Genomic DNA, 72,089 nt, shown 5'->3' on the forward strand with positions numbered 1-72,089 from the left:
ACTCTGCCAGATATGAGATTGGAGATTGAACATCACAAACACTGAACATGTTTTTCCTCTGATTATCACTTGCGTGACCCAGGCACTCTGTAATACTGAATTCCTGGCATTTATTTTGCTGATGGCAGCATTGAAGTATTAGACTGATAAGGGTTTAGCTGCTACAGTCATGAGTTTATGGGGCAGGGTCTGCAAGTGCCAAAGACCTTTTATAGGCAATGTGTGTATGTGAGAATGTGTATCTGTGGCTATGTTAATGCATTTGGTATGTACAAGTCTATGTAATATATGCATGAGTCTACATTCCCTTAAGTTTCAATGAGGCCCCCTCGGCCCTCCAGCTCCCCTCCTACGCACACACACACCACACACACATACACAGACGCACAATACTACAATAAGGGCACTAAATGGGGCGTTCAAGCTGTCAGGGTGATGAGTGCGGAGCGGGAGTTTGGCTCCAGATGACGATGTTGTAAGGAGGCCACTGAGGTTCACACCCCTTCACTTTCAAGATGATTCATTGGTTATTAGTCTCCTTTGCTCCCTCTGAGCCTCATCACAAACGCAAGTGAGCGAACAGACTTGGCCGTTAATGATAGCTGAGTGAGGGATTATCATTGTTTGTTGTAAAATGTCAAAATTGCTCACAATTTAAAGCGAGCACAAGGGTTTTCTAATAAAACACAGTGCTGAGAAATGTTGGTAACTGTCAGTGTATGAGATTATACAAGAAATATTGGCCAGCAGGGAGATTAGTCAGATAACGAGACTTCCTGACCATCATGGGCTTTGATCAGATGACACACAACTGTGCAGTTTATTGTATGGCTCAAGGAGAACGTCCATTCCAGTTAACTACCTTAGACATACACCTGCTCACATCCAGTCATGATTTTCACCTGGAGCCAAACAGGAAATGATGTGCCTCTGTTTCTGCTTTTCTTTTGTGTCTTCTTGCTGAGGGACACATTGGCTTTTTATAGATTGTCCCAGGTCGTGTGCTTTGTTTCAGCCACTGAGCCAGCCTGTAGTCATTCATGGACAGCCACTAAATTAAAACATACTTGATACTGAGGAGGTCTTAAAAAGCTTCATCAAAGGTACGGGGGAGTGGAGAGGTGGACAGGAGGTATGGCCCTTCATTCTGTTATGGTATTTCCGTTACAGGTCCTGCACAGTCACACCCACACAGGTGTTCCCAATTACTCCCGCTGATCAGACCTCTAGATAAGCTGAAGTCGGGTTGAGATACACTGTGATGGACTTGTGGTCACATAACTCTATGTTGTGCTCCCCTAACAGGTGCAACAGGAGAATAAGGGAGATGTCTGTCAAGCCAAATGTGTGGAGCACACCCACACAGTCCTGAGCTGAGGTCTACAACACAAGTGCAAACACCTGTGTGGGTGTAGGCTACTGTAGGTTTTTTTTTTTATTATTCCACTAATTCATCCAAAAAAAGAAAAAATAATAATTCATGCACACAAAGATAAACAAAATTAGTAAAAGCGGGAGGGCTGAAGCATAGTTTATGGGAAGTAGCCCTCCCGTGAATCATCCTAATACAACATTGGCATTATTGCGTCAAAAACGTATAGAAATTAAGGAGTACAAAGAAGTAAAGAAAACTGGAGAAAAAATAAATAAAAGTTAGGGCAAGAAATAAATAAATGCATAAGAAAACTATATATAGGGTCATTTTCTGTATAACTACACAAATGCACTCATATACTAGAGATGGGTGAGTCCTGATTCACACAAATACACAAACAGTGTACTGCCGCCCTCACTAGTAGCTCTAAAATTTGAATTTATTTGAAGTTGGAGACTATGTGCTCGTGTTTCACCGGTAGTATTTCTACGCTCTTGGTGACTCATATGACTCAAATGACTCGTATGATCCGGATCTCTTCAATGACTGACTCAGAAGACCCTGACGGCCCGTCCACACGGCGGCGTGCGTTGATTCTTCAACGCTTCTGCCCATTCACTTTGAATGGGGTGACGTCACGCTTTGCGAACTGCATTGTGGTTCCGTCGCTTCGCTTTGCTCGCATTGCTCGCTTCAAAAGTTGAGCAATGTTCAACTTTTGAAGTTTCAACGGAAGCGTCAGCCAATCAAATCATATGCCAGTACAAGCTCTAGCCAATCAAACCGCGTGCTTGTGTATCCGGGGCGGGAGATTCATGTGATTGGTTGTTGGTCGAGTTTCCGACATGCCCGCCGGCAAGCTTCAACGCACGCTGTGTGTGGACGCTGCGTGAGTCCGTAAAAGGATCCGGATTTGCAAATAAAAAAAATTGGAATTTATTTTTGAATTGTTTATGAGAAGTGATACTTGAAAGGCTATACCACAAGGCTAATTTTAGGCCTATTCACTGTATTAAACAGAACAAATAATTGTACTTTTAAGAGGTTGGTTAAAACACTTGCTATGCCATTGACACTATGCCTTTACATATCCTGCATTATGTTAATTGCTCGATAGCTTGCTAAATTGTTAGCCTTGGTCACTTCTGGACGCGGACCATGAAGCCGACATGCCATACTATCTCATCTGTGAGATTCATATCTTTCAATATCCATTGTGTTTCTGTAAAACAGACAACACTTATATTTTCTAAGGATTATTTGGATAGATATTACATTAGAGAACATTTGTGAGGTATTGGCTACTGGCCCTTCCGAGAATTTGAACAAATACTTTTGTTTATTTTTGATTAACAGAAAAAATATATATGAATTTATATATAATTAATAAATAATGATAATAGTATCCATTATTAAATGAACATTTCAAAGCTAGAACAATGCTTTGATTTGCATATGTTGGACGTCCTCATTACTGCAGTCAAGTAGATTTCCACCAACGATTACTTATTAGCGAAGCAACATCTAAGCAGCTCACTAACCAGACACAGAAGGATGGAAAATCGCAAACTGTGAGCTTCTTGCAACAGACAGTGGCACTTGACTGAACTCATTAGTGTTAGGTCTTTCTAAATGATCACATCCTCAGGTGGATTTAGATGAATAATTTAAACAGCTATCAAAGCTGAACAGGCAAATATCACAGTTGAGACATTTACAACTTAGATCCCCTGACAATCCAGGTACATTTAGCCATGTTTAAGTTGAGTCTGTCATCCTGCAGGACAACCATGCCATAAACTCACAGACACACACACACACCCGACACCCCCAGGCAAGCGCGCCCCCTCCTGCTGGGCCTCGTCTTATCCTAATGGGATTGCTACGGTGGAAGTCTCCCAATAATGAAAATAATGAAATCAGCAAGGACCCAAAGAAAGGTTACTGCTCCCATCCCCATCCCAAGCCACGTCCCCCCATCCAACCCAACCCGCACTACAACACAGACAGAAAACCAAGGAGGGGAAGGAAAGGAGGAGATACATACAGACCCTGGGGGGAAGGAAGGCAGGGCAGTGAAGGGAAGAAGTAGAGGAAACAGAAAAGGGAGTATGGATAGAGGTACGTAGGTGGAGGGAAGATGAGATTAAGGGGTGATGAATTGGGTTCAGTGTGTTCACCCAATCAGAGAAGTAATTTGATTGGCAAGTGAACGGTCATACTTAACAAATGTGATGAATGTAGATCCTTCAAGACTCCTGACACAGAGACTACAGTCTATTCTTTATTCAGGCAGAAATACCATAGTCACGCCTTAACTAATAATAGGTTAAGCCAACAAGGAGGGGAAATAAACAAAAAACAAAATGGTGAATTGTGGGATGTACAAACAGAGTTCCTCTGGGACAGGAAATGGGAGCGGTGACAACAGGAAACCAGTGTGAAAACGACAGAGGGAGGATTCCCACAGCCTCTCCTTTTTCATCTTCTACTCAATCACACCTCCCCTCCAGCTTCCCTAAGTGCACACAATCATCACACCGTGCGTCTCCTGAGGTCTACTTGTCTACAGCTTGAAGGAAATTGAGAGCGAGAGTGTTATCGTGCTTGCATGATAGCGTGTTGGGGACAAAAGCCATGTTTGTGGTTTGTGTGCTAGCACATAGTGTTTTTTTGAGGATAGGATGATGTTGTGCATGTAGTACTTTCATCAGAACACGAAAACAAAGAAATGCACTTGGCGGCATGTTAATATGCAAACTAATCGGCATGTTATCACTACCTTAAAAATGATACTTGAAGAAACATCTAAGAATTCTTGTTGGCAGCTGTTTTAAAGACAATATTTGACAACCATTTTCCACGAAGATGATGCCAAACCTGCATGATTATTATCGGCTATTTACGGCTTCATGCCTTATTTGTCAAGAAATAAAAACTGGTTCTAATTGGAGTCTTGAACTTAAGGTATTTCAATATTAAAAGGACAGGTGTGCCTTTTACCCATAATTGTTGTCCAACAACTATTTAAAATACATACTTTTGAAAAATTCCTTCACTATGATAAACATGGGCAATGTTGTGTATTTTAATTATATCTCACATACATTGTCCTGCTGCCACACTATAGCACTACATCTGTATGAATCCACTGCTGTAAATAGTGCACAATTTACAATTTTTTTACAATTGCCTAGCTTTTTCAGGAAACTTAATGGCTTTTCTGAAAGACAGACAGGGTTTTCAGAACAAATAAAACACAGACTAACACATTATTGGTTTGGGCCTTTTTGTGGGATTTGTTGACAATATAAAAAAAATATAAGATATCACCAGGATTACTTTCTTTCAAGACATGGCATCAACTTTTATTATTTGATAAAACCTAGAAAATACCCACAGCTTTAGGGCTCAAAGACAGAGCTGTCATATTGTGTGTCACACCAAGTAAGTCGTAAACCTGTCTGTATGGACATGAAACAGAAGTATAAGCATATAATTACTGTTGTTATTATCTGTTAAGTGAGCAAAGCTAGTTGTCAACAATCTTTCAATATACTATTTTGTATACCAAATGTCACTCCCTTGTCTGATCAGGTACTAACAAGCACATGGGATGAGGTCATGTCTACTCCTCGCTCAACTCCCTGTGCTCGTATGCAGGTCATTAGCTCTTTGAACCTGCAATCTCGCTCTGTCCTGTGTTTGCCCTCTCTCTGGTCTTCCTCCGCTCTCTCCTCTAATTTGCAGAGGAGACACACTGCCGCAAGGCTCTCCTGGCTAATTTGGCAGCCTCCCACATCAGAGACACTGGGTAGAGCCGGGTGGCTGGGGTGGGGGGGGGGTGCGGTGCCACACCTCCAGTGGAGCTGCAGAGACAGCAGTCTGAGGCCCCTGTGGATAAATGACAGGTTAGCACGGAAACCTGAAGCAAACAATACTCACAGTGGTGTGTCGTTGCTGGGGGAGAGGACATGCTGGATGTGTGTGTTTCTCCTGCTCTGACTATCTGTCTAACTTTCCACTTTAACTGCGTGACCCTGTGTGTACATGTGTGTGATCCCTTAAACTCTTAATAAGCATTTTCAAATCTGACGTGTTTGCATTATTGTGTGTGTGTGTGTGTGTGTGTGTGTGTGTGTGTGTGTGTGTGTGTGTGTGTGTGTGTGTGTGTGTGTGTGTGTGTGTGTGTGTGTGTGTGTGTGTGTGTGTGTGTGTGTGTGTGTGTGTGTGTGTGTGTGTGTGTGTGTGTGTGTGTGTGTGTGTCAAATCAAATCAAATCAAGTTGTATTTATATAGCACATTTATAAACGATTTTTGGTTGAGCCAAAGTGCTGTACATATAATAAAAATAGCCTACAGTAGAGACACTTTACAGCAAATACAACAGCACAGATTGTTCAGAATATCAGTATGAGAAAAACGACACCCTCTGTCCTTAGACCCTCACATCGTACAAGGAACAACTTCCAGAGAAAACCCACAGTTTAAAGGAACATGGGAGAAGCCTCAGGGAGAGCAACAGAGGAGGGATCCCTCTCCCAGGACGGACAGACGTGCAATAGATGCCGTGTGTAAATCGAAGAGATAATACATTTTACAGCATATAGACCGAATGTTAGGAAATGCATGTGTCTGTAATAAGATGATGAATCCACGAGGATGTCAGCTACAATCCTGGAAGCCATCAGGGAAGCAGCATGACGAGACCCAAGGCAGGACCGCAGAGACAGGTTCAGCCACGTCCCGAAGTCCACGACTTAATCCAGAACTCAGGATAGAGGATCCAAGACACAGGACTACAGCAAGAGGATCAGCCTCGACTCCGGATCCCGGCGTAGATATAGATACAAAACAAGAAAAAAGATTTGGCTGGGTTAATCGGAACAAGAGAATACACAGACACAGACAGAGAGGGAGAAGGTCATTGGATAAAAGTTATTCTTGATAACCCTCTAGAAAGATCTCATGAACTTCCCCACTCAATCTATCAAGACCCGAGCAGTTCTATTAGATATAGATAAGAAACAGAGATGTGTGTGTGTGTGTGTGTGTGTGTGTGTGTGTGTGTGTGTGTGTGTGTGTGTGTGTGTGTGTGTGTGTGTGTGTGTGTGTGTGTGTGTGTGTGTGTGTGTGTGTGTGTGTGTGTGTGTGTGTGTGTGTGTGTGTGTGTGTGTGTGTGTGTGTGTGTGTGTGTGTGTGTGTGTGTGTGTGTGTGTGTGTGTGTGTGTGTGTGTGGGTCACTCTGTTTCTCGCCCCTCCCATGCCTGGGGGAGTAATCGTGTGCGTAATCGTCTGCCAATGTGTTTGTTTGTGTTATCATTTTTTTTTGGGTTCAGCTCTCGACTTCAAGTTCATTTTGTGCAGGCATTTAGCTGGCTTCCTTTCCTCAGTGTGTTCATACATTTGTATGCATGTGCACATGTGTGTTGTATGCATGTGCACATGTGTGTTGTATGCATGTGCACATGTGTGTTAACTCAATCTGCCCTTTGTTTCACCCACGTCTGTTTGTTTCTCTGATGTCTGCAAATATACATGTGTGTCTTTGTGTTTGTGTGTGTTTGTATGTATCTTTGCGGACTCACAGGCTCTCTTTCCTCTTTCCCGCCGTGGCCATTGTCACCAGATGTCAGTGCCTGGGAAAAGAGAGGAACAATGGTCACCAAGAGCCAAAGGGCATTCGCCTTGGGAGGGGCAACAGCAGTCTGTCGTCTAACAGGTTTATGTTTCACCCACCGTGTCATTTTGTCAGCATGTTTGTCAGAGACTTGGTGCTGCATGGGTGTTTCAAGTGTAATATTTAATCGTAGGACAAAGCAGTGAAATAAAAATGAAACCAAATAGTGAAAATATGCACCTGGGAGAGTGTTGACACAGGAAGTGAGAATTGAGATTGAGAGGTGCAGAAGTGTTCACATCAGTAGCGCTGATTTGAGGAACGGGGTGGGGTGCAGCTGTTTAATGTGTTGTTTTGATACTGTATCACAGGGAAGGGCTGAGAATATCCTGGATTGGAGATAATACCCAGGAAGCCTTTCCCAAGCGGCCGCAAGGTTCGAGCCAAACAAAAGAACAGCCACACTGCAATCTTGATGGAAGACAGATTAGTATCTAGGCCAGAAAGCCCTGACAAAGCAGAGAACTACACAGCTCTTGGGCCCTTGGGAAAATAAGCACACTGACAGTAGCATAGCAGCCCACGGTGTCAACACGAGGTCAGTTGAAGAGGCTCCCACGAAAAAATGCTTTGTCACTCTTACCCGGAGATCTTTCTTGAAAAGCGTTGCCTCTATCTGATGGACGGTGTTTTGAGCAGTAATTACACTCACGCACCTGTGCTAGCTTGCTGTCAGTTTGCACAGTGAGTTTTGTAAATAGGATGTAACTGAAATACAATGATGGCTATTTGTTGTGAAGCTCGGGACTAATCGACCTGGGATTTGCAGATTTGCATGTGAGCCAACAATTACAGTAATTGATCTGCGAAGGGGGGAAATAACGGCAGGCAGGACATGTATTCAGCATTTGTGTGTCAGGCTTGACCTCCCATGGAGAACAAATACCTATTGTGACTGATGAGGAGAGGACATAAAGGTTAAGGATGAGGGTCTCTTTCAGAGGCCTTGTTAACCACACCAGTGGACAGAGGCCAAAACAAAAGAGAGGTTGATTTAGTGTGGTGCCACCCTGCAGCTGACACCCACATGCTCTATCTTCAATCGAAGCCTTTTTAATATTCATCTTTCAATTTGACGTACTTACAGCATTATACATTTTTGGCGTGTTACTGTGTTTTTCCTCTTTCGTTAAATAAAAGTAAGTACTTTTGCTCATTTACCTTTTTGAAACGGCCGAGGTCAAAAGGTCGACTGGCTGAATGAGGAATAGAAGGGTGCTTCTGGTGTTTTGGAAAGCTAAACAGACAGGAAAAAAGGCTGTAAAAAGGTCAGTGGTATGAATGGCCACCCTTCAAATCTCGACACCCCACAGCCAGGACAAAGGGTTCACTTTGGAGGGCCACGCATGTTTACTGTGAAGAAATGTGATGATATTCTCTCAACAACCCCCTCTACTTCTTTAACCTATTTCACTCTCTTTCTTCTTCTTCAGTCCCCCTTTTTCTGTCTCCTCCTGCTCTACCTCCCGAGGTGCACATTGTGGATGTTGCCTAATTACCCGTGAACACCACCATTTGAAGTGGTCCTCTGAGAAGGATGTAAATCTGTGACATTTATGAAAATGTCAGTGAGTTTTCACAGGAAGCAATAACGGACGATAGAGAGCCGGCTGAACGTTTTTATTTTTTGTCAATGTGTCTCACATACCTACTCTTCCGCCTTGATTTGATTTGAGAGTTATTTTTGCCGGGAAGTTATTATGTCCTCAATCCACAGAGACAGAATAGATGATGTTGACTCAGAAATAAAGTCTGTTGTTTCTCCCAGTCAAAAAATGCAATTATATAAATATTCACTATGCCTCATAAATGGTTCCTCTGTTATGATAAATCATGTATTGGCACTGGCGTCATAACATCATCATTTTCAAATGTTCTTCTGCAGCTTTTCCTCTTGTCTCTTTCTCCAAATTCTCCAGATGACACTAAAATAACTTTCACTGATGATGAAAATGTCAGTTGATCAGCAAAATATATTATATTCAGCTATTTCAATACATGTATTTTATGTGTTTTCTACCAAACAACAAATAATCTTTGCATCAGCTCTGGAGGCTTTGCTCAGTCAAATCAGAGCATGTTAGCATGTCACCATGCTAACATGCTCACAGTCAATGCTAACCTGTTGATTAAGCAGGTACACTGTTTCACCAGCTTAGTTTAGTGGGTTAACACGCTAACAGTTCCAGTATTTCCAAAAAGTCCACAAGTGTGGTCACAAATGAAAGCTTTAGACAACTGAACATTGTGACCTGATAATAGCATCAGATACTTGTCATTTGATTGGTCACTTTAGACTCTGGTAATCTGTGGGAAATATTTCACTGTTATCTTTCAAAAGAAATGTAACCTGTAATTAAAAGAGTTGTATCCCTGATAAGTACTGATGATCAAAGGCCATTACAGTTAATGGCCAATCTTTGTTGCAGCACATCCTTTCATTTACCATTTGGGACACATAATCTTTTTTTTGACATGACCCCTTTTAAGATACAGGTGAGGGTTTCCCCTTGGGATAATTAAAAATGTGCTTACCTTTGTCACTGTTTCTCCTCTGGAAGCCAAAGTTGTTCCCAATGACTTTATGACTAAGGTTGTGTCCCTTGTTTTGATATGGGTTTTGCCTTTTAATTCCTTTAATGGGAAAGACAGCGTGAAGAGGAGTGGTTTGAATCAACAGTGTAAGGTGAGGCCTCAAACAATGTGTCTGTAGGACATCTATAGCCCTAAGCTCTACTCTCTATTAAGTCTCCTTCATACTGTGCATGGGGCACATTACTCCCTCCTGCTTTTTAACATTGTTCTATTCTCCCCCTCTGCAGCATGTGACCTGACTGGTGGCGTGGTGGGCTTGTGACCCTGTGTGATGCTTACTGTGAATAAAAAAGCAAGGATGAAACCTAAACAACTTGTCATGCTGAGCTTTCAATCACTGCTGTTGCATTAAATGCCTGGGCATTCAGGGAAAGGTGCCCTGAAGCAATGCACTACAGGGGGAAAAGGCAATCTAAAAAACACAGCCTACAAAGATGCACCAGTAAATCAAATGGGGAAGCTTGCCTAAAATCCTAAATTAGATGGGGGGGATCTCTTTCTGTCCACTTTTGTCCACTCATTTTGCGTGTGTACTGTCAGGGGCACCTTTCAAACTCAAAACAGGACCGCACTCAAATAGGTTTGCTTCCTCTGCAGCTACCCCTCACCGAGGGTGGAGAGGTGGGGCAGGGTCGGCAGGGACCTTCAGAGATTCCCTTGTGCGTTGGACTTGAAAGTTTCTGTCTCTGTGAACTTTACATCAAACAGTCATGGGCTGCTGTTGGCTCTTTGAAGTGGCAGAGGGGGGTATCTGAGCTGAGTACAGGGCCTTTGCCTCGACATGTTCCGGTTCAAAACGGACTCAGCAGCAGTGTAAAAACAGCTCAGCTAAAGGTCTACTGAGAATGGCACAAGATCAAGGCTAAGGACCAATATTTCAGTTGCCATTCCTGTCACATAATGGAGCATGTATATACTCACTACAGTGTTATCCTACTCATAGGTATTGAAGTTCCCTCACTCACTATAGTACATTTATGTTTTTGTTGTGTATTTCTTTTATTTGAAAACTATCTTGGGTTTGATGTCTTTCAGTCTAAAGATAATCAAAAAAGCAAACACTCTATGTCAACTATATTTTGCTGATACTCTAGCCGCTTTACTGCATCTATTTCTATTACTGTACGGCAACTAGTAAAATGTCAGTAACTTGAAGGCTTGTTCTTTCAATATTTAACTTAAGTGAGCAGGTTGTACAGCACATTGTTGATTTAGGTTTAAACTAAAAAATGTGTTATGTGTTTTCCTCCTCTGTTTTCTTGCTGCTCTGCTTTGACTCCCATAGTTTTGTGATGGCCGGAAATATGTTATGGTTGCTAAAGTAACACCTACGGCGAGACTGACCCAAGACTGGGTGCTTGGAGAAATAGGGGAGTGGTGTTGTGTGCCAGAATCTAGTGTTGTTGCACTTGCATTATGTTTGGCTTTGTGAGCAAAGATGTCGACTTCCTATTTAATTATTAATAAGTAATGTAGCCTAATTACAGTAACTGCCCTTGAACTGTCCATATTTAAATGGACAGGGGTGTAGGAATGACTTGCACTCTTAAACTATACTGTATAAATAAATACTGATTACTACATGATGATTTAGGTTTGATTTGTAAAGATGCCTGCTTCATAATAATTGTAAACAGGTTGAGCCTCTTTCAGTAATTTCTCTATCTGCAATAAAGAGTGTTGGTGGCTTTACTACCAAATGTAACTTCTAATGTGTTGCCTTCAAAACAATCTGGTCTGAATTGTGTCCACTCATGCTTCTAAAGTCATGCAGGTCACACCCTATATTCCTACTTTCACTTTCTATTACTGGGTTCTTGCTCCAAATAGGCCTACTTCAAGGAAAAAATGGTTTGATTATAATATAGCCTTGTACTATATCAATAGAACATCCAACACAATGATTATGAGTAATATCTATAACGTTTTAATGCAGCTTTTGAGCCGTTTTTTTACATCAAAATCTACTTTTGAGCATCATTTCGGATTTACTAATGTAGATTTTAACATCAGCTACTTACTATAAGTATAATATCAGTACAGTAACAGTATAGTAACACCACAAATACTATGTTTCTGTTTCATATGCATTACTTTCTTATATCACAATTACTTCTGCTATAACACCATCATTACATTTTAGGATCAGATTGTGTATAAGGATTTATTTTGTATTTATAATATCTCGTTGGCATGTGAATGTGCATATTCATTTGTTTTCTTATTTACTGCATAGATATAACAGAAAGAGCTCCACTGACGGGCACAAGGACCATGCAGACTCCTCAGACCGAGGGGGGCCGGCTCTCGTGTTCCCATGCACCACCATCTACTGACATTGGCCACTGCTCCACATTTAACACCCCGCATTCATAAACAAGAAAAGAAAAGAGGAACCATCTGACAAGAGCAGCATCCACTGGTAGCTGCCTCACTGTGTATTGCGCTCAGCACGTCGCCAGAACAGAAGCCAGACAAATAAAAGAGGGGAAAATGGCCAAAAGTGAGATGCAAAGAGGAAGTTTGAAGAGTGAGGAGTTCTTTTTTGATTCCGAGGCGTCTCTATTGGATCAGCAAGATTTTGAGATGTCTAATTGCCCTTTCAATGACGTCTTTAACTCCAAAGACTCCCACATGAAGCAGATCAACACTTTTCTGAAAAACGTCCAAGTTTTGCTGGAGGCTGCTAGGTTTCTTGAGAGCGCCGACAGAAAGGACGGAAGTGAGTTTATATGTGCTGCGTTGTGATCCTTGTCTGTGAATTTCAGGAAAGCAAGACTTCATTGTCAATAGACTCAGACAACAAAGGGCTGAGTTCATTCAACTAAGCACCACTGCCTGCTATAAGCAGAGCCTGCACCAGACTAATATGATTGATGTACTAATATACCTTTTGCATTTATAGGAGAGTATACACATACTTGTAGTGTCTACTGTTTGTATCTGCATCCTCTGCATGTTGGGCACTTTGCATCCCGTTGAGCCTGCACAACTCTTTCTCAACCCATAAATGTGTTATTTCTCCCTACAGCATAGATAAAGCAATATGACAAAAATGATTGGTTGTGTGGGTGTGCATGCTGACTACCACTCCGATATGATCAATCTGACCACATTGCAGCGCCCTCCAACTCAGTTAAGGATGATGTCATTGTGCCCCTGCAGACTAGATCGAAAAAAAAATCAACTTCATAGATAACGCAATTTAAGTACACAACTGAATAGTGAATTAGACATAGAAACATAGAAAGTGTGTCGCCTGGCCGTTTAATGTTATGTTTATAACTTCTAACCCATAAAGAGCTCGATATAAGGTTGATTGCAATTGCCCTCTCATTTTGCAAATACTTCCTTGCCTTATGTATAATTCAATGGCAGGGCATTTGCAATACATGTAATATTAAAAACGAATTTTTAAAAATTTATTATTTATGATGTCCTCGTTTCCTTTTAACAAGTCATGATGCAAGAAAGATGGGAAAATATACATTTCCTTGTGCGTCCTATCCTTTTGTGCAGAAAAGCCGAGCAAACCGGCTGATGCGGGTTGCATACAACTATTTAGTATTATAACCTACGATTATAAGCTATCGTGGGAATGTCACTGGAGCAGATCTGAGCGGCACAGCTCTTTTCTCTCGGTTGTTTGCTTCCTGCTATTTGGGGGCGTGTGGCACTGGTTTCCACATGGCGCAAAGCTTCTCCGCGGTTGGTCAGGTGCGAGTTCAACCCTCGACGCCTGTCAAGGCCGTCCGCCAATCAGATGCCCGGTAGGTATCGACGTCATGTGTTGCTGGGCCCGGCTTCCACACCCCCATGGCCCCGTTGGATGATGGGATTTGTAGGGCTTTTTCGCAGGAGATAGGAGGTTGGGAAGAATGCATGCATGAGAGGAATAAATGACACAAAATGAATAGGCTTTGTGTTTAGTCATTAACACATCAAACAGCCGCTTTAATCAAACCATTAATGATTGATGGCATAAATTACATCCTTTGTTGTTGGGTGTTTTTACATATGTGGTCATGGGCTATTTATCACAAGCCTTTTGATTTAGAACATTTAGAATTTAGAATAAATTATAATTGAATAGAAACTAAATAAAAAAGATGTGTTCTTCTTGTCGTCACTGACAGAAACATCCCTGATACCCTGTGCAGGAATAAAATAACCACATTCTGGTGACCTGTAGAGTGTAGCACTGTCCCACAGAATATTTAGTCTGACCACTATAGTTACAGTAAAACTATAAATTAATAAAAGGCGTTGTTTTTACTTGACACATAGCAGTAAATTAATGCTAAAATGTGTCAATGATGAATATTGTGCACGTTTGTCAGACTCAATTTCCCGGCATGCATTGCGGTGGACCAGCCTCCCTCAGCACGGTCCCCGCCTCTCAGCTGTGCAGCTAGGTAAACAAACAGGAGAGGAGAGGAAACGAGCAGCAGCAAGCACTTTGGTGGCTTTGGGCTCCCTCGGGGACATTTTATATAATTTATATCCGTTTTTATAACAATTTAATACTGTGTTTCCTAGAGACTTTTTAATACTTTGATACACTGGTTTTGACATTTTCTAACAACGACACCTGGCAAGGATTGGTTGTAGCTTGCCAGCTTGGAAACACTGGATTTCCCCCCTCTCTTCTTTCGACAAAGCTGCTGATGAACCAGCGAAGACACAGAAAAAGATAATAACACGACGTGTTTTTAAAACAAATAACACTCAGTGTAGTAATAACCGATGCACTGTCTTCCCTGGGTGTAAAAGCAATCTGCTGTTGGTGCTATTTGCGAAGCTAATACGTTAACCTGAAGAGCTAACGTCAACGGCAGCCAGGAGAGAATGACTGCTATCCAATTAATAAATATTCAACGGTTATTGGAAGCTGCCGAATATATAGAGAGGAGAGATAGAGGTAAATGTTCAAATGTGTGTGCGAAGCTGAGATGTATCCGTAAACAGCATCAACAGTTGCTATGTTCAGTGGTTTTGAACTACTTTACGCCTTTTCTTGTACACTACACTTAAAGAATAAGCAGATGTCATTACAAACGTGTTCCCATTAAGTTCTGAAGGATTGTTGCACGTGTATGGTGTATGAAAAAGAGTCAAACTCACCCTGTTAACCACCCATTTACTTTCAACAGAGTGTGAACACGGATATGCTTCGACATTTCCATCAAATGAGGACACAAACTACCAGAGGCAAAGGAAATTTCGAAACAAGAAGTTCAGCAATAACCACAATAGGTAAGAAACTGCTCTCTTTCGTGATGTGAATCCTGGTCAATTGTGGGCATTGATAACACTGCATATCTTTGACTTACTTATACATGTTCATAATTTATGTGATGTACTGGGAAGTGTTACAGACAGCATATAATGATGATACACTCGCTGCCAATACCCTTATCGCAACGTTTGGTAATCGGGCTGTCAGCACCGGCTGCCTTGTCACGCTCCAGGAAATACTATTTTTGAATAAAAAAGTTAGCATGGATTTTTTTCAAACTTGTAAAACATGTTTAGTTTAATATACAGGTGCACACGTGACCGTGTACAATGTTGTTTTGGCTTGGGGAAGCATCAACGGCTCTGCTAGCTTTTCATCAGCTGATTGTCAAACGGACTGCAGTGGTGCTAGGGTTGGGGACCGCGGTGAAAGTGACAGCTTAAAAACGAAAAGAAAGTAATATTTAATCTTTTGCATTCGTCTCACACATGGTTTAAAAACACAGAGGCTATTGCTTTATTGTATTTCAGCTATTATTTTACGTTTTGATGGTAGTCATGCTCATTTTATCCTATGAGATATGTGTTCTACACTGTGAAAAGAGAGGGGTAGTTTAGCCTTCTGCCCTAAGGGGAAAAGGCTATTTATGGCTGGTGTTGTTTGCAGACCTCCAAAGGTCAATACGTAGAGCCTTTTTCAGGATTAATGATGTCAATCAGTTTATGCAGTTTCACCATTATTTACACCTTTATTCTATCAAGAAATGCATGTTTGCACCATTTATGTTGTCCTCTTTTGCATGCATCATCAATCATACACAACATCAAGCTGTTTACGGGTATTGGAGCATATGTGTAATGGTCTATTCTGTTGTGTAGCCATATGTAACACCGTCTGATAATCACATCATCAACCTGAGCTCTTTTCAAGCACAATACTCTCACTGGCTATGGTTACTTTCACTTAGTATTAGGAGAAGCAGGCGAAACACAAGGTTAAGACTCAATAGTATTGTGTTTTTTCTTCGTGCTAGGCTGCTTACATTAATCTGTCCATTGACAGTCATACATCAAATGCAAGCTCCATGCCCCCTCTGTCTCTCTCTGAGCCTTTTAATATTAATGTAAGAGCGGGCCACAAACAGGAACTGCGCATTACTCATCATGAGCGCAGAACGCAGCCTAGTTCTGCATGGCAACAGTCATCATCAGATATAGGCCGTTTTCATAAAGCCTCCAAGAAGTAGCTCATAATTTGGAAATTCTACAGAATAATGATGTTTTGAAGCAAAATCATCTTGCATTCAAAATAAATTCCTCTGAGAGCTATAAGCTTTTCACAAAGCATCTTTACCCTCAATATAGCCTATAAGGTGAACAACTCTAAAGGAGAATGAGGTGTATGGTAAGAAGGATTCTCATAAACATGAGAGAAAATGGCAAGAAAAAGCATGGAGAAAAGGAGATCTTCTTAAATGGCCTGCAACAGGAAGTCAGTACAGATATTCAGAAGCCTTTGCAGGAATGATGTTACCTACAGAGAAACATTCACAACTCACTCAGTGAGGTAACACCATTTAGCATTTAACACCATTTCTCAGCCTCGTGTTGTGATACCGTTTTTTTTGTATCATTCCCACTGGAATAGCACATCTTGCATACCAACAAAATAACATTATTTGTATATCCCACAGTGCTGTAAGGGTCACTGATGGGGCCCCTGTCTGCGTTATTTGTCGTCCACGAAAGTCCTATTTATACAGTACAAGCTGAAAATGAGAAGTGTTGTTACAGTTGTGAAAAATATCCTCACCTTGCAATTCCTTATTACAATTTCCAGATAAGCCAGAGAGTTTTTTTAGCAAGATCTACTTACATTTACATTATGTGTGCGCCGTGGCGTGCGCTCTGAGTGATAATAAGAGATCCTCGACCAATGGTGCGCCTAAATGACATCATACATTATCTAAACCTCATTCATATAAATCTTCTTTTTCATTCCTTGTTCAGTTACTGCCATATCATTCTGAAATTAATTTCTTTGAAATATGATAACATAATGATTAAATTAACTATACAGTACATTTGGTTTGACCTGCTGCTCCAGTACAGTAGCTACCTTCTCAGTAGCGTGTGGAGGCTTAAAGTGATGGGCTTATCTGACTCTGTCCTCTCCTGCCTACCGTTTATAGCAGGGTCGCTTTATCTCATTGACCCACTCTCTGTGTGCATATACTCGCGCACCGACTCACAAATATACGCGTGTACAGAAGAGGTATGCTGCAGTTGTGTGGCTTTGAGACATTCTATAATCTGTATTGCATTGTTGTTGAGCTCCAGACACAGAGATACTGTATCTGATTCAGAAGACAGGGAAGTGGCGTGTGATGATAAAAGCCAATGGGAATTCAAGCTGTCTGAGATTGATCTCTCCAAATGAGAGGCCATAAGATGTGGTGTGCCAGGCTGACCTAAGGCGTATCTACTTTGCAGATTAACAGACAATGTAATTGACACCAGCATTGCCCTTAGATAGACTTCCCATTTCTAAAGTTATTATCTATGGGAGAAATAATTGAGGCTTTCGCAAAACGGTCTTCTTCACTGTCTGAATCAATTGTGTTGCTAAGGACGATGCTTGATGCGGCCACAATAGTAACAGTCCCCATAAATACATTTCCCCTTCCTTCTTAAAGAGTGGTAATCAGCCCAAAACATGATATAATTGCACACTACACTGAATTAGATTCTGGTGAAATGCTTTGAGTTTTGGAGGAGATTACAAACCATGATGATGGTTTCCAAGCAACACAGGCCCAGTGTGAGCACGGTGACAGCTGATGATGCAAATTATAGACTCCGAAGTATTCATCTTCTGTTAGCAAAACTATCGCTCTGACTCACAGTTACAGAAAGCAGTGGACTCTCTGCCATTAAAAAGTAATTATATATTCGCGTAAAAAGCCTTCACCGAACACAAGGCTGTGACTAATAATTTTCCCTACATAGAAATCATTTTGAAACTCTTTCTTAGTTAATATTTATGAGGGTAGTAGGGGCCAAGCATAAGAGAGCAAGCTGATTTTAGAGCAGTTTTGTGATTTCTGTGTTTGACAGGTTAGCCGATGCAGAGCGCAGTCATGCATGATTACTAGGTTATAGAATAAGTTAAATCAAATATACCTCCACAGTTGACTTAACATCCAGTCTTGCATACCCAACTACATGAAATGAATTAGAAACATGCCGTGTTTTTTTATTAGTGTAAATAATTCAACCGCTGAGGCAGTGCTAGTTTTTACACAGTGAACTATCGCCTTGAAGTGGTCCATCTGTCTTATGCCTCTTCTCTTCTTATCTCCTGTTTTCTCCATATTTCCTGTTTCCGTGTAAAAAAGACAGCGGTTTTGTCAGCTCAGTAATAAAAGGAATATATAAGAGGAAAGCGTATTGCAGTATTGATAACCCGGAATATAGAGGAGTGCTGCGTACATGACTCAGGAGAGCCCATAACCCCACCTAAAACCTGTCCCCCTTTAGGCGAGGTGCAGTGTGTAGGATGGGAACTTGGCCATTTAAGCATTAGGAGGAGGGCTTCAGTATGTTGCCACACAAAGAGACTCTTAGGAAACGGCTGATTCACTTTACATTATTAACAGAGCACTGAACCCTCACTGCTGTGTGTGTGCGCATGTGTGTGTGGGTGCATGCTAGTACTTGCCCAGCAGCACATGCTTGCACGCACCTACATGCACAGTAGTGGCTGCAGTGTCACACTCCCACAGAGCTTTGCCGTGCATTATTGAGGAAGAGGCCGTATAATGCCACAGTGAGGGCCCGCCTGTCACAGTTACGTCTGTTGGTGTAAAGGCTCCAATGGAATGGGCCTAGAGTTGCTCTCTTTTGGGCGTCAATAATACATTCATGAGTCAAATTCCACTGAGTATTTCATTGTGCTAATCTTGGTTCCTGGTTGTCTAGCTCATTTAGTTATTATCTCTATTTTTTGCTTTATTTCCTTGAACGGAGTGCATTGCCACAAGCAACAGATACTGTAGGGTTGTGCTTTGCATGTTGTGCAAGCAAAAATCCACCTGTGCTCTTTATTTAAATTCTGTTTTCTGTCTCCTCAGGTCCACACACAATGAGCTGGAGAAGAATAGGTGAGTTGGCATTACATTTCCAAACATTTCAACCTTTACAATGATAGGTCACACCCTGCCCTGACATGTGAGAGAGTCCACCATGTCCTACTTTCATTTTGCCCTTCCAACTTTTTGACATATTCAAAAGAATCACTTCCTCTTCAATCAGAAGTAAGGGGAGATTTAGTTGTGTTCAGTTAAAGAAATTCTCCCTGCAAGGTCCCCCCCTCTCATACACACACCTCTTAAAAGTTATGCAACAGTTTGGTTAACGGGCTAAGGGCTTCGAGTTACAGGAACACGCAAGGTTGCATGCAGGCAGAAGTCAAAAGTTCAGAACTTGTTTTGATGAAAATACATTTTTTAATTCGTACGTGGAAGTGGCAACAATGTCAGCCAAACCTTTCAGTAGCTTTCAAGCCCAATCACAGTTCTATTCTGAGTTATATTTCTGCATTCAAGATAGTATCTACAGCAAAAGATATGTGGGGTATTCAAGCAGAGCGTGGATTGTGATGGTTTACCACACCGTCTTTTCAAGAGAGCGAACACTGGTTTCTTAGAAGCCCTTATCAGATTGAGTTCACCACCCACATAGGATGCTTGCTGGTGTTTACGTTCCGTGACTTTGCAGGCTTTAAGGGTCCAGCCTTTAAGGGTTTTTTCTTTGACACCATAAATAAGAGCGGCTAGTCTGGCAGGATTTATGGTAAATAGAAATAAAAAAACCTTGCCTTCCATTTCATTATCTCTGAGGGTGTAGGTACAATGAAAGGATGTGGGAGGCGGGATCCATTCAGCGTAATTACACATCACCTCAGCCTGTTTTTTCACCAATGTCCCTGGCAGACTCTTCTAAAAGGATGGGAACATTGGAAAGAGAAGCGTCCAGTGAGTTAAATATAGAAAAATAGTTGATGTGTCATCTCAGTGCTCATACGCGATGCCACACAAGGCGAGCCGGTCGGTAGTCTCGCCTTGGCAGATTGTGGCACCCATGCGGGGTTGCTTTATCTACATTGTTCCACCCACACAAAAAAAAAAATGTTGTCACTGCTTCCACATTTACGCTGCCAGGAACTTTGTAGTATGGCCTGTTCTGGCCATGTATGGGCTATAGTCATCTCTGCCAATCTGAGACTAGTGTAAAGCCTGTAGATGATGGAACAGAAGGGATCACTGCTGGCTTGGTTCAGCACTGAATTACGGTAGAGTTAGGATCCATTAGAGGGATAATTAATAAGTGCATTAAAACTCACAGCATCATACAAATAGATGTAGAAAACAGTGATGTACCCAGTGTTTTTTAATGTGACTGCATAAGGCAAGGCAAGTTTATTTATATAGTACTTTTCTGCACGCGACAATTCAAAGTACTTTACAAAACAAATTAAAAGACTTTTTAGGATTAAATACAGTAAAAACACATTATATAATGGCATTTTACAACAGGCATTACAAAGCAAAGATAATAAAATAATAAAAAATAAACACCACAGGTATACAATACATGTTTAAAAGGCATACTGTAGTTCGAATATGATCATCTCAATTAAAAGCAGCGGCAAAGAGATATGTTTTTAGTCTCGATTTAAAAATAGTAAGTGTTTCTGTGGACGTGCATGATTTGGATAGTTTGTTCCAGAGTGTCGGGGCATAACAGCTAAATGCTGCCTCTCCATGTTTTGTTGTTACTCTCGGAACCGATAGCAGATCCGTCCCAGAAGACCTGAGGCACCTTGATGGCTCGTAATTATGTAGGAGTTCAACAATATACTTTGGTCCTAAACCATGTAATGATTTTAAAAACTAGCAATAGTACTTTAAAATCAATTATTTGGCTGACTGGAAGCCAATGTAGAGATTTCAGAACCGGACTGATGTGATCCACTCTTTTAGTGTTAGTGAGGACACGTGCAGCAGCGTTCTGAGTCAGCTGCAGTTATCTGATGGATTTTTGTGTCAGCCCTGTGAATACACTATTGCAGTAGCCGAGTCTACTGAAAATAAAAGCATGGACAAGCTTTTCTAAGTCCTGTTGTGACATTAGTTTTTTAATCCTCAATATATTCTTCAGGTGATAATAAGCAGACCTAATGACTGTTGTAATGTGACTGTTGAAATTCAGGTCTGAGTCCATCACTACACCTAGATTTCTGGCTTTATTAGTGGTTTTGTAGTCTGCCGACTAAAGCTCTGCGATTACTTTTAATCGGTCCTTCTTTGCTCCAAAAACAATGATCTCAGTTTTTTGTTTGTTCAGTTGGAGAAAGTCAGTGATATGCTAAATGCACTTGCTCAGTGTTCTAATCGGAGAATAGTCTCCTGGTGTGATTTTAAAATAAATCTGGGTGTCGTCTGCATAGATGTGATAGCTTAGATCGCTCTTTTTAATAATTTCAGCCAGAGGTAGCATATAAATATTAAAAAGCAAAGGTCCTAAGATGGAGCCTTGAGGAACCCCGCATGACATATTTGTCAAAGTTGATGTGTAGTTGCCTATTGAGACAACGTTTTTTCTGTCCTTTAAGTAGGTACTAAACCAATTTAGAGCTGTTGCTGAAACTCCAACCCAGCTTTCTAGACAGTCTAGCAATATGTTGTGGTCAACAGTATCAAAGGCAGCGCTGAGATCTAATAATACTAAAACTGATATTCTGCCACTGTCTGTGTTTAAATTAATGTCATTTAAGACCTTTACAAGTGCAGTTTCAGTGCTGTGGTTAGGTCTAAAGCCCGACTGAAACACATCAAAACCGTCATTTAAAAACATGAAATGACTCAACTTTTGAAAAACAACTTTTTCAATCAATTTGCTTAAAAAAGGAAGGTTTGATATTGGCCTGTAATTATTCATTACAGTTGTGTCTAAGTTATGCTTTTTTTAGGAGTGGTTTAATTACTGCAGTTTTCAGGGCCTGTGGAAATACACCTGATTGAAGAGAGTTGTTTACTATGTGTAGAATATCTGAGGCCATGCAGGGAAAAACAGTTTTGAAAAATCCTGTCGGGATGATGTCGAGGCTACAGGAGGAGGATTTCAGATGTTGAATAATGTCTTTCAGGTCTTTAGAATTTATCAGACGGAATTGTGTCATGATGTCTGGATTGACTTTAGGTGGACACAGGGACAAAACATTGGCTGTACCTGATGCAGAGGCACTGACTGCCTGTCTAATTTGCATGATTTTGTCAGTGAAGAAGGAGACAAATTCATTGCAGGCCCTGGTGGATAGAAATTCTGGAGCTACTGACACTGGGGGGGTTTGTTAGTCTGTCGACGGTAGGAAACAAGGCACGTGAGTTGTTTTTATTTTTGGTAGAAAAGAAAGACTGTCGTGCCTTTTTTATTTCCTGATTAAAGATGCAGAGTCTCTCTTTATATATTTCGAAGTAAACTTGGAGATTTGTTTTTCTCCACCTGTGTTCAGCTTTTCTGCACTCACAGTACTCACAGTCATGGCTTTTCTTCATGGAGATTTTTTCTTGCTAGATACTTCCTTTTTTAATGGGAGCAATGGCATCCATGACATTTGTTATTTTAGAATTAAAATGATCAACTAGCTCATTTACTGAGAAGTTAGCATGGGCAATTGAGGGAGTAAAAATCTGAGCAAAGATTTCCTCTGTATTTCAGTTAAGTGACGTCTAGTGGTTACCTCTTTCTTAGCAATTGTATGGACGGTAATAGAGCTCACAAAGAAAACACAGGAATGATTGGCGAGCGCTACATCAGTCACCACAAGCTTAGAGATGTTCAGACCCTTTGATACAATTAAGTCCAGGGTGTGCCCCTTATTGGGTGTCGGACCCTTGACATGCTGAGTCAGTCCAAAATTGTCGATAACACAAAACATTCTTTAGCCCCTCTGGGGTAAAAGGGTTAAATTAATAATCTTTTTTCTCAAAGTAATGATAAACCTGTGAGTTGGATGTAGAAAAGTCAGAATCAATATAGATGTTTTTTATTTTTAAAGAAAATTCAGATTGAACATGGTAAAAAACTGTAAATTATAGTGTCCGTCCAAAAAATATTTTGTACTTATAGTGAAAACTAACCTTGGATGATGGGTTAGTAAACTAAAAGCTTTAGGAATCCAAAATACAATATATAATAAGTAACCTGTATCAAGATTGATGCAAAACAAGTGATATTTGACCTTTTTAGACAGATTTAGCAAAAAAAAACTATTCTGGGGCCATTTGGGTGGATTTGACCTGTCTCTGGCCCCCCTTGCTCGATTTTGACATGTGACATCTCTTCCTGGCCGTTAGAGCCAATCAAATCGGAGGGAAATCGTCCCATAGACTCTCATGTTAAAGAAAAAGCTGGCGTCTCAGCACATGCAATCTTGTTACAGAGCGTAGGAATATCCCTGCTCTGACTCTAACGCAATTTTATTGCTTATAGATTATCAGAACATTTCAAAGGGGACACAGTCACATTGGATATTAACCTATGGATTAACTACAGCATCGTTTTTATCGTTTTAATGCCATTGAAGACCAGTTTTGACCAAGGTAAGCTTAGCGGTTGTGGCTACCGGTCCTAGCGCCACATGTTTTGATGTACGTTTTTGTTGATAACGTCGCGAGTTTGTATCTTTCAGTGTTGAGGTGGGAACCGTTAGATTCTGTGTCTTTACGATCATAAACGATGTGTTGGATGTGCACCTAGGATAAGTAATAAGGGAGCTAGCAGTGATTTGAAAAAATGAAAAAGATCAGTTAAATTAGTTTTTCCCGTTATATGGATATAAAATATTCATAGTTTATTAAATATTAAGGTTCCTTAGACGTTGTTTCATGCAAATCACGCGATTTCGGCCCCGGAACCGGGTCCGTGGGGCTTAAGAGCAGGGCCAGTTTAAATGTGTTTGATATACTATCACTCTGACTGCCCGTGATAGACCGTGGAGCACGCGGAACTTCTGTTAAATTCGACAATTTCAAACAGATCCTTTTGGACTTTCTTTTTCCAACCTTCTGTGTATGTTGGTTAAAACAGAAATGGGTCGCTGTACTGGCATAGAAGCCTCTGGTCGTTGGGTGGCGCCAGAGAGCGAGATGGCAGGCGTCAGTGGAATCGACGAAGAAGAAAAGTTTCTAGCAGTGGAAACGGTGGCCTGAGATGACACGGCTGGAAAGGGGGGCGTGTGGAAATGGAGTGGAAATAGTCAGGGAGATGTCTGAACAGCGTGCTGCATGTTAGCCGCTAGCATGCAGCTACCCAACCCAGCATAAGTACGTGTATTTGTACTCCTGTCATGAGTTCAACATCCCTTGAAAGTTGCATCCTCTCTCTCCTTCCTTTCCTCGCTCCACCTTGCTGGTCCTTGCACACTCAGAAAGAGAGAGAGAGCTACAGTAGAACAGAGTGAGCCGGGGACAAGCCGTCCTGTACCACACCATTGTTCCAAATCCAGATACGGACACCCTGTTTCCCCCCCTCTTGTCTGCATTTCAGCTCAACACAGTGAGGTTCTTTGCTTAGTAGTTGAACAGTTTAAGACTAATTCAAAATTCCATTAGCAAAGAAAGAGGGCAAACATTGAAATGGTAATCCATCTTTTTAGAAGCACACTTAAAGTCAGAATCGTTTATAATCCCCCCTCTCCTTTTTTGCCAGCAGTTAATCCAATTCCCTTTAAGCACATGCCCCACTGTAAACTATACTTTATGTATCAGGCATAGTTGTTCACCCAAGTGTGTCAGGCTTATGGCATGATTCTTCGACAACAACAGCAGCAGTTTTTGGTTCCATCTCAGCAGTCTTCCAAGTCATGTAAATTGGATTTAGCTCCTTTTTATGGTACAGGTTGACAAATACTTATCATCCTTGTATATCTGTGGCCGGCCAGACGATTTGCCTTGCATGGCTACCACAGGTCCTGATTACCTCTGTGGCGTGTAGACTCTCATTGACAGCGGAGACCACAGGACGCGGATAAAAGGGACCGAAAGAAGTGTGGGGCGGAAAACCCACATTCCAGACAGTCACACTGTGCAGCAGGACTAGATAACGCTGTGGCTCTTCTGCTTTGATCCTGTTCCTCCTAACAGCCCTGTTTTATTTCTTCATTTCACGACTAAATGACCCTGCCTCAGTGAGATTTAACAGTAAAACGCTTATATGCAGTCCCACCGCTTTGATCTCACTGCATTCCACCTGTTAGTCCTTTTTCTTTTAAATATGTTGATAAAGAATCCCCCTGCTCAGGTTAGATGTTGGTTAATCGTTGTTTATTAAAGAGTTTCACGGTAAAATACTAAGGTATTCCTTGGCTCTTGGTTATGTGTGTTGTTTTTCAACCAGTAGTTTCTCCTCCCAGTTTGGATGACTCTGTTTATGGATAATCAATTCAACAGGCTTTTACTTCCTACGATAAATCCACAAGAACTGTCGCTTATCATTTACCCGCCTCCCCCACAGCGACCTATTCGTTTAATTATTGTTTATCAAATCCATGCTTCTCAAAAACACAGCAAATAATTGTTCCCCAGTGTCCAAGCAGTGGAACCAATAATAGCTTTTCCGCTTGATTTCTTTACATTAAGAGTTTCGCAAACAGTGTGGCTTAAGCACCTTTTAGTGTGTGCCTGTGGAATATTAAAAAGGTTCAGTCTTGCCCAGAGTTGGGAGCTGGTTGACCTTGGGTGGCTTGTAGGGAGTCTCCATGAGTTCTGCCCACTTGGGATTCGATTTGAGCTCTGTGGTTCGTGAAATAGTAATTGAAAATAGTCACACCTCATTTGCGGTCAACTTTGGATTGTTGTGAGTGTTCTCAACTGTCAGTGTTTTTATTTTTGTATGTGGGTTTCTTTCTCAGTCTGCAAAGTGTAAGAGCCACTCATATATATACAGTCAGATTTGAGAGCTTACTTCTTATTTCTTTAAAATATCCTTTTGAAGGTAACTTGTCCAGTTACAGGCTTTGTGTAAGACCTTTAGCTGTAAAACTCAGCAGTGAATATCATTGAATAGGTGTCACATTTTTCACCGGATACATAACTGTTGAGATTGAAGCCCTCTGTGTATTTCCATTCTTTTTCACCAGTGGGCTATAAAGACAGTACTGCTGTTCCAGCCTTGGGGTTGGATGAGCAGTCAAACATGAATAAGCCTGGGCTACATTTTGTCTGTCTGTTCTGATGCTCCACGAAGAAAGCCAAACTGCTTCACTCGTCTTTCTGTTGTCTGCTCAGTGAGTGCCTATTCTCAGGCTCTGCTGCAGGGCCTAAAACTGGGACCATTTGTTCTGACCAACGTGACGACTTGTAAGCTTTTCTTGGCTTAGAAAAGCAGCTTACAGGACTTGCTCTTTGGTCTGGTGAGCCTAGCTAGAGCACGCACGTGCTAGAGCAAGCAGCTGCTGTCCCATCACAGGCCACCCAGTACTAGTCCTTAATAACCTAGCTTCGCTTTGGCTTTTGTTTAGTTAACATTGGTGTCAGAGGATGAGGAAGTGATTAACAGGCTGATAGGATGAGCAGAAAGATAGGTCAAACATACCTGACTAAGGGAAGCCTTGAGCAACACACAAGCCTGATCCCAAACCGCCACTGTGTCAGTGTGTACACTGGGCATTTGAGACTTGTAATTAACCGAGTGACACATGAGCCAATATTAGGGTGGGACTAGTCACCACAAATGGTCAGGTGGTGACAAATTGTGGTTGTGGCTAAAGTCTGCCTCATTGACAAATAGTGTGGCAGTTACCCAGCTGTAACAAGGAGGTAATATTCTCTTCTTAAAGGGGAAGACCGCCTAAATAAAGAATTTCAATATGTTATGCAGGGCTTTGGAAAGTTTAATCAATATATGTGAACATTAAATAGTCCCTTTTCGAAGCCTGAAACCAGAGAGACTATTGGACAATGAATGGGTGACAGATTTTCTGGACCAAAAGAGTGTTTCCTTTTTTCTAGCACATTTTTGTTTTCCAATTCTAGTGTCTCAATCCTCAAAAATAATGTGCCCCCATATACTCGAACAATAGAACATTCCCTTGGTGCTTTCAGTTTCATCTTAAACATCTTTCCCAATGAATTGACTATGGAGCCTAGCAAGACTTCACGGTTGTAGTTTGCTTCCAAGATGTTGAAAGTACCTTTACACTTCCGTACTTTGCACAGCAGGAAAGCACCTGCTCTCCACAGCCAATTCAAGATACTTTCATTTTCACTTGTGGGTGTCTAGCACTGATTTGAGCAAAGTGAATTAGCTTGCATTGATTTACTTTGCAATCGCTCGATCCTGCTTGGTTGCCAGATATCTGACAGTATAACGTTGTTATGGATTGGCACACTCAAGGATCCAGTCATACACCTTTTTTTAAGAGAGGCACTTTAACGCCTTCAACCTCAACACACTGAAAAATCCATTGGTCTAAAAGGAGGCAGTGTAGATCAGACACATGCGCCAAAGGGGACAGAGCAACCCAAAGGATAAAAGAAAGTCGTTATTTTTCTGTTAAAAAAAGCTCTCAACTCTTTCTGTAGCTTATTGTCGTGAAAACGTCTTGGTAAAGATAATTGGGAATGGTATATTGGATAAATTAGCATATTATCGACTAGCATCATTGTATCTCTTATTTGTTATTCTCTACAATCAACCAATTTTATGTTTTATTTTCCGTTACAAAAAATACTGTCATTTAAGATTGATATCAGCTACGAGAAGTGCTTATTGAGGCAGACTTGTACGGCTCTGTGGACATTTTCTAGCATTCCCAATGGCTTGCTGTCAGATGATAGAAGACAGTGTGAAATTAAAGGTCACCATTGTTTTGCCTCACCTCGTCGTATGCCATCCCCTCACAGATGTTCTATAGACAGGTGTAAAGATGGCCCCACACAGGGGATCGAATGTCGACACTTGAAAGCCGACCCATCCCTCCAGACTTGTCCCTGCCTTCTGACCCTTGACTCTTGACGCCTTCTTATTTCCCCCTCACCCTGCAAAAGTGTGTCTGCACACGTTCATAGGAGGGACCGTGCAACCAAAGAAGTCCAGGGTTGTTTTAATTGTCAGTGATGTGTTTGTCAGTGTTCAAATTGATCAACTTGAAACGGGGACTGTATGTTCAGGCTGTATTCTACAAAGTGTTCAGATCCTCCCACATAGTGTGCTGTTCAACCTGTTCCATTAACGGCATTGTGTCGGGCTTGTTGATAAGCCCACTTTGGGCCAAATGGATGATGCTGCGGTTACATGCTGTTCCTGGAAGAAATGCTCCTCTGTTTTTCCTCCCTCCTCCTCTCTGGAGCAGCTTGTCACGTTAGCAGCCGAGCTAACCTAATCTGTATACCTTAAGGAGAAAGACCGACGTAAATAGAAAAGGATGCTTGTAGAAGATGCAAGACAGACTCAATTAGGCTAAATCTGACACTGACTTCTATTTTTAGCTGTACATCTGGGGAAAAAGGGGGAAACACCACTGCCTTCTGACCAATCATAGAGGTTAGCTTTTCACCAATGAGAGCTGTGAGATGAAGAAGCAGTGAGAGAAGTCCCCACCCCTAACTCTCGTAACAGCTACCTCACATGCTCTCTCATCATCAGTACAATGAATGTCATTATTTGCCATTCATGTGCTGAGAACTAACCACTGTGTGGAGTGACATACGTGCCAAATAGGTTAAGTGACTCGGCGAGTTAAGTTAGTGAGTGAGAAAGGTGAGTGTGTCCATGGGTCTGGACATGTTAATGTGTATTTAAGCATTAAACATTAATGTATGTTTGGATTACACTCCAACCCCCGCCCTTCTATTGGAGGTATTAAAACACATCCACAGCTGTAAAGAGGATGTGGTTTAACGGGGCCACCCCCTCCCACACACATCCACCCTCCACCTTCTCCCCTCCCTGCCCCCAGAGCCAACATCTGGCTGAATCTCCATGGCTTTACACCAGGCCCATATTAGGAGCCAGGCCATATTGGAATTGTAATCCAAAGCTTCTGCCCTTCCCACTGGAGTCAACCAGGGCTAAAGGGGAAAGTGAGGGTTGTGGGTGCGTCACTGCGTCAGGGACTTTGGGTGGGTCGAGGGAATTAGGAAGAAGGCATTAAAAGTGCACTCTGTGTGTGTTTTCAAGGGATTTTGGGCATTTGCTAAAGACTCATGCATATTGATCACATTGGTCATTTCTGTGCTGAGGTTTTTGTACATTGCACCTAAAGGTGTCCTCCATCTCTTTTACCTTCTTTCCCACAAACTCCATCACGCCTTCCTCTCACCCACCCCCCCTGGCTCTGTTTCTATGGCCATGTCTCTGGTTCACTCCATCCTTTTGTCTCTCGCCTTGTTTCTTTTCCAACCTTTTTCAGTGGAGCAGATTAAAAGCAGTGTGCACGTGTGAACTAATCCGTGTGTTAGTGATGGGCTTCAGCCCCAGAGTCTCTTGGCTCTACTGAGCAGCAAGCGAATCCCCTCCCTGCTCCCTTTTTCTCCAATGAACTTTGCACGTGTGCATGCGCACGTGTGTGTGCACACGTGTTTGCGCCTCTTTCTTGAAGGGAACACATACTTTTTTTATTCTTTCATCCCTTTCCTTTGAAACTCCATCGCCTTTTGCTTCATCTCCGTCTTCCACTTCCCAATCTGCCCTCTGAGCCTCCTCTGCACTGTTGCTATGCATGGCGGGTGCTGTTTGTGGCTTCAGCGTATTTAGCGTGACAACAGCTTTGGTCTGCCCAGTAATCAACTGTGTCTCGCTTTATTTACCACTTGTGGCCTTGGCATTGGTTGGGGAGGGTTTCCTGCCAGTTCAATTGATTTTAAACTCCCTTTTGCATTTGATTTCCACTGTGGCCCCAAATCCATATGCGTATTTACAGTGAGCTTTACTGCCAATCGGAAAGACTCTCTCTCTCTCTTCGCCGCGCTGAATCTCTTTTTTGGGATTGAGGTCACAACTGCCTGAATGCTTAGAAATATCAAAGTCCCTTTCCCACCTACCCGCATGCAGCAATGCATTTTCACCCCCATTTCATTTCCGTTCCCTGCCATCTAGTCAGAATATGGGTCATCATCCAGCATGGATCCCATGGTGTCCCAAGACTTGTAAATAATTGTCCTCACACACGCAGTTGCCGTGTGTGAGGAGAGAGATGAGCATTCCCTTCATTCCTCAGCCCGGTTAGTCAAACTTAACAACTAGCTGTCAGTTTGGACAGTGTAGTAAAACCCTCAGTGGAGGGTTGAACCATCAGGACGTGGGCCACATGCTATCATAACCCTGCAAGGAACGCGTGTAACCTCTTTTTATTTTCTGAAGAGCATCTTGAAGAGTCAAGCTGCTGTTTTTGTTTTCAATAGTTCTGCCTCTTTCGTCCTTGCTCATTTGCTGTTCATTGTCAGGTGGAAGATGAAAATGTGGAACTAAACAGAACTTTTGTCACACTCACAATTAAAGTAGTCTCTCAGGCATTCACCTGCTGTCACTGTTATAACAAAGAACACACTGACTTACTTCCCCCTGATGCCTATCCTTTAATCTTTCAGGGTTAGGGGTTACATTCCCACTGATGTCACACTTTGGATGGATGTGCTCAACACAAAGCGTGCCTTTCATGTGTTTTCTAGCATTTGGCTGAACATGCCGCATTGATGTTAAAAGTCCGAACTTGAAGTGAGTGAGGCGGCTTTAGTCGTTTGTCATTGGTTAACCCAGTGTAACTCCTGACAGACTGGCTCGTGCCCATGGCTAGTTTCTGGGCAGATTACGCAGACGGAACATCCCCTTCCTCCCCCACTCTGTATATATCCCTTCCTCTCTATCTCACTCTGACTCTCTGCATCCATCCCATCTGTCCGTGTTTCATCAAAGAGATGAGGGAAGCATCAGTCTGTCAGAAAAAAAAGAGACCCTACAGATGCTGTCGGGATAAGATCACTCTAATCTTGCGAGTGCATGTAGGAAACGTGACGCACAAACTGAACGCAGAATCTAACTTTTGTAGCAAATGTTAAAATCGACAGCTTGTGTATTTGCTAAAAGTCCCATGGTTAACCTTAAAGTCCCACCATCCCTTAGTGGAACTGCCCAATACTTGGCACAGTTTGTAAATAACACCTAAACACAAGTTACATGCCATCCAAACATGAGTTCTACATCAATGTGACAAATCATAAATCACCAACAGAACTTTAAACTTCAACTTAAAAAACAAACTACAATAATGATTTCACCATCCTTATTCAGACTTATTTAAAAGTGTGTCTCCATCTGCAGTTGTCATTTCCTGAAAGTGCCATTTATAGCTCAGATAATAAAGCTGTAGTTGGCTAAAGCACATACGGCTGGCGCCAGTTTTGTAAGCCATGCTGTTGGCTTTTTGATGACTGTTCCAGCACTCGACCTAGTGAGTGGTAGTTTCCCCCTTTAAAAAAAAAAAAAAACCCTATTCAGTCAGGTGTTCACTGTCTGTATGGAGAGACATGTGACCTTGGCTGCCACCGACAGCAGTCATGTGAGAGAGGGAGAATGAGAGAAAAAAAGCAGAGAATCCTAGAAGAGGCATCCTTAGCAGAAAAAACAACCGCGCTCTTTGTGTTAACTCAGCGATCCAGTAAACAAAGGTGGTGAGCAAGCACAGAGGACCGTTGTGTTTCCTGTAGTTGTTCTGCTGCACTACAGTTGCTCGTGTCTAGGGGCTACAGTGTGTTACTGCACATTTCAGGATGATTCTCCGTACTCTTTTTCACTATGAATTCAGCCAAATGCAAGTTATTTCATTGTATTTCCCTGCCAGTGAAGCAAAACGAGCTGAACATGTTCCAGGTTTTGATAATATATGCCAAGTATGAAATACAAAAAATGGAATTGATCCACTTAATCATCAGGAGTGTGATTTTGTTCAGCAGTTTGATTGTGTTTGAACAGCTATTCTTCCAGTCACAGCAAAGCACCATGGGGAACAAATGTATGGGCTGCCATGTGGTTTGCGCTCCTCTCCATTTGTATGTCACCATCTGCAGAGTATGGATCCCTCTGCCACATGTTCACATGTTTCACTATACATGATCTGGAGGGAGGGAACCTTACATGTGATTCCCCTTAGCAACCAATCCTGACCATTCAAGCAACCCTGCATCACTCTTGCTATTTTTAACCATGAAATAATGGATTTGGAATGTTTGTGGGAGAAACAAAACAAACATCTGTCCCCAGATTTTGTCTTTGATTTAATTGCCTTCCGACAGATTGTATCGTAATGTAGTGCACGATGGACATGGCTTAGTCTACTTTAAATGAGGCTTTGCATTACAAAATTCTCGAATCATTCAGATGATCTTTGGCACTGCTTTGTATCGTGATTTGCGCCTGCTTTAAATGAGGCTTGACACTTAAGACAGTACAGGAATACTTCCTTTCCAAAGTCAAGTTTTCTTTTCCCCACCTCACTAATAGAGCCCGTATAATGATGTCTTAATATCTTTTTGCATGTCACTTTGGCAGATTTACCGCAGAGACGGTCATTGGTGATGTGTAATTAGTTTAATAACTGGGTGAAGGGTCACATTTCCTCCCCCTCTGCACATATTAGAAGTAGGTCAGTGTGTGTGTGTGTGTGTGTGTGTGTGTGTGTGTGTGTGTGTGTGTGTGTGTGTGTGTGTGTGTGTGTGTGTGTGTGTGTGTGTGTGTGTGTGTGTGTGTGTGTGTGTGTGTGTGTGTGTGTGTGTGTGTGTGTGTGTGTGTGTGTGTGTGTGTGTGTGTGTGTGTGTGTGTGTGTGTGTGTGTGTGTGTGTGTGTGTGTGTGTGTGTGTGTGTGTGTGTGTGTGTGTGTGTGTGCGCGAGCGCGTGTGTGCGTGCGTGTGCATACGTGTTAATGGGTTTGAGAGATTGTAGGATTGGCCAAGAAGAAGTATATTGACTGGTATCTGGGATGGAAACATGACCCTCCCCTGTTAAGAGCAAGTTCAGTAATTATGTCAGACATCATATGGCCTGAGAAGTTTTCTATTATTTATGAATTCACAAGTTTGGAATCTAGGGCAGCCATATTTTTCTCTCTATTGCTCGCTCTTTGACTTAACAGTGTTGGTTCCAGAGGGCTTTGAATGAAGAAGCAGAAACTGTGGTTATTTATCAGTGCTCGATTCAGCTGCCTGTGGTTCCTGGAAATAAGCAGTGCTGTCGATGTTCAGACATAGGTGTTGCTTTTTATTGACATTTATTTTATTCACACACAAAGAAAACTAGCATGAATACATATTCTCCTTTTATCTGCTCAGCACCTGCCTCTCTAAATACTCACTGCCCAAAGGATTGCCAGGCATCATATTTGCAAAAATGTCCGTCCGTTAAGCAGACAGGTAACACAAGCTAAAGCTATGAGTTTATGTAAGTAACAAAAAAAGAATAGGTTGCACCGTAGCATGGAAAATTATGCCTTATTTTGTCAAAAGAATAACATTGAAGATAACATATCATATAACAAAAAGGAAAATTGAGATGATGAGAGCCCTGTTCAAAAAGGGATGATGCAGGGAGATTGGATGTTGTTAGCATCAGATAATTCAGGAGTATAATGTCCTTAAGGCCATTTGGCAAATTGCTGATAATGGATTGAAAGCATGCGGCATGGTTCGAGTAATAATTACATACTTTTCCAGTTCTGTTTTTCTGTCAGGAGGTGGAAGGTTGTTTAGTGTCAATACTTTTCATGCAGAGTCCTAATATTGATACCTGAGGCTACTGGTGCTAGCTTAATGACTGAATTCTGTACACAAGTTATTGCAGCTTGGAGGTTAGTGAGAAACAAATCCTTTGGTTGAATAGGTCTTATACAAGTTTAAAGGGCAAGACAGGCATATCTTTTGTTACTTAACCAAGACTGGGGATGTTTATAACACCCTCACACTTCTCATTTGCATTGTCCCCCCAGAGTAATTGGAATATTTTCAAGACACTTCTACGCTGATTGCTCTTGTCATGTCGATGGTATTACTGCTTGTTGTTGCCATTACACTCTTTGTTTCACGTCACATTGATCACACTGAGGATTTCAAGGGCTATTTGGTCAGACACTAGTTTGTGACAACAAAGATATCAGATATCAGAATGTGTGAATGTACACTGAGGTGTGTGCCCTTCAGTGCACATCCAAAGGCACATGCACTTAGCAGGTGTGTATGTGTGTTTTACGAAAAGATTCAAGGACGAGGGAGGTTGAGTGCAGAGCTGTTGTTCTGTGCACTGATGAGAGATGTACACATGATGTGCGTAGGTTCTGTAAGAGCTGTGGTGGGCAGCTCTCCCATACCAACAGGGAGAGCTTCAAAGTGCTTCTCTAAAAAAAGAATGCTTCACTCACAATGGAGGCAGTTTGACGCATTACAAGAACAAGAGAAAACCGCTACAGTAAGAGGGAGAGCAGCACAGCAATGTCTACAGAGTTGTTGTTGATATCCATGTTTCTCCTTTTGTTACTTAACCGTACAAAGCAGTGGGATTTGGGAGGAAGAGGAAAGTCGTGCATGTGATTCACAGGGAGTCAGGAGGAGAGGAGGAGGAGGAGGAGGAGGAGGAGGAGGAGGAGGAGGAGGAGGAGGAGGAGGAGGAGGAGGAGGAGGAGGAGGAGGAGGAGGAGGAGGCGGAGGAGGAGGCGGAGGCGGAGGAGGTGTGGTGCAGTGACCCGGGGCCGGCTGGCTGCTCGCTCACATGTCAAAGCCAAAAGGCAGAGCCGCCTGCCTGCGAACCCATCTGGGGCCCACACAAGCATGAATGAGACACACACACACACACACACACACACACACACACACACACACACACACACACACACACACACACACACACACACACACACACACACACACACACACACACAAACGCACACTGGTAGAGTGGAAGCGCCCCATTGGCCCAGGAGGAAAGGGAAGGCCGGCTGTGTCTGCAGGTTGTGCTTTTAGATTTAGATTCTCCTAATTTGATGGTTATGTCGGGTGATAAATGAACTGGTTTTGCATAATTGTTAAGACATGTTTCGCCTTAATGTGTTCTTGCGGGAATTTATGAATGATTTAAAAATATTTGCAATGCACCAGTTGAGTTGCCTTTTCCTCTAAAATAAATGTAATGCAATATGATTTGAAATATCAGCGGGAATCCTACATTTTGATTTGCATCTTTGATTAAAGAATGATAAAATAATTGTAAAGCCCTAGATATGTGGTCATTTCTGAACCAAGCCGCCATGAATTGAGGCTTCATTGTGTGGTAAAAGTATGAAAAACTAACCATCTTCCATTAAAAAGTGAAAACAAGATCTCCCGTCTACAGCTCTATTATATACTTGTTGATAAAAGAGGCACACATTCACGCTATGATTCTATGTAACTTTGTGGTTCCCTTTGAAAAGCCAGTTACATTATAAATGGATCTGTATGAAGGAGTCCACACCGCCTCAAAATAACAGAGTGTGGGATTTCTGAAGCAGCTGTTTGCTAAGGTGACGCCGCAAGGCAACACAAAACAAAACCAGAATGATATTAAAGGCCATCCCAGGAATCTGGGCATCGCTGAATACGAGGAAAAGCAAGTCTTTTCTGCCATTGTTGTCGTGCTGTCAGGGAGGGATTTGATATCCCTGCTGTGCGTGACAGTTTGCCGTACAGGTCCTGGTAGCAACTGGACACGTGTTATGTAATCCTCCACAGATGAAGAGTTCCCCATTCAGGCAACATGCAGCTCACTGTGCCATGCATTAGGACACTGGAAATACAAAGGGCAGAGCAATAGCCTTCACTATGTTGAGTCAACAATATTGCAAGCTACACCCCTAATTTCATTTGTGATTTTTATTTTAAATAATAATATATATCAGCTGCTATAATATATATCAGCTGCTATTGCCATTATATCTGCCTTTGACACTTCTGAGGTGAGCAGTTTAACCGCTATCTGAAAGCCACATGAACATCAACCTACTGCCACGGCCCTGTCACCCTGTGATGTCACACCCTTTAAACAAAGTGTGCTCTACTGCTCGTTAGCTCTAGCAGCTGAGGACAGGAAGTTATAGGGCTGCATAGTGAATCCATTGCTGTTTATATAACCAGCATAGGTCTTGTCTAAGCACCCAGGGAAACATTAGGCTCTGTTGCTGCGTAACGTGGCTACGAGTAGAGATGCTGGCGGCTGCGCGCTGGAATTTATTGCCACAAGCCGCCACTCATATTGTAAGACGCAAACGGCTTAAGCTCTTCTGCTGTGGGTCAAAATGGTAAACAACCGTGTCAGGGATTAGTGACCTGTCCTGGGGCCATCACCAGTAGCTACTAACTAATGACCTTTAACCCCTTAGTGAGACAGTTAGAGATAGCACTGCTGGGACAGACTGACATGATAAAGCAGTCTCTGCCATTATCTTTCGTTTCCCGACGCTCTGAGGGCATAATGGTTTTTGCAGGCGGAAGAAAAGGACTCCAGTTGTTATACTTCCCATTAGCAGGCAATGTGATGGTCATGAATTACACATAAGTACTCTCTCTTTCTCTCCTGCTTCTCTCACAGTCACACACTGTTCCTCCATCACTCCCTCTTATGCTTTTCAGGGCTTCTTTGACCTCCTGTAGTTATCAGAGTGTTCCACAGCAGAGCATGTCATGCGTCCAGAGATTAGTCCAGGCAGACGTCTCACATGTCAGTCTGTCAATACGAGACACAGAGAGAGGGTGTTTGAATGCTGCCAACCCAGGAGCATGTGTTTCTGCAAGAACACATCACACGGCACATGAGGTAGCTCGGTGTGCTGAGAGAGACTCCTCCGCATCATCCCGGGCATATGGGTGTTTGAGGTTAACACTGACTCGGCAAAAAGTGTTGATTCAGCACCCTGCAAAGTGACACCCTACACTGCACTCAGCAATAGAAGTCTTAGCGCTGAGAACCATAATTGGCATATTTCAGCGGGTCATAGCAGGGCCGGATATGTGTTAATACTGCGGTGCCAGTGCGGTCAGCGTACCCCCCCTGCTTCCTCTGTACATTTGTCATGTCAGTTGGGTCAGGGAGGGAGGGAGGGGGGCTGGATAAGGACAGGAATGGCTGTAAGTGGAGGTTATCTAAAGTTGTGTGCTGAGATAGTTGTTTTTAATCTGGATGGGAGTGGAGGAGAAGATCTCCAGTGTCTGGCGTTTGTTAACCCGACGCCTGATAGGCCAGACAGACAGGCCCATACATGACCGGGTGTCCTGCTCTGCCCTTCTTTATCAGGCACTCCGCGCCCCTGTGTGTGGAACAAAAATGTTTGTATAACTAATGAAAAAGTGAGAACGTTCAACATGTCCCTACAGTGTACACATGCATACTGGTGGTACACAGTTTTTGAGATAACAAGGAATGTTCAAGACCAAACTGTGTGTTTTGTTCTTGCCTGTAACGCAGATTTATATTTGTGTCAGCTGCAGCTGCATAATAAATAATTGATCGGCCTATCAGCAAACGTTCCCTGTACATGGCCTACTTAATTTGAAAATGATTACATAGCAAACGTTGCAGTAAAATGCCTTGTTTCCACACAATCGAGTATTCATCGTAATTACAGTGTTCAAAAGATAATTTGTATTTCTGAGACAGATCTTTTGCCATGTCCTCTCTGTAGAGTGTCCTAGGTGTGTTTCCGTTGGAGCTGTGTGTTCCCCCCCCAGGCTGCTGTAGAGGAGTAGAAAGTGATTAATTGCTGGCTGATATCTGTGTCTATGTGCACGAGCGTGTGTGTACTGTATGTCGGGGTTCAGATGAGACGAGCGTAGATAGACATTTCACAGATAAAGAAGGTGGACTTTACTCTCTCCTTTTAATAGGACTGATTACACAGACAGATGACCTGAACCGGGCCGATCATCATTACCAACTCTGGGCTGAAAAACGTGCGCTAAGGCTGCAACTACTGTAACCATTCTTTTTTTTTAATCAACTATTCTGTTAAGAATTTTCCTGTAAGTTGTATTGACATGTTTCAGCATTTTCTGACATGTTATTGATAGAACAATCACGATTTTTCACCATTTACCCACATCGTATCTATCTATATATTAGTGTATCCCAAAGCCAAATATGACATCTTCAAATGTCTTGTTTTGTCCTCAACTCAAAGATATTTGGTTTTCTGTCATAAGGACCAAGGAAATATCCAAATTTTAAGAAGCTGGAATTCGAGATTGTAGTATTTTTATTCTTTCAAAATGATAAATCAAGTGATAACTTTGACAGCCGACAACTAATCCATTCATCTCTGCAGCTCTAGTGTACATGTGTGTTATGACCAAACTTTTTGCACCTCAGACTAAATAAGGGTGCGTCCTCTTTCACTCCCTAGACATGCAGCTCTTGTCTTTGTCACGTAGTTTAAGCACACACTCAGGCATACTGTTTTTAAGCAATGGCTCGCTCTTCTCTTGGGTTCTTATCAACACCATCCATGCAAAGCAGAACCTCCCTTTCTCTCTCTCTCTCACACACACACACACACACACACACACACACACACACACACACACACACACACACACACATACATGTCTGGCCCAGCCTAATCAGTGCAGTGAATTCCTGCCCTGGTCCCCTGGTCTTGTCTCCTTTGGGCTCCCCCAGAGATTGTTCCTGAAGCCCTGGGTGGCTCCACTGAGTCCACCGGCTCTCAATGTCTCTCCACTTTTCCCTTCAGGCTAGCTGAAAGGGCAGCCCCTGCTAATGGAGTACTGATTGTGTTATAGCTACAATTATCACTCTTTACCTCTCAACTCGGAGCCATTAGCAGGATAGATAGTACCCCCGGCCTGTCTGCAGTCAAGGGAAAAGGGACTGTCAAGATGATGGAACGTCCGAGCCGAGCAGGGTACAGGAAATGCCATTACACCTTTCCTCCCTGCCCCCCCCCACACACACAGCTTAAACTTGTTGTTTGTAATGCAGGCGAGAAGGGAAACTAAAGCCGGGTGCAAGAAATACCTGCAGAAGATAATGTATCGTCTCTAGGTTTACACGAGACGTGAATCATATGTAACCCGCTGCCTTGCTGAACTAAGCTGGGGATTTACAATACATGAGCCGGTGTGCAGCTGGTGGATTCTCACAAAGTGAGAGTACAACATGTCTTAGGCTGCGGCCCCACGAGGACGAATTCGGTCGTTTGCGTTACTGTTTAGTGTCATATAGACCGTTCGGCCACACGAGGACGACCGAATATGGCACTAAACGACTGAGGAAACGACAACGGGTCCCAAGGTGGATAGAAATGCATACGCCACTCTCTGGGGGGTCAAACAGCTCCGTGTGTGCGCCCTATACGGACATTTTCAGATCACTGATAGTGATTGCGCAATAGCCCCGCCTCTCCCCACCTCTTCTGCTCACCTCCGCTTACCCCGCGCCAGTGCTGAAGTGTTTCGCCACCAACAACAACAACAATGGCGGATCGCAGAGTTGCTATCGTGCTCCGGACGCTATTGACCATGCTACAGTTGTTTGTGCAACATCTACAGCAATAATGATGAGGCAATAGCCCCGCCTCTCCCCACCTCTGCTGCTCACCCCCGCGTCAAAGTAAACTGCACCCTGAATTCAGATTATTTATCTTTCTCTCGCGAGTGAAGTCTAATCTGACAGGACGGAGACACGCAGCTCTGCTCACCTGCAGCTCCTCCCGCTGCAGCAAAACACACACTTCAAGTCAGATCATCACCCTTAGCTATTTTAATTACCTCTCAAACTCCCTAAACTAGTTATAAATATGTTTATTTTTTACTGTCGGCCGGGTCACTCATTACTGGATCAGCTGCTGCATGAGACAGACACTGACGCTGTCCGAAGAGAAGGAGGAAAAAGAGAGGCTCCGTGTATTTTATCATTATATTATATAGAGTCGTTATTCATTTGTTTTAAAGCTCAATAAATAACAAAGAAGACCTTTGACCGGCACTTTTATAATTTTGTCCGGAAGATTTCAACTTTAATACACGCTGACTGGCGAAAAACTCTGCCCGGTTCCCTCGGCCCCCACCGCGAGAATAAACAGAAGGGCAACCATGACAACCATGCTTCTTCGCTGCTTTTGTGGAGGAAATTACAGCGCCACGTAGAGGCTCCTGCATATGTACTGCAGCTTCTCCAGCGGTTGGAGCTAAACGGAGCGGTCTCGTGTGGACAGACACTATCCGGATAACTATTGCATGTGGACGGAAGCCGTTTGCGATTGCGTTTGCGTTAATCCTATGCGTTTAGCCGTTTTCGTCCTCGTGGGGCCGCAGCCTCAATGAGCCTGCATTCCAAGGTGACAGATTACTCAAGTGCAGATCTTTGAGAAGGAACAAATCCACCCTTAGGAGATCAGAACTAGGTGCTTTTATAAGGGTTGGATGTAAAGTCCTGTGGATAGCTTGACATCTGTCTTTAGCCAGTTATCTGTGAATGAGAAAGGCACAGATTAACACAGGGAAACTGCTGAAATAGTGTCTTAGTGAGTACTTTCCATATTGCAATTCCCAGGTGCTATTTAGCAACACATTTACCTACTATTTCCCATGTTACTGCCCAGGCCTTAGCGCTTCCCTCCTGTACGTGGTCATGTATCTAATCATTCCATTTCGCTTTCTGTTTTTTTTTTTTTTCTCCAGGCGAGCTCATCTGCGGCTGTGTCTCGAGCGGTTGAAGGCCCTCATACCCCTGGGACCCGACTGCAACCGGCACACAACCCTGGGCCTGCTCAACAAAGCCAAATCACACATAAAGGTACGGGATAAAGCCCACAGAGCTGAAGACGCATGAATATGAACCATAGAGTGAAAATAGAACATGCATTATTAAAGCAAGAAAAATAGCAAATGGTGGATCTGAAATACATTTGACCTACACCATATACAATAGGATTGTGATTCACTCATAAAATATTCTGCAAAAGAGTTGAAAACGGCATAATATAATGTCAAGGTGATGATATGTTCAAATGCACTACCATAAAAAGATATTGGATTTTATTTGTCTTGACCGTTGCTTTTTATTGCAAATGTAATTGACTTCTAAGGATCATTACAGTTTCTAAATGACGAAGTAGTTTAAATGAAGGGTAGACTTTAAATACATCTATACATATTTATGGTCCAACATTGGGTGGTTGATGTGTAAATATAAAACATTTCCCATAGCAATAAACTGCGTATGCAAACAAACCTCAGCCAGTGTTCAGCTGGTCACTGGTGATCATTTCACTGCCTGAGCATATCACACAATAAGACACCCTGCTTCACGCCTTCCCGTCCACTTAAAACACAGGCATGTGACCGCCCGAGGATGAGCAGTCTGCATGGAAAAAGCCTGCCGTAGCGTGCATTCACGTAACATAAAGACGATATTGTTGTTGTGAGCACCCCCTCTCTACTGCCGTCACCACTCTGCACTTCTGCTGCTGTCAACTTGAGTCTCTCCATCTCTTATTGATGGCCTATTGTTTTGGTCCGTTGCCGGGAGTCACGCTCGTCACTATTGAGCGACCTTGTAGCCGTGACATAAGGCTACAAGGTTAGAAGTGCAACAAGGCTGTATGAGTCCCTGCCACGGCCCTCGCTTAGATTGTCATGGCACCAGGGCGTAAAAACACAGGCAGCAGGTAAGTGAGGGGACACGGTGTAAACAAGGCGGGCGAGGGAAATCATTCCAGAGCTGGCAGGAGGGAAGACCATGGGAAGCAAGGGGTTTGGTCTTTGAATGCGAACAAACAGGCAGTGTTTGGTGTCTGACAAATGTTTGATATAAAAGGAATTTCTTAACAGACAACAACATCCGTCTCTACAGTATCTCAGCATAATACATTTGTTTTCCAGCTTTCCTCCTCTCAGTCATATATTTATATCTTTTCACAACATCACTTTTATCTGGCTGTCTCCTTCACACCCTCACACGTATTTATCGCTCCATAAAAAGGTCTCTGATACACATAGTTAACCTTTTCTCCCTCTCCCCCTTCTCTTTCTCCTGAGCAGAAACTTGAAGATGCAGACAGGAAGAGCCAGTACCAGCTGGAGTCTCTGGAGCGGGAGCAGCGGCACCTCCAGCGCCAGCTGGAGCTGCTGAGGGGGGGCAGTGGTGCTGCAGCCCAGAGCAGCCCAGGGGAGGGGGAGAGGATACGCATGGACAGTGTGGGCTCCACCCTCTGCTCCGACCGCTCCGACTCTGACCAGGGTGAGTGAGGCCGCAGTCTTTAAACAGGATTTTCATTTGGCGAGTACAAGAACTTACAGTATGAACCTCCAGCCGCTCTGGGGGTTTCACACCACACAGAGGTTGTACCCGTCCCTCTGGGGCTGTTTGTGAAATGAGGTGTTGCTGAAAATAATCAACACAAATTTCCCGGATAAAGGTGTAAAATGAAAATGCTTTCTGAAAGGATTTAAAGAAAGCTTTGGTTAGTTAAAGTATCAAACCTACAATTTAAATGAATCTTTAGTTAATGTCATTCCAACCTAAAGTTAAACTGAACCATGTTAATTGGATTCATATTTATTAACAAGGACTGTCATAACATAGTGATGTAAATAATGAAGCGTTGACTTTAACAAATTGTTAAGCATTTTATACGCTGGTTGGTTTTGGTCTTTTCCTGGGATATGTTGACTTTAAGAAAAAACATAGAATATCATCAGCCTTAACTTTTAGGCATCCCCATTATCTTTACACTTAAACATGATACTTTCCACTAAATGATTCCCTTTCTTCTCTCTTCCCCCGCCCTCTCTCTGCTCATCTCTACATTGGCGGCTGCAGAGGAGATTGAGGTGGATGTGGAAAGCACAGAGTTCTCCCATGGAGAGCTGGACAGTGTGAGCACAGCCAGCACCAGCGACCTGGACGACCACAGCAGCCTGCAGAGCATGGCCAGCGACGAGGGCTACTCCTCCTGCAGTGTCAAACTTGCCTTCTCCTCCTAGACCTCCCACTCCGCCAACGCCAGCATCTCCTCCCTGCCAAACCCGCCGGCCCTCCCATCTGTTTCTCCATCCAGCCATGTCTACGTGCACACACCCCCGCCGTCACCTCCGCCTACGACGGCCACAGCTGACAGCGTTCCTGTCGCTCCTGCCTCTCAGCAGCGCCCCCTATGGCTCCTAGCCTTTAGTCCGCCCCCCTTTACTCCTGCACTGCTGAGGAGCTCCACTGAAAGCTTTCCTGAACTTTGAGCCGCCAAGACCAACACCAGGGACACAAACACAGCCATGTGAAACTGCCCATCGATTTTAATCTGCTTTTAAAGGGAGATCAGAGTTGGTTGATATATATAAAAAAAACATCATCCTGGTTTTTTAAACCCACGCAATTGAAATGAATGATTGATTCTACCTTTTGGCTTTTGATGAACTCTTAAATGTCTGAATTCTTTTTAATATTACACAACCCCGAATTTGACTTGAAATGCACTTAAATTCACATGATATGAAATAATTCAGAGTTTAGGGTTCTTCCTCCTGTGGGCTGTGTGTTTCCTGTGTATCCCTTCTTAACGTTGTGGTGTTGGGTCTGGTTAAACGGCAGCACATCTAATCTGGACTGTAATCAACACTGTGGGTGAATTTTGCCATATCAGCACAGCTTGGCCCTGATGAACGTCCCTTCAGGCCTGAATTTAGTCCTTGTCTTATTGTTTTTCATTACCTCTGTTCGACACCTCAGAAGCTCGGACACTCGAATTGGTGCTATTGTTAAACAAACCAATGGGAAAAGCAGATCAGATCCACCACCACGGAGCTTTTAAAGCAAACAAAGTGTGTCTCCAGTGATTGTTTCCAACCAGGCACGGAGGAAAACAACCAAAAAATGGAGGAAAAAACAACATTCCTGTTGAATGTGGGTGCTCAGTGCATTTTCAAAGAGTGCAAATTGTAACTTGTGTGTGTGTTTTGTTTTGGTTTCTCTCCCCTCGACAAGCAGCTACGACAAGCTATCCTGCACTTGCCTACTTTAGAGCTGTCCATAGAAATGGCACAAACCAACAACTGAAAAACAAGAACAGCAACAAGGAAAAAGTCCAAACAACAACAAACTTTGGAATAGATGTCCATTCTCTTTCCAGCAGTAACAAGCAATAACTCTTGTAGTCCTTTTTGTCTCGTCAGATTGAACCCCCTTCCTCTTATTTTTCTTCTCCCCTATGAAGACTGTGTGACCGTCCAAAAAGCAGATGTATATTCTTTTGTTTGTACATAAAAATAGCTTAATTAATTAAACCTTACAAAGGAGTTAAAAAAAAGTTAGAGCTCATGGATAGAATATATTGCCTCTGTTGCTGTTTGACCTGTGTTTATTGTGAATGTCAAAACTTTTGGGGGGGATATATTTGGCATTCCTAACGTGGTCAGGTGATCTGTGGAGGGAAAGCCTGGAGTTTAGGAATGAAAAAACGGGTTGTATGATGTCAATGTTCGCTATCCCAACTCCACTGACATTAAGAATTGCACTTCAGCCACAGCTCTATGTACATTTTATTTCCCACTGTCCTTCTCTCATGGAGCTCACCTGAATCCTTTTGTATGTGGAAAAAATACTAAATAACTCCTTTTTAAAATATTTATTTCTCAATCCCTCAAATGACACAAGCAATGGGGAAAGAGAAGTTAACTTATTTTGGTTGTGTCTTATTGTACTCCTCCTTTTGATGCTTATTACTCATTCCTTATTTTAAGAATTGTATATTTTATGGCATATTGTAATTTTGTTTTCGGGGTGGTGTGGGTGGGACGGGATATGAAATGTAGCCATTTTGTTTTATTTTTATTTTATGTTTTATTCAATGGACACTTGAAATGTAATCGGCCCCTAAGCTGCTCCTGGTGCTGAGCCCCGCTTGTTTAGAGTCACCAGCCTTGTCCTCAGTTGACCCCCCCCCCCAACAACACGCAATGCCTGAGATGATACATGCAGACCCTAAATAACTCGATAGCCTGATAGACAAGATGGCTTCCCTCCATACCCAGCCTTCTTCACTACTAGTATATCAATTCTCCTGTCCCGTTGTTTTAGGGTCTGTGCTGAGGGGGTGGGGGTCATCTCTTCACAAGGTTTTATCTATAGCCTAGACTTTACTGGCAAATTGAGCCAGCTACTACACAATAAAAGGGGTCTAAAACTCCACCTTCCTCTATTAGAGGGGTTGTAGTCTCTATTAGACTTGTGTTTTAGTTGACAAAATGTGTCTTACATTTACAATTCAATGCCTCCGATTGAGGATTTCAAGAAGAAAATCAACAAAATGAACAAATCCTTTTGGTTTTTCTGAAGGACGTCATTAAGGTGTAGAGTTTGACATGTAAGCTCTTTGAGGAGCTATGTTGAGGTTGTTGGACTTGGCACTGAATCAGAAAGTCAATGCTTCAGGTGCTTGACTATTTAAATAAAACAAATGCCAAAAACACCTTAGAACACCTCAGTGTCCTCTCTCTCTCTATATATATATATCTCTCTGAGGGAAAGTTTACATTTATTCTTCCCCTGTTTAAGTTATTAACCTTCAACTCTTTGTTTTTTTGGTCTTCATATGTTGGTTTCATGAACCTGCACTGCTGACAGGAAAAAGGTCCTGTGTTTGACAACAAAATGAATTCCACTCAGACCCGGATCGCATCCTATTGGTGTTTTTAACCTGCTCGGAGTACAATATATTTTTAACACAGTGGAGCGATTCTAATAGTGATGGGTTTTGTGGTTCACCACTGAAATGTGTGAAAACGGTCTGGCACTCATTGTATCGTCTCATGTGGAAAAACTAGTCTAAACTTGTAGTCCCGGACGGGATATAACAAACTGTAAGAACTGATTTTACTGAGGCCAGGTCTGTCCTCTCATGTGAGTGGACAGTGTGTGTATGAATGTGTGAGCGTGTGTGTGTGTGTGTGTGTGTGTGTGTGTGTGTGTGTGTGTGTGTGTGTGTGTGTGTGTGTGTGTGTGTGTGTGTGTTTGTGTGTGCTCTATGTTCTTACTAAGGCTGAGCTTTAGAGAGGCACCTGCTCCACAACGAGTCTGCACTAATCTCAGTTTGGCTGATTCCCACCTGCTACTCATTAAATATTAGACTTCTGGAGCATATTTGTCCAAAAAAAGAGACAATATAGCCAGTGTCTAATATAATTTCTGGGACTGTCACATAATATGCAGCAAAAATGTTGCTAAAAAAAGTTAACTGAACTCAACTGTAGGTGCAGACTGGTCCTGGATCAGCCCAGGTTAGTTGGGATGTCTGACAAAGAGTTTCTGGCTATATGCTGCATATTCAAAACGATAGCATATCTTCATAAGCTGGTGATAACAAAGCTATATTTTTACCTCTGTGTTTTAAGTTAATGCAGTCCTATGGTCCAGGTTAACTTTCTAGGAGGGTTCAGTCCCAGTTTTGCAGCTTGGCCAGAATGTGCAGTGTATTTTGTAAATCACACTCTATTCTGGCATCTGGCTTTGAGCAAACAGCTACATGAGGAATATGTTAGCCCAACCAAAACGAGTAGTCCCACGTGGGGAGTTGTCCTGTTGTTCTGAACCTGTGGCTATCCTTTGTAAAACATGCTGTCTGATGATGATTCTAGCCGTGTAAGTTGAAGATGCAATACTTACAATAAAACACCAAGATTTTCAAACCTGAATGACTCAACCGGCCTCTTTTTACAATGCAATGTATTTATGTTGAATTAACTGTAAAGCAATGACACCGCAAAACATGCTATAATTTATTCCAAATAATGTAAAGGCTTATTTTTACAAACTGTCAAGTGTCATATCTGTTTTTTAATTATTGACACCAACAAGAGGTAACAAAACATAACATACATTTCCTATAAGAAATGTCAATAAAGAGTAAATAGGTCTGCTGCCCGGCAGGTTTCATAAACAAATAAAAAAGACTCTGATGATAGATATCGTGTTTAAGATGGGTTACCTTAGAATCGTGTTGCTGGAAGCCACGCCCAAATGTTTCCCTCGCTGGCACCGCCCACCGCTGCTCGCGCTACTTTGAGCAGTGCGCATGCATATGCGCATGATGCGCATCATGTTGACATATATTTTCAACATTAACTTCGAAAGTTTCCAGACACATGTTTGACAGACGTGCAGTTTATTGTGACGCGGCGCCATACCGGGGGCTCACAGCCACAGGTGTATCAGAATGGTAAGTTTAGTTAGCATATTTTTTAGGGCCTGAGCACGAAGTGCAAAGACCTATTGAAATCGTCAGTATTATTAGGGCCTGAGCACGTAGTGCAAAGACCTATTGAAATCGTCAGTATTATTATTCTTCTTTTACCGGTTCTGCACTTTCGACCTGTTTTTGAGGGGGTTACGACACTATTCATGTAGCGACATTTGGCAACGCCGCCAGGACCGGTGAAAATGTTAACATTCTGGATTCGATGGGAGTAAATGTTTCAACTTGCTCTCTAGCGCCACCTGTGTAAATTCAGTGTTTCGAAAAATGTACAAAGTTGCAGCGTAAGTCTGACGGACCTGACATTTTGCACACTTATCCGGGTGGAGCAGCTCTACATATTATCCTCTCATATCCCGAAGCTCCGCCTACTTTGATTTTTTTTAATTAGCATAATATGAAAAACATTGAAATATTAACTTAAATTCCAATTTCTTGATTTTCCAAACCAAACTTAGTGCACAGCATCAATGGAGGGGCAGACACATTACCCTACGAGGTGTGGAAAAATGTGGCCGATATCAATCAAAACGTATTAGCAAAAGGGTGTGGCCTACACATAAATGCTCACAATTCATCCAAAATGTATCCAAATATCACAGATTTCGGTGGATAGGTTCAGTGTGTCTTGGGGAATAGGCACAACAAACAATGTTCATTTCGGACAATAGGGGGCGCCAAAAACACAACTAATTTGTATCTCAAGAACCGATGGACTAAAAAAATATATATTGTCATAGACATACTGGCAGGGTGAGTATAAACTGAGATTTAAAGGGTCGCAACCAATGAAAAATGTGGGCGTGTCCTATTCAGTTTTTTCTCGAAATCGAAGGGTTAAAAAATGTACCGAGCCATAAGTAGGGGAAAAAATGAGTTACGGCCTTTAAATTCGGAACGCATGTCACAGCCCACAACCTTTTCCAGACTGTAGAAAAAAATCGGACGTTTTAGCAAATATGGCTCAGTAGCGCCCCCTATTGTGCGGTAGTCAAATATAGTTTCTTCGAACTACCCGAAACTTGGCACAGAGATTCCTCATGGAAATGCGGACATATTTCAAAATATGTCCATTTTAAGCGCATTTTCGCATACTTCTCCTAGGAAAATGATCGGAAAAATTTCAAACCAGGACAAGATCAGCCCATATCCAAAGTGATGCTAAATTGCGAATGAATAGTCGACTGCTCAAACGGGGAGCTCGTAAGCTAACGGAACATGTACCAATTTTGACGATTGAAATGCCACAAAATCGCTAAAATGACTTTCGGACGCAAAACTTGGAACACACGTCACAACCCACGTCTTTTTCCAGACTGTACAAAAAAAATGTACATTTTTGTACACCAGCGCCCCCTATTGTGCGATAGTCACATATAGTTTCTCCAAACTACCCCAATCTTACCACAGACATTACTGATGGAATTGCGGACATATTTCAAAATAGCTTCCATTAGCCCCGCCCCCCAGAAAGTCGGCCATTTTAAAAAATCTGTGTTATTCATGCATTTTAAGCGCTTTTTCGCAAACACCTCCTCGGGAAAAGATCGGAAAAATTCCAGTCCAGGACAAGTTAAGCCCATATCCAATATGATGTTAAATTGCGAATAAAATAGTTGCTAGCTCAATCGGGGCGAATGTAGGCTAACAGAGAATGTACCATTTTTGACGATTTACATGTCTCAAATTACTCCAAACTACTCGCATATTTTTCCAGATATTCACGAAACGCTGTATACACATTGCTATTATGATGGCACACAAATTTGCCAGCAACAGCTCTGCTTATTAATTTCCCACATTAACCATAAACACCCAATACATATAAAAGTCCTAAACAATGTATGGTGAAATGTTTTCCATCTTTGTTTTTCTATCTACGACTACAAACAGTATTTCCACTACAAGCAGAACAGTAACAAATCTTTCTATGCAATACAATAGAACAGTATGTGTTCACAGCCAATCCACGATTTAATGAGTATTTCCTTTGTGCCAAGAGCTGATTTAGTATATTGCATCAACGACCTTTTCAATTAAATTGACAATTCTTTTGTGTAATTAATAGTGTGTGAAACCAGGCAGAGTGAGTGACATGGTGTTCATTTCCACTATGCCAAAGCAGTTTACAGTTGCTGACGGTGTAAGGTAATATATATTGTCCTAAATAATTGTATGTAGCCTGCTACAACTTTGTGATTGTTGTCTGAGTGTAAAATTGTCTTAATTATCATATAAACATGTTCAAAGGAGTACACGTTACAAGGCCGTGCGGGGGGAGCTGCCAGACCCAGATGTCCTCAAAGTCAGCGAGGTATACAAGGACCTCTCAGCAGACATCCCACCACGAAAAAAAACCGAATGGCTCACTACTCAACTCAACGACTAACACTCTTTCAGAGGATATGTTGGAAATGCACACATTATATATATCTTTTGCATCTACTTTCTGGATATTGTACATCTGTTCATCTGTTATATAAACTAACATTACTTAAATATGCAGACTAATTGACGAAATGTTTAAATATATATTTTACCCCCCCGATATAACATCAACCTATGTTTTGTAAAAGTTTATTAAATTAATCTGTAAAATGTTATCATATTGTGGATTTATTAAATTATGTATTTTCCTTTGTTATTTGTGTGTGTGTTTGTTTTGAGGATATCATTCATTAGTACCTAAACATAGTATGGTATAACTGCTTTTTGTAATGAAATACACAATTGAAATGAAATATTTTAATCGTTGTTGCCCAGGCTTGCCGTAATGAATGGAAACTTATCTCCCGATTATAACATTGTGTAACTTGCTGCTGTTAAATACCGTCAAACTATGTGCAATAGGCCTATGTGCTTTATGTGCAATATATACTTTATATACATATGCCATCTTTAATAACTGTAATATATATATATACCGGGCTGCTAAATCCTAAGAACTGCTACAGGATTTGATTTGTAGATTTGATTTGTGTTTTATCTGTTTTTTTGAAAATTATGTAACTTTTTATCTTTTTTTTTTAGCATATTGTTTATTATATTATAACTTAGTACTTTTTTAGCATATTGTTTATTATATTATAACTTAGTACTTTTTAACGCATGTAAGATATTCAACACTAAGCTGTCTGTGGCTCTTTCCTGCTGTAACGCTGCAAATGTCCCCTCTGTGGGACTAATAAAGGTATTCTGTTTCTGATAACGGGACAAATGTTTACAAAGGGGCACACAGCAATGTAGTGCCGACTTTCTTACACGCTGGAAGGCCAATCGCTTTACTTTACCCCGAAATCCGCTCATTCTTGCTCTCGGTGTGACATAAACTGTCAAGCTGTCAATGTTCTGTACTCAAACCGGAAGTACTCAGCCGCACACCCAGCCGCCGGAAGTTGATAGACGCCATCTTGTGCACAGAGCCTATAGAACACATAATTTAAACCAGCAGGATGTAAACAGAGGAGAACAGCCGGTCTGATTTAGTGCCATGTGATTATCCTGTAATGAGTAACATACACGGTGTTGATCGACTATATAAACAGTTCATTTGTTGTCTCGATACATGTGTTGTGTAAGACATTTGAATCAATTTGATACGTCAATATTAAATGTACCTTTATTTTGAAAAACTTTATTGTGAAGGACAAACCGGATGTCACATTTCCGGTATTGCCGGTTTAGGGATAGACTTAATTCAGGTAGCTTGCCTTGGCTGTCTGTGTGCGCGGAGGTTTTATCGTCAACAGACTCATTAAACTACCCACTTCTCGGTACATAGAAACCCTGCTCCACGTTGTCAAACGTGAGTAATATCGCAATTGGTGTGTTATACTGAAATGTGTTGACATTGTATACTTTTCATTGGAACACGCGGTGGGTGTGTGCAGTGCTAATGCTAATACCTAGCGCCACTTGTTTTGATGTACGTTTTTGTTGGTAACCTCGCTAGTTTGTATCTTTTAGTGTTGAGGTGGGCACCATTAGATTCTGTGTCTTTACGGTCATAAATAATGTGTTGGATGTGGAGCTAGGATAAGTAATAAGGGAGCTAGGAGTGATTTTCGGTGGACTAATAGTTTAGCATTTTTCGCTCGGGGCTAATTCAGAGGCTCACTGTTAGCATTGTGTGTTTTTTTGTGAAAAAATAAATGAAAAAGATCAGTTAAATTAGTTTTTTTTCCCGTTCTATGGATATAAAATATTCATAGTTTATTAAATATTAAGCTTCCTTAGACGTTGTTTCCTGCAAATGACGCGATTTCGGGTCCGTGGGGGCCTAAGAGGATAACAGAGTATGTTTTATTTTTATTTTATTTATTTTTTCACAACAGTTGTATTTGGATGGAATGAATACCTATAGTGATAATTCAAAGTAATAAAATGATTTTTACAGTGAAAACGTTCAAATGGAACTGATGGTTCCCAAATTACCCAGAGGTAATTTATTTTTCTAAACCTCTCTAAAAAGGTCAAATTTCACTTGTTTTGCATCAATCTTGATACAGGGTACTTATTATATGTTATAGTTTGGATTCCTAAAGCTTTTAGTCTACTAAACTCATCATTCAAGGGTGGTTTTCACCAGGGTGCGAACTGGAGGGGAGCAGGGGGAGCTATAGCTCCCCTAGTGGTGACATGAGCTCCCCTGGGAACATGGTTTGTGAAATTTGGGGGACGACCGGCGACCCTCCCCTACAGGCGCTCGGACGCGAAGGCCCGCCCACAACTGCGTGCACGTCTGTGACCGCAGTTTTAATTTGTTGATGTTGTTGTGTTAGCTTGCTAGCTTTCAATTATTTTGGAAGAAATGGAAGGAAGCGTTACACATAATGCTAACTGTTGATCTGCTCTTGAGGCTGCAGGTTTATGAGGGTGTTGTGCACATTCATTGATAGGAGGCGTGTGGTGCAGTGGATAGATCCTTGGGGTTGGGATCAGGAGGTCACAGGTTCAAACCTTGTGTCCCTGGGCAAGACACTTTACCCCAAATTGCTCCTGTGGGGATTGTCCACAGTATTCAGTATGTAAGTCGCTTTGGATAAAAGCATCTAACAAGTGACCTGTAATGTAATGTAATGTAAATATACAGATGCTTTGAATGTGTTCCTGTGTGTCGGCAGTTGCAATTGGCTGTTTCACATTTGTGACGTAGGCAACATAATTTAGCTTGCTCACTGACTCTTCGAATCTCAGCTCTTTGGAAGGTTCAAAGACATTTCCCCCTACTCTGAGGAATATGAAAACAAATCTGTAGGGACACACTTGTGCACAGTTATTTCTGTAGTCAAGGTCAGAAATGTACCGTACAGCCTACACTAGGAAACACGACTAGTTGATGGGATCTAAAGAAAATTCACAAATCAGTGGTTTGCAACATGGAGGCTAAGACTCCTTTAATCGATTTGAAGTTAGATAGATATAGGAATATATTTTTACTCAAACTTGATAAACAGGAACCACAGTCAAAGAACATTTCATATGATATAGACTCTGAAATCAGGTTTAACTGAAACATGTTTACTCTCCTAAGAATATATTCCCATAAGAAAAGTTCTTATTGGCCTTGTAAATAGTAAGCTCCTAGTATTTTTCTTAAACTTGTTACCACAGATGTCAACAATAAATTAAAGGTCCCATGTCATGCTTTTGCGGTTATTACCCTTGTGTGTTATGTAGCTTTTTCTGCATGTAAACGGTCTGCAGAGTCAAAAACCCTCAAAGTACACCCTGTAGGGAGTAAAACTCTAACACAGAAAAGACTTCCCCAAAACGCCTCGGAGATTTCTCATTTTCCATTGTTTACTTCCTGGGTACTGTGACGTGTGAATACCCAGAGGCCACACCCTCTGCCAGCCTTTCACAAAACAAAGCTTCCCAAACCTTTCAGCGATTCATGCCGGATATGTACAGCGTAGGGCACTGAAGAACGATGCTGTTCCTACTTTGTTTGGACCAGCGGGAGATTCGGGTACACAACCTGTAAGTATTCATTGTTGTTTGTGTATTTATGATGTTTAAAACAAACAAAGTATCTACCACGACTGTTTAAATGGGTAAAAGTTTTTCGGGCTGCTAAGTTGGGATCGCGGAGAAATGCTCTCCGCAGACCCATTCTCACAGCGTTATAAACCTTTTTCTTACTCGATATCAAGCCACACTTATTGTTTTTACTTCGGCTGTGTGTGTGTGTGTGTGTGTGTGTGTGTGTGTGTGTGTGTGTGTGTGTGTGTGTGTGTGTGTGTGTGTGTGTGTGTGTGTGTGTGTGTGTGTGTGTGTGTGTGTGTGTGTGTGTGTGTGTGTGTGTGTGTGTGTGTGTGTGTGTGTGCGTGCTCAGGATGAGTTTAGTTTGTTCTCGCTGTATCGCCAACACGGAAGCCTGTGTCTGCTCCTCGCAGCAGCCCGCAGCAGATGTGAACAGCAACAAGTCTCTCAGCGTCGCGACCAATCAGAGCACACTGGGCTCACAGGGAGGGGGGGGCAGGAGCTCCAACAAGCCGTTTAGGACAGAGTGAATACCGGTGAATACACATACTTTACAGAGATGCTGTTTGAGAAACCAATGTGAGTTTGGAAAATTGCACAATATAAATCTATTTTAGTATACCTCAACAATGGAAATATGACCCGTAGAAATGGCCATGACATGGGTCCTTTAAGATACATGATTGTGAACTGTATGTGCACCTATGAATCCAATGATTAATTATAGCAGCATACAGGCTTTTCATAATAGCAATAACTACAACACGATATTAGAACACATATAAAGTCACTTCTCTCTCTTTTCAGGTGTCACATGACTCAAAATAGTGTAAACGGCGTGTTAGACAACCTCAGCAGTCAGCACGTGCCACAGATCCGTTGAAGATCACATGATGTCTGTGTGATCAAAGCAGTCTTGTGGAGAGACTTACCGTTATTTTTCTCTTCAACACACCACATGAGCATCCTCCACATGTAATACTACTCTCGGGTGATCACATCTTGTAAAAAAATGGATAAGACACCTCTGATTTCCCAAGTAGTAAACAACCACGTGTAACACCACAGTGAGAAACGCAGTGATAATGAAGACGTTGCTCTCTCAGGGTCATTAAGGACTCAGTGTAACTACAAATAATCTGGTTTAGATTACAGCTCCACATCAACCATCAGTGACATGAAAGAGGCCCTTTTATGCTTTTCAGGGTTTCCCCTTTCCTGTAGTGTGTTATATATGTTTTTGGGTATATACAGTACATGGTCTACAAAGGCCAGAATCCCAAAGTTTCTCTCCCACACCCCTCCCTGAAACGTCTCAATTGGACTCCTTTGTTGAATTCCGTAACATAGTGACATCACTATATTACACTCTAGCTTTTATTTGCTAACACAGGCTTAGGGCCGGGACATCCCTAAGTGGTTACAAAATAAAGCACTTGTGAAATTAAAGTATATAAGCATGTCACAGAGTAGAGGCATAAAACACAAATATGAACAGTTTTGAATTAACATGACATTGGGAAACTCCTGCATTAAATTACTTTGTATGTGATTGGCTTTTTTGAGAAGCATTTTTCTGTCTCTTTCTTTTCTATCCTCTGAAGCTGTTTAACTTTATTTTTCAGAGGGTACTTTATGAGTAAAACCATTATCATAACAGGCTACATCCATCAGTCATATTGAGAGAGATGCTGCCCCCTATTGGGCATCAGAGTCTGTGGTTCCTGCCATCATCTGACTACTAAATTAAAATGTATGATGTTTTACTTTTATCACAACAAATGTTGAAAATGTAGCATTTGGTATGGCGCTATAGATGATCAGCACACTCAGTTAAATATAAATGTAAAACCATATCTTATAATGATACTTTTTAGTAAATAAATGCAGCTTAGTCAGTTTCTGCAAATTTTGTAATTATTATCTAGAGACTTTTGCTAAATATATATATATTAATTTAGGATGACATCACTGTCCAAAAGCATGACTGTAACACAGTGTAGCACGAACCACTAGGAGGCAACAGAGGCTTGGAAATGATCAATAACACTCTGTAACTGTGTGTGTTTTAGATCAGAGCAGATTCAAGGATTTGATTTACTTAAGGCTATATTTAGGTTGATTTGAGCTAAGTTTAATGAAATAAATTGCCATAACTACAAATATAGTCAGCACAACATGTTTATTTATTGACTTTTCATTCCTGGATAATCATTTTGCGCAAAGATGGCACTGTTTGTCAGAGCACTTCATCCTTCTGGGATTTCATGAAGAACAGCTCCAATGCCTGTGTGTATGGGAACACCTCTGGTGCTGGTCCATTAACTGCCAGTGTTTCCCACAGATCTGTTTCCCACATATCTGAAATAGGGGGGGGGGGGGGGGGTGAGGTGACGTGCAACAACATTAACCTTTCTGTTGGTCGCTTGTTAGCAGACCCTTCACGCGATGGCAGAGCGAACAGGTACAGGCAGGGCCCATAATGATAGCCCTATAGTTTAAATCTACTACCCGCACATGAACATATGGAAATGGGTTACTATTTAAACATATAAATGTATTTATAAATGTATTTAGGAACCTATCCATGTGATTTTTAGTGGGGGTCGACCTCAAATCCTCTATGGGGGTCCAGGGGCATGCCCCCCCGGTAAGATTTTATTTTGGAGTTAAATGCAACAATCTGGTGCATTTTGAGGGGAAAATATAGAGACTAGATCTATGGAAACACCTATATTAAACAGAACTGTATACATTTCAATAATCATAAAATCATGGCCATAACCAATAACATACCATTTCCAATATGAAAAAAACACTGAAACTTGTTTATTAATTTAATTTTGGTTCATTTACAGTTGTGAGTGTGTCTGTGCTCCTGAATCAGCCTCTCCTGTCTCCCTCCTCTCCCCCTGCTCCTCTTTGAGGCAGCAGCAAAGACTAGTTTTCTCTCAACAAGTTTTAAAAGTGTATCTTACCTTTTTTCCCCTTAATATGTGTTTACATAACTGGTGACCACACCGTTTGAGACCCACTGAGAACTTAGACTAAGTTAACTATCTAAACACTCAGAGAGTCCTTTACCTCACCTGAGCTGAGCTTATCCGAGCTTGAATGACACACAGAGACCAATCAAGGGCTTTGATTTATGATCTGTATGACAGTGGCCATGTCGGCAGGCCACATCATGTGGACAGCCAGTCACCCTGTGTGAGGCAGGCCACTTAACAGGCCAGAAGGAGGCGAGATCAGTGCAAGGGAGCGAGGGATCATTGTCCACAAGTTAATCGATCGCAGATGGCGTCGTGGTCACGGACGAATAAAAAAAAAAATTATTAAAAAAACTAAATGGGTCGCGAAATATACTTGGGCGGCCGTTAATATACCTGGGCGGCCCGTCCAAGTATAGGCTATGTGTGGGAAACCCTGATGTAACTGGAGTTTAATGAAGTGGTTGTAAAAATGATTTAGCTTCTTATCTAAAGAAAATCAGATACAGATAAAATGAGTGCTTGGAATAAAAAAAACAAAAGAGTTCACCTATGTATAACACACAAGTAAGATGTATACAGACCTTGCAGCTCTGACTGACGACCTGAACATGATGATGCTACATCTTATTGCACCACTATGCTGCACCAAAGCTCTGTGAATCTCATGGTTGAACTCTGAAGTCTGTAACTCTGAAAATCACAGCATTATTGAAATAATAGTCTTTGTCCCCTCGATCCATGCAGCTTTACATTTATTAGTTGGAGCTGAATGTTTTTTGAGAACGTTGGAGAAAACGTTCTTATTGTTGCAGAAAATGTTCATGAAGTAATGTTGGTGTCCTCATTTTTGGAGAAAACCCATTGTTTTGTGTTATGCAACATCAGAGATATCCCAGTGAGCCCCGTCTGAATTTCATCATTTGGCGGAGGAAGTGAAAACCCACACAAACCTTTCAGAAGAAAACTCTGATCACTTCTGTCACAAGGACGTTAGGAAAGTTAAATCACACCTTTTCTACAGTAGGAGAGAGAGAGAGAGCCCACTGCTAACTATAAACAGTGTGTGAAATAATATAAAGCACCTGCATTATAACTTGACTTTTTCAATGTTTGGGGGTGTCAGTCAATTTGAGCAATGTGCAAAAACCTACGAAAGAACCTAAATAAATTACATTTCTACTCAGCAAATCAGCACTGGTAAAGAGACTTCTCAAAATCATGATCTTTAAATTAATTGTTTGTAGCCTTTATTTAACCAGGTGAAAGCCCCTTGAGATCAAAAGATCTCTTTTTCAAGGGTGACCTGCAGGACATTAGTTACACATGTAACATAAAAACAACAGAACAACAATAAGGATGACATACAACATAATGTACAGGGTACTTACTCACTAATTGCATTACTCATCTTGACATCCGCTCCTAGAAATGTCATTTATAATTGCTTTTTCCCTGCTGTCACTTATCCTCGCACAGCAGCATCAGTCATGTTGTATGTTTAAACCGTGTCTATATGTGGAGTATGGTTTTAATGTATGGAATTTCACAAGCATGACTCTCAGCCATGATGAGAAGGCAATCACGACTCATGTCAGTTTTACAATCACAATGTTGCATCAAATGTCAGTGGCATTTGGTGAGGAGCACTAGCCAGGTTAAAGCAATGCTGTTCAGAAAGGAGAACCAGTCTGTCAGAAACTGGGCTAGAAGTGCTGTTCTAGTGTTTTTTTTGGAAAACATGCTTTTTTCCCAAGTGGGTTGCACTTAATTCAAGGTCACCTTTCATATGGACTAATGTTGCTTTTTGCACCAAAGTTCTTTGAATTATCACACACATCGAGTGACTCATGAAAGTCCTTGATCAACTGTCAGCTGTGTGTTTTTGTGAGAATCTCAAACATTTCCCCTTCATCAACAACTGAAATACAGGTTTTGTGTACAAACAGAGAACTATGCGGATAATTAAAATGTTCCCGGCATGCTTTTATGTTTCTGGATTGAAAAGAGAGAGTGACTGTTGGCTTGCTCCACGGCTTGTGAGGAATGTCACAGGCGTTCGCCGCCTTCATGACTCATATTCTGGACTTCATCCCCATACTGTTGTTGTTTTTCAACCCCAGTCCACTTCCCTTTTCAGAGGAGTGAACCCATGAAACCAATTACTGCACTGTGGTGCAGCCGTTGGAGTCCAAGAGGGAATATGAGGGGGCAACACGAAGCAGGCTAGTGAGGCCAAGCATGCAGGGATATGCCGAGGGGGGGGTTCCTCCAGTGATGCGCATGAGTCATCCTCCCCAGGGCTGCCGGGCTTCTGACATCACAGCAGCCTTATTAGAGGAGCAAAGCAATTCCCCCACAAGCTTCCTTGTCGGCTGATGGATGACGGAGGGGCTCGCAGAACAACACTTCGGGTGACTGACAGTATGTAGTCGAGCCCTGAGGTGTGTTGTTATTCTGAAATGAAGAGGCAGGTGTGTGTGCAGCGATGTGTCCGTGTGCATCAGTGTGACACGGAGTCATTTTAGTTGCAGGGAGAATAACCTGTTAAGGGGCCGGTCGACGTCACGCCCTGACCGGGCTCCAGGGCGGTCGATCGTGATGCTCCTACCTCTCTTTGCTGAGGGGTTAGTCATGCTGTCAGGGTGAGGATGCCCAGCAGGCACGTAGGCGCAGCCCCCCCCTCACCTCACGTAGTCCAGCCTGTTCAGTCCTTGAACACAAAATCAAGAAATCAAGAGCCTGAATGGGAATTGCACGCGCTGTGAGTCACCCAGACAAAAGAAAAAAGCTTCGAGAGGTGTCAGGCGACGGTTTCTCGTTAGCAGATTGTTGGCCATTTAAGCAGCAAATCCAGCAGGATGAGGGGGAGCTTTGTCACTTGGAGAGGCTGTTTGAGAAGATTTCTCCATAATGGCCGTGAAGTAAAAAGAAAAGAAAATAGGCCAATTATGCCCAATGATATACATGTGTAGCAGTGGGGAGGTCATTTAAAGGCCAGAAACTCCCTTTGAGACCCATTGCGACTCCCGGCCCTTAGCACGACTGATGTAAACATTATCGTGTAGTAGGCAGTAGACATGTCACTTCTGATTTTTGATATACTCTCCACAGAAATCAATCTGCTCTTTTCTTTTTCTCTTTTGTGCATGTATGTATTTCATTCTGTCGTTTGAGCATCTATTGAAGTGTTTAATGAAGAGTAGAACAGCTTAACAAGATAACAGCCGCTCCCTGTATCCCATTTACACTCCCATAGATACACTGCCTGTTTAGCAGGTGGGGGAGACAGGTGGACGGGTATCATTGTTACTACATTATGATGGAAGGCTATGGAGTATTCCGGAGCATATACAGTACTTCATGCTTATTGTTTCTCCTGTCTCCCTCAGGAAGATCGACTAGCATGTCAAGTGTAATTCCACCTTCAATAAAGAAACTCTCCTGTATCATGTATCACTCCTGTAACACCAGGAGTGTTAACTCTGCCGGGGCTTTATTACCTTCATTCTTGCTTTGTGTCAAAAACCCATATTACGATTATTTTCATGCAGTGATTCACCAGGTATTTAAAAAACTGTCAGGTAGACTGTTATATGGAAAACCAGAGTTGACAGCTGCTTCCATGTTATCACTGGAAGCCCATTTAAAGCTCAGTTTAACAACAACCATGGCTGCTAATTTAATTAGACACCAATGTACCATCTCAACAAAATTATCATACACCACCTTCTCACATTTAATCTTTCTTTATCATGTCTCAAGACTTGTAAGTGAAGGCCTGTATCCCATGTATTGTGTCATTTTAAAAGAGAATGGCGTAACCGTTCACTGAATTACATCAGCTATGCTCAAGCACCGGGAAATTAATTAGCCTTTTTTTGTCGCCTGTATTACACAGATTGCAACGGAGGTGGACAGGAAACATGTGGCGAGCATGGAGGGCTGACAGGAAACAAAGTTCTCAAGACCTCTACAAGACATGGTACGGCATAATCGATTACTGCACTGTACATCAAAGGGGTGACACAAACTTCTGTCTTTGTAAAGCTTCGACAAGATATGTTCTGCTCCTTTTCATACTGGATGTTTAGAGAGATCATTGACACTAAATCATGATAATAATTAAGTAGCATTGTTCCGTTACTCTAGCTCTCTGACATTGTGTTCTTAGAAATGTTTGAAAGTACAACTGGACTGCTAACTGAGCGGCAGTGCTGTACTGTGCTTTTGGCTGTGTTGTTTTTAGGGGAGACTCCTTGTTGTTTCTACTATGCTTTTATGTTTTGTGAGCAACAATTGATTTAATTTTAAATCTGTAATCCTGAAAGCTTTAGACTCTCAATGGGGTCAAATGCTCCTTATTCCCCACCTGCGTTACTACATTAGACTGCAGGCTACATTTCATAAAGAGGCCCTGAGTTAAAATCGAAAAGTTCTTCAAATTAATCAAAAAGATAGGCTCAGCCCTCCTGAAGAACATAAACAAGTATGCAAGCAAAAGTTAAGCTACATTATTGCAGGCAACTGTGGCTGTGAGGGAGTGCAGTTGTCTTTCAATCCGAGGGTTGTGGGTTCGATCCCAGCCCCTGCAGTTAACATGTGGATGCATCCTTAGGTGGTAAGATACCTACAGTGGGGCAAAAAAGTATTTAGTCTGCCACCAATTCTTTCATTTCATTTCAAACCTTTATTTATACAGATAAATCCCATTGAGATCATTGATCTCTTTTTCAAGGGAGACCTGCTCAAGTAGTTCCACATGAAACATAAAAGCATAAACAGAACAACAAAAGGACATCATACAGCATCATTTACATAATTATCCACATAAGCAGGTACCAGTAGCTTCCGATTGAGTAGCATCCAACCGAGCTTTACAAACATTTAGTGGCACCAGATTGTTCAGTTTCCATTTAATTTGCAGACTATTCCAAGACAGAGGAGCTGCGCATCTAAAAGCTGTCTTCCCTAAGACAGTCCTAGCAGTTGGCACATTTAATAAAACCACAGCATTCGATCTCAGGCAGTAGCCACTTACAATTTTCCGTGAGATCAGGGAGCAGATATAAGATGGAAATTTCCCTAACATGGCTTTGTATATAAAAATGTACCAGTGACTGAGCCTCCGTACAGTTAGTGAAAGCAAACCGGCCCTTGCATACAGGGTACAGTGATGGGTTAATGCTTTACAGTTTGTCACAAATCTCAGTGCACTGTGATACGCAGCATCTAACTTGACCAGGCAATTGGCAGGTGCATTCATATAGACCAGATCCCCATAGTCCAGCACAGGTAAAAAGGTCACAGTGACTAGCCTTTTCTTGGCCTCAAGCGAGAAACAGGACTTGTTCCTGTAGAAGAAACCTAGCCTAACCTCAGCTTTTTAAGCAGGTTATTGACATGAAGTTTAAAAGTGAGACAATCATCAAGCCAGATACCAAGGTATTTGTAACAGGTAACCACTTCAAGTTTTATTCCTTGCGTAGTTACAATATCTAAAACAGGCTCTGGTGTCTTTTTAGCTTTAGAAAAGAGCATTACCTTGGTTTTATAAACATTTAAAAGAAGCTTAAGCTCAGCGAGCTGAGTCTGAATAATGTTAAAAACAGCCTGTAATTTAACACCAGCCTCTTTAATGGAGGGACCTGCACAGTACATCACGGTATCATCCGCATAAAAATGTAAAGTAGCTTCATCCACATTTTCACCTAAACTGTTGATGTAGATGGAGAATAAAAGTGGACCTAAAATAGAACCTTGTGTACACCATTTGCAATGTTCAACCACTCAGAAGACAGTCCATCAAAATGAACACATTGGGACCTTTCAGAGAGGTAGTTTACAAACCACCCCACTGCAAGGCTGGACATGCCTATACTGGCTAGCCTCTGCTTTAAAATGTGATGATCGACGGTGTCAAACGCTTTTGAAAGGTCAATAAATAGAGCTCCACAACTCGGCTTATTATCTAAAATACTCGCCACATCATTCACCACTTTCATTGTGGCAGTGATGGTGCTGTGTTGCTTTCTGAAGCCTGACTGATGTTTAGACAGGATGTCATTTGTACATAAAAACACCTTTACCTGTTCACTCACTAAGCGTTCAAGAACCTTAGCCAGAACTGACAACTTAGAGATTGGCCTATAGTTATTTAATAAGGTGGCCTCCACTCCTTTTTAGCAAAGGCAGGACATACGCTGACTTCCACAATTTTGGAATTGTGTTAGTGCTAAGGGAGAGGTTAAAAAGAGTAGTGAGAGGTGGAGCAATACAATCTGCAGCTATCTTTAAAAAGAAAGGTTGTCCGGGCCAGCCGGTTTCTTAGGATCTAGCTTGGTTAAAGCTTCACGAACAACATCAACAGTAAAAGGGGTAAAACCAAAAGGGTTTTCCAACACACATACTGTAGTGTTCACAGAAGCAGAGTTAGTGACAGAATCAAATGGAGAACCACAGGACACAAAATGCTCATTAAAGCAATTTAGCATAGTAGCCCTGTCCGATATAGAGCCAGATGCTGTGGTAATGCACGGAGGTAGCTCATTACGGATATCGCCGGTGGATAATGATTTAATGGCTTTCCAGAAAAATTTCAGGATTATTCAGATTCTTTGTAGTTACTGACAGATAGTACTTTGATTTAGCACTTTTGATTTGCGATGTGAAGCTATTTCTTAGCTGCCTAAAATGCAGCCATTCTACCTCTGAGCCTGATTTCCTAGCCTTTGCCCAGGCCTTGTTTCTCTCATGAAGGAGACTAGACAGCTCAGCAGAAAACCAAGGATTGTCTCGTCCCTTTACTCTAAATTTACACAGGGGTGCATGTCTATCAATGATCTCCATAAAACCAAGATAAAAATAAGACCATGCGGTTTCTACATCAGCACACAGATCGATTTTACCCCAATCAAAATCAAACAGATCATGCACAAAACCCTGCTCCACAAAATGTTTTTTGTCTCTCTTAATGATAATGCGAGGTTTAACCTTTTGGACCTTAGTGTCCCTAATTGTGGCTACAACACAGTGATCACTCAGATCATTTGCAAATACACCCACAGATGAATATTTATGGGAAACATTAGTTAAAATGAGATCAATTAGGGAGGATTTATTAGGGGACTTAATGTTAGGGCGAGTAGGACTGTCCACAATCTGAGTAACATTTAAACAGATACAAAGGTTTTTAAAATCCTCTGACACTGCAGTTAACCAGTCCCAGTTAAAATCTCCAAATAGCACTATTTCCTTGTAGTCTAGTTGTGATAAAAGATTTGCTAGTGAAGACAAGGAGTCTTTGACAGCTGAGGGGGGTCTGTAACAACTCACTACCATGACCTGTTGACCCTTTGCCACTTCTATATTTATGGCTAAAAATTCAAATTGCTTACTGATCGATTTGGAAACTAATGTGGTTACACTGAACTGATTCTTAACATAAATGGCAACGCCACCACCTTTATTAGGCCGGTCAGTACGATACACATTAAAACCATTTAAAGCAATATCAGAGGCCAAAATAGACTTATTTAGCCATGTTTCTGATAAAACAATGACGTCAGCGTCAGTCGAGCTCGCCCAGATACGGACAAAATCTAGTTTACCTAACAGACTGCGCACATTCAAGTGGATGAAACCCAACCCAGACCTAGCTTTAAAATCAGCAGGAGAAGCGATCTGACTACTACTACTGGGCGGACCAGGGTTAGGTTGTACATTTCGTGACAGTAATAAGAACAACAAAAACAGGCATCTTTTCCTCTTAAACGACACACATACATTGTCATCTAATTTAGAAACACCGGAAAAGTCTGCGAGAGTGTGATTTGAGCTTAAGAAGCAGTCCTGAAGAACCATCATCGCAGGAAAACAAAAAAGACAAACATATTTTGTCGAGCAGATTGTCTGTGACAAGGCAACCGGTAATTCTTTGCGCAACACATCCGAACCTTTGCAGGGGATGCCCACTGCGGGTGGCAGAACAGACCTGAATCCAGTAGACTTCTCAGAATGACTAGAGATCTTCTCATAGCCCAAAACAGTTAACAGGCACAGCAGAATCCCGATATGGGCCATTTTCCCAGACCAGCACACAGTATCCGCGATGTTCCTGGAGCAAAATCAGCACAGCAGCAAAGGACAGGCGAAAACAGCAGCGTGGAAGCCCTCCGGTCCCTCCGTGCTATCCCCGGGGTGAAAGCAGGCCTCTGCAACAGCAGAACCAGGACAGGTGGAAAGCAGGCCCCAGCGGTGGTAAAATCCTCCTCCGTACAGCAGCACACGCCCGGTGGAAGCAGGCCAAGCCTGAAGCGTGGATCCACTCCGTCTCTCCGCGACGACTCTGGGGTAAAAACATCTCCAGTACAGCCGTATTCTACAGGTGGGAGCAGGCCTCCGTAGATCGCAGATCGCAGGCAGCAACAGGTGGAGCCGCTCCGTCTCTTCGCGACGAGCAGGCCTCCGTAAATCGCAGATCGCATGCAGCAACAGGTGGAGCCACGAGTCTGCAAGTTCTCCCACTTAAAAAGATGAGAGAGGCCTGTAATGTTCATCCTAGGTATACCTCAACTATGAGAGACAAAATGAGAATCACATTGTCTGATTTTTAAAGAATTTATTTACAAATTATGGTGGAAAATAAGTATTTGGTCAATAACAAAAGTTCATCTCAATACTTTGTTATATACCCTTTGTTGGCAATGACAGAGGTCAAACGTTTTCTGTAAGTCTTCACAAGGTTTTCACACACTGTTGCTAGTATTTTGGCCCATTCCTCCATGCAGATCTCCTCTAGAGCAGTGCTGTTTTGGGGCTGTCGCTGGGCAACACGGACTTTCAACTCCCTCCAAAGATTTTCTATGGGGTTGAGATCTGGAGACTGGCTAGTTCACTCCAGGACCTTGAAATGCTTCTTACGAAGCCACTCCTTCGTTGCCCGGGCGGTGTGTTTGGGATCATTGCTGAAAGACCCAGCCACGTTTCATCTTCAATGCCCTTGCTGATGGAAGGAGGTTGTCACTCAAAATCTCACGATACATGGCCCCATTCATTCTTTCCTTTACACGGATCAGTCGTCCTGGTCCCTTTACAGAAAAACTGCCCCAAAGCATGATGTTTCCACCCCCATGTTTCACAGTAGGTATGGTGTTCTTTGGATGCAACTCAGCATTCTTTCTCCTCCAAACACGTCTAGTTGAGTTTTTACCAAAAAGTTCTATTTTGGTTTCATCTGACCATATGACATTCTCCCAATCCTCTTCTGGATCATCTAAATGCTCTCTAGCAAACTTCAGACGGGCCTGGACATGTACTGGCTTAAACAGGGGGACACATCCGGCACTGCAGGATTTGAGTCCCTGGCGGCGTAGTGTGTTACTGATGGTAGCCTTTGTTACTTTGGTCCCAGCTCTCTGCAGGTCATTAACTAAGTCCCCCCGTGTGGTTCTGGGATTTTTGCTCACCGTTCTTGTGATCATTTTGACCCCACGGGGTGAGATCTTGCGTGGAGCCCCAGATCGAGGGAGATTATCAGTGGTCTTGTATGTCTTCCATTTTCTAATAATTGCTCCCACGGTTGATTTCTTCACACCAAGCTGCTTACCTATTGCAGATTCAGTCTTCCCAGCCTGGTGCAGGTCTACAATTGTGTTTCTGGTGTCCTTTGATAGCTCTTCGGTCTTAGCCATAGTGGAGTTTGGAGTGTGACTGTTTGAGGTTGTGGACAGGTGTCTTTTATACTGATAACGAGTTCAAACAGGTGCCATTTATACAGTTAACGAGTGGAGGACAGAGGAGGCTCTTAAAGAAGAAGTTACAGGTCTGTGAGAGCCAGAAATCTTGTTTGTTTGTAGGTGACCAAATAGTTATTTTACCGAGGAATTTACCAATTCATTCATTAAGAATCCTACAATGTGATTTCCTGGATTCTTTCCCCCCATTCTGTCTCTCATAGTTGAAGTGTAGCTAGGATGAAAATTACAGGCCTCTCATCTTTTTAAGTGAGAGAACTTGCACAATCGGTGGCTGACTAAATACTTTTTTGCCCCACTGTATGTCCAAGTTGCTCCCGATGGCATGCCCAGCGGTGTTTCAATGTGTGTGAATGTTAGATTCCTTGAGCAAGTGGCAAATTACTCTATAATGGGGTGTGAATGGTGACTTGTAGTATGTAAAGCGCTTTGAGGCGTCGTAAAGACTGGATAAAGCACTATATAAATACACCTTTACGATGATCTATGTATGTATGAGACATAGATCAGCCATCACTGTGATGTACAGTGTTGCATTTAGTTGTACACACAAAAAGTTCCACAAACAGTCGTGTTACAAATGAAATAGCACAGCTAGGGCGAGAAGTTCAACATTTGGCTTTTTTCTCACGTTTGCACAGCTTGCCAGTCCCAGTGTGATGTTGGTGGAAAAATCAGATTGTCGTTTTGAAAAAGTAAAAAAAGATTACGAACTAATAAATAAATCCAAAGTAGGAAAGGTGTGGTGCTGGGTGTTCCATGAGATATTCAAACTATTCAACAAACACTTCTGACAGGCAGTACTGGCAGCTAAAATGACACATCTAGTGTGTGGGGAATGGGACAAAAATGGCAACTTTAAAAGCATTTGGTGTCTATTTTTAGTTTACTGCGGAGTATGTCCTTTGTTTTTTCCATGTCAAAACCAGTCTTTGACTAAGTGCTTCTTCTGTTCGGGTTTCCACCTGCGTGTGGGACTTCTAAAGCAAATAAAGGTAAACGAGCAGCAGCAGCTAAAGGTCACAGGGTCAGAGCCGATATGATCAAGAGTTTCATACATGACTAACAACCAGCGATAACTAGCTTCCTGTCTGTTCTCGCAGCGTGACAGACGGGCGGCCATGACAAATGTCGTCCTGCGTGGTCAAGAAGGAAGGTTTCTGTCTGCAGCCCCCCCCCCTGTTTGCTGAGCATCGTCTCTTTAGATGTGATTGTTGCACAAAAGGGAAGAAGCACTTTGCTGATGGGGTGATGTGTTATTTCCACTGTCCTGCTCCACACACACACACACACACACACACACACACACACACACACACACACACACACACACACACACACACACACACACACACACACACACACACAGATATCAGCCACTGACACATGTATGTGACACACACTTCCAATGTGCTGACTTGGTCACGATGTCACTTGCCACACAGACAGGCTGCCCTTGTTGAGCCCACAAGGTTATCTGTGAGTATTTTTGTCAAGCTGTTGTGTAAGGCCTGTCGACTTCCCTTTGTCTTTTAGTTTATCTGTCTTTCTCTTTTCCTCCTACGTCCTCTTCCTCTCTTTTCCCCTTCATCTCTCCCTCTCTGGCCTGATTTCCTCCTCTCCTTTTCCACATGTCTGTGTCTCCATCTCTGCGTCACACAGTCTGACCTATCGCCTCTGGAGAGGCCACCACTGCACAGCTTCTGGAAGACGGCCGCAGGGAGTCATCCTCCTTGCTTCACTTATCCTTGAATGTGTCTCTCATTGCTCCATCACTCTTCTTTCACACTGAATGAATCTGGGATAGTGAAGCATAAGAGTGGGCACACTTTCAACTTTCTATGTAGTTTCACAAGTCATATGGATCTAAGAAAAGTCCTGGCTTCTTATTCTTCTCATTGTTTTTGACTGTACAAAAAATATCTTATGATTTCAAATTGGTCTGCTGAAGTCCCGATAAGGAGGGGAACCAGGTAGGTCAATGGGTCAAATGACTGGTAAACATGTCCCTTGTATAACCAAAAGTTACAAACAAGCTGTTGAACTAGTGAAGCATTTAGTGGATATAGACAGAGATATGTCCATTGGGAGTAGAGATGGGCGAGTCATGATTCATCCGGATCATTAACCCGGATCCTAGTAATGAGCCGGTCGTGACGAGTCTCCCTCTCGATTAACCCGAGTCCTTTGAGTCCTACACCTGATGTGACGTAACAATTAAAACTATAAATTGCGTCACTCTTTACTCTCTTTATAACGTGTACAATCACATTACAACGTTGTTGTATCCAGAGATCCAGCAGACTCGTCGCCATGCACGAATCAACAGCAAATTCAGCCCCTCCTCCGGCTCCCGCGAGAGTCCCGTGAGCCGTGAGTCGTTGGACTCGCGGGAGCCGTGAGTGAGCCGTGAGCCGTGAGTGAGCCGTGAGCCGTGAGTGAGTCCGCAAATCTCTGAGTCTGCTGCGACTCGTCGAGGGAGCCGTGGGACTCGCGGGAGCCGTGCGAGCCGGAGGAGGGGCTGAGTCTGCTGTAGATTCGTGCATGGGGACGAGTCTGCTGGATCTCTGGATCTGCTGCCTGCTATATGTTACGGCTCTGAGTCCTCGTAGGCTACTGGTCTCTCTCGATCATTGACCTGGATTCACGGATCCCGCGATTTTTCCGGCTCTAAATTAAGTTTCAGTGTAGACTTCTAACAAAATGGTCATGTTGTGCAACAGTCTCCTCAGGAAATGCAGCTATTATTACAGGAGACTCTCCTGTAATAATAGCTGCATTTCCAATAAGGAATCGGATCTTACTTGGAAACTCGTTTATTTTGAACATGGCACACAAAAAGAAACAAATTATAGAACATTTCAAAACAGTTAGAATATATAAAATGTAATTATACAATTATTATTATTATTATTATTATTATTATCAAAAAAAAAAATCAAAAAAAAAACACTTATTTTTTAAAATGCACACACACACACATGTTTTATTAAAGCAAAAGACACTGTGTAGCGGAGGTTAATGTAACGTTAGTTTAATATGCTGGTTAAATGCAACAACTTTTCGGTTTCACCGGTAGGATTTCTACGGTCTTGGTCATGCTGACTCATATGACTCAAATGACTCAAATGACTCGTATGATCCGGATCTCTTCAATGATTGACTCAGAAGACTCCGAGTCCATAAAATGATCCGGATTTGCCATCTCTAATTGGGAGTTGGTGGAGACCAAATCAGAGCTAAAAGAAGAGTGAATTTAAATATTTAATTCTCCATCTTGAGACATACATAACTTCAAAAGTTGCTTGTCAGTCCGATTTTGGGAGTCAGAGGCCGCCAGAGGCAGTCGGGCATTCGCGGTGCCCTACTCAGGTTGGTGTGTCCCGCACCGTCGTCTCTTTACGGCAAATGTTCACACCTTCCGCGGCCTCCCGCGTCCGATTCAACTTGTTGAATCAGTAGACAGTTGGCCAAAGAAAGTCGGACAAAGAAATCACTCTGATTAGTTGTTTCCTCTTTTGAATGACGAATACACACTACCGCTGCCTGCTGGTAAGGACAGTTATTGCCACTCGTCGACCGAAGTTTTTGCGGTGTGTTCGTAGGCGGGCGGCGCAGGCGAAGTAGCGGACGAAGTTGGGACGAAGTTGGGACGCCTTCGGTACTCGTTCTTTGGTCTCAGGTTGGTGTGTAGCGGCCTTTAGTGTTGTATTTCCTGCTTGTCCCTCTGCCCTCAAGTCCTCCAAGACTCAACAAATGCAAGTTTAAAGCAGCCCGACAGGAGATTGCAAACAATAAAGTGATTTACAGAATGATGAACCACTGCCATGCAGCTAGTATTAAGTTGTCTTCATACCTATCAATTATTATTTGTGTTTATTTCTTTTAGTTTAATAGATACATTTTTCTTTTAAACGAGACCTGGCCAATATGTCTGTCTCTATCCATTCTCCATTGTGTGAACGGATATCCTCCAACACAAGGTTTATGATCTCTACGATAACAGAAATCTAACTTTTCTATCTATGTTTCTTTCTCTGCATGAGTGTATACTCATACTTTTAATTGTAGAAGTAGGACTGCTGAGGCGGTGAAAAGCTCTGCGGTTTAGAGGGCATGGCAGGCAGAGCGGCCTGAGCCAGTCGCAGCAGCTGCCCTGGAGATGTCTCAGATGATAATCATCCACACTCATGTTGTTGAATCAGACTTTCAGGGCTTGGCAGGTGATGTGTCCAACCACGAGCCTGTTGGAGTGTCAAACATATCATATCACATAGCTTCTCTTCCTTCATTAAAGAATATTTAGGATTAATAGAAATGTATTTACCACTAATGCTAATTACCGATGTTTTTTCTGCTTAACACGTGATAGTTTTTTATAACCTTATTTTGATTCGAATCCAAAAAAGTTAACCATTAATATTTGGTCATGGGTAGCGACAGCCCTACTGCCTCACACCTGGTTATAGCGAGTCTGATTCACCGGGACTGCACCTGGTTTGTTTTTATAGAAGCAGATTTATGAATGTATCGCTGTGTTCGGGGTACAGGAGCGCGACAGTCTGATTACAACAGCAAATATGTCAGCGCTTAGACAGGACGCATCATGGAAAAACGTCAGCAGCACATCATCCATAAGAGTGTGTGTGTGTGTGTGTGTGTGTGTGTGTGTGTGTGTGTGTGTGTGTGTGTGTGTGTGTGTGTGTGTGTGTGTGTGTGTGTGTGTGTGTGTGTGTGTGTGTGTGTGTGTGTGTGTGTGTGTGTGTGTGTGTGTGTGTGTGTGTGTGTGTGTGTGTGTGTGTGTGTGTGTGTGTGTGTGTGTGTGTGTGTGTGTGTGTGTGTGTGTGTGTGTGTGTGTGTGTGTGTGTGTGTGTGTGTGTGTTAAGGGGCAAGAGAAGAAGCCAAAAGACATAGACAAAAAAGCATACACAGCAGAGAAAACGTGGTAATGTCTGATGAAATATACAGAGAAAGAGGGGGCTGATGACTCACCAGTGTCTTGGTATGTATGACAAGTCAGCGTTAGCCCCGCCATGTCTCCATCAGCCTCTCTTCCTCAATATTTCTCTGTCTCCCAGGCGTTGATGGGTTCATGTTATAATTACTAAAAGGCACTGGCTTCAGCATGTATTAGTGTTGTTAATCTCTCAACACATTTCTGTCCTTCAAAAGCTTATTTTGTGAATTAATTTACCCAATATGTTAGTGTAAAACTCACAATTTCAGGCTAGTGCCTAAACAAAGCTAGGATTGATAACGTTCTTCTAACACATTTTTGATTTATGTTCAAATAGTCTCTACATCCCGGCAGCAATTAATGGATACAATTGACTGTTGAAATGACAAAAAATTGATGTATTTGTCTGATATTTGCAGCACATTAAAAAGACCATTGAATGTTTTCATTTGGTCCGGATGGCATGATGGATGACTCGCTTGTCTCTTTCTTGTTACAATTAGAGTGTGACATTTTCTTTGTTTTTCATTGTTTTTATCTGAGCCATGTCTAAATATTATAGGATGTGTATAATGTGCTTTTGGGCTTAAGTGGGGAGAGATACATTACTTATGTATCAAATCAAATCAAGTTTTATTCATACAGCACATTTATAAACGATTTTTGGTCGAGCCAAAGTGCTGTACATAAAATAAAAATAGCCTACAGTAGAGACACTTTACAGCAAATACAACAGCACAGATTGTTCAGAATATCAGTATGAGAAAAACGACACCCTCTATCCTTAGACCCTCACATCGTACAAGGAACAACTTCCAGAGAAAAGTAGTAGTAAGGGTTTTGAATTGATCCGCAACAGCAACAGAGTTAGGCAGGGAATACAGTTCCTTTTGAGACAGCTCAAGGTAGAGTTAACCAAAATCACAAAAAACAATCCTTTTCTCACCTTTTCTCTGGTGAGACTATTTTTTACATGTGGTGGTTTTGAGATACAGGACTCAGAAGCAAACCAACAAAACAAAGCAATTGATGTGAACTAAATGTAGTATGTGCTACTTTACCGCGCCGACACACCAAGACAAAGTAGGCCATACGATACGATATACTTTATTGTCCCCGTAAGGACATTTGTTCTGGACTCCGTCCTGCAGTTCAGCATACAGGTACATATACAAA

At 42.2% G+C, this 72,089-nt stretch overlaps 1 protein-coding gene across 2 annotated transcripts; it reads left to right on the plus strand.

Moving 5' to 3' along the window:
* The first annotated feature begins 11,988 nt into the window (after positions 1-11,988).
* On the plus strand, positions 11,989-46,666 carry mxi1 (max interactor 1, dimerization protein). 2 transcript variants are annotated; one of them, XM_034110969.2, is made up of 6 exons: positions 11,989-12,372; positions 14,804-14,906; positions 19,022-19,051; positions 40,661-40,775; positions 42,023-42,221; positions 42,804-46,666. In XM_034110969.2, the coding sequence occupies exons 1-6, from the start codon at positions 12,144-12,146 to the stop codon at positions 42,965-42,967; spliced, it is 840 nt and encodes a 279-aa protein (XP_033966860.1). In that variant the 5' UTR covers positions 11,989-12,143; the 3' UTR covers positions 42,968-46,666. The 2 variants fall into 2 exon arrangements, with proteins under 2 accessions (XP_033966860.1, XP_033966941.1); XM_034111050.1 differs by lacking the exon at positions 11,989-12,372 and adding an exon at positions 13,490-14,571.
* The last annotated feature ends 25,423 nt before the right edge of the window (positions 46,667-72,089 follow it).

Source organism: Pseudochaenichthys georgianus, chromosome 1, assembly GCF_902827115.2.
Source record: "Pseudochaenichthys georgianus chromosome 1, fPseGeo1.2, whole genome shotgun sequence".
NCBI classification, from domain to species: domain Eukaryota; kingdom Metazoa; phylum Chordata; class Actinopteri; order Perciformes; family Channichthyidae; genus Pseudochaenichthys; species Pseudochaenichthys georgianus.

Bases quoted from the DNA above. Each gene is read 5' to 3' on its own strand.
- mxi1 (XM_034110969.2), top strand. From the start codon at position 12,144: ATGGCCAAAAGTGAGATGCAAAGAGGAAGTTTGAAGAGTGAGGAGTTC. The intron at 14,907-19,021 runs GTAAGAAACTGC...CTGTCTCCTCAG, and splicing joins TTCAGCAATAACCACAATAG to GTCCACACACAATGAGCTGG. The intron at 19,052-40,660 runs GTGAGTTGGCAT...TTTTTTCTCCAG, and splicing joins AATGAGCTGGAGAAGAATAG to GCGAGCTCATCTGCGGCTGT.